At 41.8% G+C, this 72,089-nt stretch overlaps 1 long non-coding RNA gene across 1 annotated transcript; it reads right to left on the reverse strand.

Moving 5' to 3' along the window:
- Positions 1-7,655: 7,655 nt before the first annotated feature.
- Positions 7,656-50,662, reverse strand: LOC138846848 (uncharacterized). Its single transcript, XR_011384353.1, has 3 exons — positions 50,531-50,662; positions 15,117-15,208; positions 7,656-14,669 (listed from the first exon to the last, which is right to left on the reverse strand). It is a non-coding gene; the product is annotated as an uncharacterized lncRNA (long non-coding RNA).
- Positions 50,663-72,089: the final 21,427 nt, after the last annotated feature.

A 72,089-nucleotide genomic window follows, 5' to 3' on the forward strand; every position in this document is an offset into this window, starting at 1 on the left:
GTAGTTTGTCAAAGATTTGTTGATTGCAGATGCTTGGGCTGATTTCTAGGGTTTCTATTCTGATTCATTGCATACATGTCTACTTTTATGATAACACCAGGTTGTTTTTTCTTATAATAGCCCTGTAACTAAATAACTTCTTGGTTATCTTAAAAAGAATGCAATGTTGCTATTATAGAAATAATTATATTGCAAATTGTAGGTCTGAAATTTTGAGGCATTTCCTGCATTGGACAGAGAAAATATTAAATCAAAGACAAAACAAATTAAAAATTTAAAGCCCCGAAAAGCTCAAAAATTGTGTCAAATGTACTTGTATTCTTAGGCAAAGCTGTGGCTCTCATGGTGATAAACAACATTATTTTTTGACAAAGTCTTTACCATGTAGGAATCCTGAGTTGTGAGAATACCTGGAACTATATAACTGTCCTTGTTTACTTTCACAGGTTGATGACAGACATTTTTAAGATCAATGTGAGACTTGGAACTTTAATGTCTTTTATATTAAAAACAAAAACAATAAAATTGATATGTCTTGCTATCTGGTATTATCATACCTCTGGCTCTGTATTTATTGTTTAAGATTGTTTTGGATATTTAGGGATTTTTATTTTCCCATATGAATTTTAGGATTTTTTTTGGTTCTGTGTAGAATTTCCTTGGAATTTTCATTGGAATCACACTGACTATGTAAATAGCTGTGGGTAGTATGGACATTATGATTATATATTATTTTAATTCATGAATATGGTCAATTTGCCTATTTTTGTATTCTCTATTTATTTCAAATTTTTTGTAACTTTCATTGTAGAAATCTTTCACATTCTTGGTTAAATGTATCCCATGGCACTAGAATTTTTATAGGTATTATGAATAGGACTGTTGTTTTAAGACCTTTTCCAGACAGAACATTGCTGGAGTTTAAGAATACTATGGATTTCTCTGCATTGATTTTATAACCTGCAACATTGTCAAATTCTCTTATCAATTCTAATAGTTTCAGTGGATTTTTTTTTTGGTTCCCATGTATAAAGGATCATTTTGTCTTCAAACAGGGTTAATTTGACTTCTACCATTCCAATTATATTTGTTTGGTTTCTTTTTCTTACCTAATGACTGTGGCTCAAACTTCCAGAAATATATTAAGTAATAGTGGTGACAGAGGGTGTCATTGTCTGATTTCAGATCTTAGTGTAAATACTTGCAGCTTTTCCCCATTCAATGTAATTTTAGCTGTGGATTTGTCATACGCTGCATTGATTGTGTTAAGGTATATTCCTTCTATACCCAATTTTATTATAAAAGAATATTGTATCAAATGCTTTCTCTGCATCGATTGAAGAAATTATGATTTTAGCCTTCATTTTATTGATATAATATATCAAATTTATTTATTTATTTATTTATTTTGAACCATTCTTGGCTCTCTAGGGTAAATCCCACTTAGTCTGGGTGGATTGTATTTTTTATGCATTGCTGAACTCAATTAAGTAGTAATTTGTTTAGAATTTTTGCATCCGTGTTCAACAGAAATATTGGTCTGTAATTCTCCTTTTCATTGTACTTTTCCTTGGTTTTTGAATTAAGGCAATTCTAAAATTTAGCATCCTAAAATGATTTTGAAATGGTTTCCTCTTTTCCAACTGTTTTTGGAACATTTGAGAAGTATGGATATGAGTTCTTCCTTAAACATTTGGTATAATTAAGTAGTGGTATTAAGCATCCAGGTCAGGGCTTTTCTTTGTTGAGAGGAACTTTAACCCTGCTTCAGTATCAGTCTTGGTTATTGATCTATTCATGTTTTCTATGTCTTTGTGTCCCTGTATTGGTAAATTGTATGTGTCCAGAAATATATCAGTTTTTCTAGATTTTCCAATTTGTTGTCATATAGCTGTTTGTAATAATTCATAATTATTCTTTATATTTCTGTGGTATCAATTGTGACATCTTCCTTTTCATTTCAGATTTTTATTAACTTGCATCTTCTCTTTTTTGGTTAGTTGAGTAAACTATTTTTCAATTTTATTACTTTTTTTAAAAAAACTTCATTTCACTGATCTTTTGTATAGTTTTTATTTGTATTTTGTTTATTTCTTCTGTAATTTTTATTATCTTTCCTCCTAGTAATTTTGGGGTTTTATTAAATTGTTGTTATTTTTGTATGTCATGAGGTGCATTGTTAGATCATTTATATGATATCTTTAATTTTTGTTATAGCCACTTATTGATATAAACTTAACACTGCTTTTACTTTGTATATAAGTTTGATATGCTGTTCTTTCTTTGTCATTTATTTAAAGGATTTTTTATTTGTCTTTTGATTCCTTCTGTGATTCACTCTTCATTCAGGAATATGTTGTTTATTCTCTATGTGTAGAATATTTTCTAGAATTTCTTTGGTTGTTCATCTCTACCTTGATTCCACAATGGTCACAAAAATTATATGATTTGGTCCCACTTTTTAAAAACTTGTTGAAACTTGTTTTATGACCACAGTTCATTGTAGGGAGTACTCAGTTCATTGATGAAATGAATTTCTATGCTGCAGCTGTGGGATGGAATGTTCCATTTGGTTTATATTGTAGATGAGCTCTGTTTTTTACTTTGTTTATTTTTATCTTGTTTATCTGTCCTTTGATGAAAGTGGTGTGTTGAAGTGCACCAGAATTGTTGTATTGAAGCTTATGTCTCGTTCTAGAGCAATTAACATTCCTTTCATAAAATTGAGTGTCCTAGCATTGGTTGCAAATATACATACCATAGTCAAATCTTCTAATTATATTGATCCCATAATCATTATATGACTTTCTTTGTCTCCTTCAACAGTTTTTTTTGGTTTGTTTTTTCTTTTTTTTAAGTGGGCGGCCAGGGGTGGGGTGTTGGGGGGTGCAAGCCCCACGCTCACGCTGCCCGTGTAGCAGGAGGGGAGGGAGGAGACACGAGAGCCGCTCGTGCTGATAGTGGGGACAAAGGGTGGGGTCGTGAGGAGGAGAGGCACCGCCGCCACCCCTGCAGCCACCCCTGCAGCCACGGCCTCCTGCCTCCTCCGCCTGCCTGCCTGCTGCTGGCAGCCCCAGGCCCCGAGACGCAGCGTCCCACACCCCACAGGCAGCCCTCAGGCCTCCTTCCCTGGGCAGCCATGGCCTCCACCTCCGAGACTTTGTTTTTTTGAGCTCAGCCGGCCCTGAATCTATTTTGTCTGATATAAGTGCAGGTACTGCTGCTCACTTTTGATTTCTATTTGCATGTAATATATTTTTTCAACCTTCGAATTTCAGTCTGTGTGAATGTTCATTGGTAAGTGTGTTTTGTGTAGCTGGGTCTTTTTTTTTTTTTAATTTAGTCAGCCAATCTGTATCTTTTAATTGTGTAGTTGAGCCCTTTTACATTCAAATTATTGTTGATATGTAATGATTTTGTTCAGCCATTTTCCCATAATTATCACTATTGTTCGTTCAGAATCACCACTGTTCTTTTTTTTTTTTTTTTTGGACAGGCAGAGTTAGTGAGAGAGAGAGAGAGAGAGAGAGAGCAAAAGGTATTCCTTTTCCGTTGGTTCACCCCCCCAAGTGGCCGCTATGGCCGGCGCATTGTGGCCCTCGCACTGGGCCGATCTGAAGCCACAAGCCAGGTGCTTCCTCCTGGTCTCCCATGTGGGTGCAGGGCCCAAGGACCTGGGCCATGCTCCACTGCACTCCCGGGCCACAGAAGAGAGCTGGACTGGAAGAGGAGCAGCCGGGACAGAATCCGGTGCCCAACTGGGACTAGAACCCAGGGTGCCGGCGCCACAGGCAGAAGATTAGCCTAGTGAGCCATGGCGCCGGCCATCCACTGTTCTATTTTAAAGATTTATTTATTTATTTGAAATACAGAAATACAGATAAAGAGAAGGAGGGGGAGAGAGAGAGAGATCTTCCATTTGCTGGTTCACTCCCTGAATGGCTGGGCCATGCTGTAACCAGGAATCAGGAGCTTTTTCCAGGTTTTCCACATGATGGCAGGGGCTTGAGGACTTGGGCCATCTTTTGTTGCCTTCCCAGGAATATTAGCAGGGAGCTGGATAGAAGTTGAAAACTCAAGGCATGAACTTGTGCCCATATGGTATGGCAGCACTGCAGAAAGTGGCTTCACCTCCTATGCCACAGTGCTGGACCCACCACTGTTCTTTTGCTGGGAGTTTTCTGTCTTCATCCTCTTTCATGATGCTGATTTCTGTTCTCTGTTTCTGTATGTAATACATCCTTAAGTATTATTTGTAAGGCTGGTTCAATGTTGAAATATCAGAATTGGAGCAGCCAGGACTTGAACTGGTGCCCACGTAGGATGCTGGCACTTCAGATAGTAGCTTTACCAGCTACACCACAGTACTGGCCCCTGTTTGTTAATTTCTTATGTGAACCATTCCAACAGTGGTCTGGTGAAACCTCATTGTGGTTTTGATTTGAATTTCTAATGGCTACTGATTCTGAGCATTTTTTCATGTGTCTGTTGGCCATTTGAATTTCCTCTCAAAAAATGCCTGTTCAAGTCCTTTGCCCATTTCTTAACTGTATTTTCTGTTTTGTTGTTGTCGAGTTCCTACGCTCTTTATAGTTTCTAAATATCAGTCCTTTATTAGTATCATGGCTTGAAAATATTTTTCCCATTCTGTTGGTTGCCTCTTCACTTTGGTGACTTTTTTTTCAGTATAGAAGGTTCTCAGCTTGATGCAATCCCATTTGCCAAATTTAGCTTTGATTGCCTGTGTTTTTTGTTTTGTTTTGTTTTTTGTTTGTTTGTTTTTTACCAAGACATCTTTGCTTATGCCAATGTCTTGCAGAGTTCCTCCAATATTGCCTAGTAATTTGATGGTATTGGGTCATAAATTTAGGTCTTTAACATATTTTGAGTGGATTTTTTTAAAGTGTAAGGAACAGGTCTTGTTTCAAACTTCAGAATGCAGAGACCCAGTTTTGCCAGCACTGTTTATTAAAGAGACTGTCCTTGCTCCAGGGATTGATTTTAGCTGCTTTGTCAAAGATAAGTTGGTTGTAGATGCATGAATTGATTTCTGGAGTTTCTAATCTGTCCCATTGGTCTACACATCTATTTTTGGGCAGGTCTTTATTTCACCTTGAATGATGGATGAGATCTTCCCTAGGTATTCTGGGTTGGGTGTGAATCCAATTGCAAGAAATTGTTTTCATTTTTAAAAGGTTTGTTCATGATTGGTTCACTAGTTTTGTCCCTCCCTCATTCATCATAGAATACTTCAGCCTCAGATACTCCCTACTTTGAGTTGCCTCCTGACTCCAAGGAAAACTGATGTAGATCAGCTTGTGTTCTCCATGTTGGGGATTCACATGATGCTAGTTACTTAATTCTGACCACTACTTCTCCCTCCATGATGTATTTTGATTTTGGCACAGGCAACTATGGAACAGATTTCATGCTGAGATAAAATCTGCTGGCAGATTCAGATTCCCATCAGAAAACTCTCTAAATTATTTGGCATTGGCCATAATGCTAGTGTCCTATTATCTGTACATAGCAGAAAAGGCTACAAAATACACAAAGAAATATGGGGGAAAGTTATTGGTCCCATATGATACAATAGTGAAATAGCATCTGAAACCCTGTTCAATATTAATCACTATGGGCAGTTGTATCCTGCAATCTTAGTGTTTGTGTAGCGTTTGTTCACTAAAGTTGTACTTAATACACTATTACTAATTAAATATGCTGCATTGATAAATGATGTTTCTGTGTAATAAAAAAAGAGCAAAATAATTTAACCCTTTGATACTGAGATGCCTAATAGGAAAAAGGTACACAAAAATCTGCATCAATTGAGAGTATGTTATAAAGTCTTGCATACTGAACCATCAAGAATCATGGAGAACAATGAATGTTTGGTGCAGCAGTTAACATGCTGCCTCTTGGGATTTCTGTATCCCATATTGGAATGTCTGGGTTCTCATATTGGCTCTGATTCTGATTCCAGCCTCCTGCTAACATGAGCCCTGGAAGACAGCAGGTGTTGATTCCACTACTTTGATTCCTGCCACTCATGTGGGAGATCCGGGTAGAGGTCAAGGCTCCTGGCTTCAGCTTGGCCCAGCCTTTGCCATTATGGCCATTTGAGGAGTGACCAGTGAACGGAAGGCCTCTGTCTATTTCCACCTTTCAAACACATTCTTTAAAATCTGGAATTGAACAGAAGTGAGAGTTAAGAGAGTGATGATAAGCCAGTTCGTCAAGTCTTCCAAACATGAGAGGGTAGTAAATGATGTAATGTGATGCCATCAACTTCAAGAATTTCAAATATCTTTATTGTTTCATCAGTGAATTTTAATAGTGTTCATCATTGAAAAGAAAATTTTAAGATATTTATTTATTGAAAAGGCAGAGAGGCAGAGAGGAAAATACAGAAACTTAAAAAAATCACAGTGCATAAAATATCCAGCACCTAGTAGAATCACATAGATAATAAATGTCTGTTGAAAATAGATCTTTGTAAATAATAGAATAGGAGTGGGAGAAGAAAGAAGATGGGTGGGAGTATGGGCGGGAAGGAGGCAGGGTGGGAAGAATCACTATATTCCTAAATTAGTATATATGAAATGCTGAAGTGTGTATTCCTTAAATAAAATTTTAATAAATAAATAGATGAATAAACAAATAAATAATAGTTTGTGGAATGCCCGTCTATTGACAAAAAGCAAACACAACTGAAGAGGCCAAAAATTTAATCTAGATCATTTCAAACAATATTAAAATATCTGTTTAATGGATCATCACACAGTCATCAAAATTAAGCCTTTGAAAACTATCGCCTTGTGACACAGAGTGATGTTTGGTGCAGTGGTTGGGATGCCTGCATCCTGTATCATCCCATACCAGAGTGCTTTGGTTCAATACTCATCTCAAGCTTCCTGTTAATGCAGATCCTGGGAACCAATAGGTAATAACTCAAATAATTAGATCCCTACCACCCACATGAGACCCGAATTGAGATTTGGCTCCTGGATTTTGTTCAGCCTGGTCATTGTAAGCATTTGGGGAAGTGAACCCATGAGTGAGAGTGCCCCTTCAAATAACTAAACTTAAAAAAATAGATAAGAACTAGATAAATATTGTAGGTACCTTATGATTATTCCCATGTAAAAATATCTGGATAAGTAAAGTGGCAAAATTACAATAATTATGGTTTTATCAAGCTAGTAGAACCTGGGATGATTTAAAAAATTACTCTTTTTGAAAGGTGTTTATTTGGATAAAAGGGAAATACTAAAAATTCCATCATCCAGGAAATCCACCACCATCACGAAGTAGGTTCTGCTTTATTTCTGGTGTTTCCACCTCTTAGTCTATTCTTTGGGCAACTTTTGTCAGTCACATATTGTTGAAATACCATAATCTATTTGCCTACAGTAATATTTGCCATGACAGCTTGGTTGCAACATTTTCATTGGGAAAAGAAATGATGGAGCCATGTAATTACCCAAACTCTCTCTTACGTGTTGAGGCTAAAATTTTTAAAATAATAGAAAAAGAAGAAACCCCTGTGTGCATCAGTATTGTTGCATTCATTTTGTCAAAATACTTATATTTTTGTCAAAACAATGTTTAAAATGTTATAATACATTTATAAATTTTTTATTCATCTGTGATTATTCAAAAATTTACTGTACATGGGTGAAATAGTCATCTTTCCATTTTATTATTATTTATAGCCCTTCCCGATATCACCACTGAACTAGGGCCTTTTTACTTGTTTATCTATTTAGTGGAAAATTTACCCTGTTGACTGTAGTGTTACTTAAAAGTGTTATCTCAAATACTGAAAAAAAGAACAAAGAAGGAAATAAGGAAGGAAGGGGAAAGTCAAGGGGAGGGAAGGGAGAGTGAAGGGAGGGGGATTGCTAGGGAGGAAGGGAAGTGTCATATTTTAGAATTGTATCTATAAACTACATTTAACCTTCCCTCTTTGTCTTAATATTACATTGCACAAAAGAATAAAATATTTCAGAAGAAAATAGTATGTTTTATGCAATATCATATAGTCATCTATAATTGTTTTTGAGAGCTATCAATAAATTATATGGAGTGATATTTGGCCTAGTTATTAGCATGCATCCATCTCATATCACAGTGCTTGGATTGCTTACCTCCAGCTTCCTGCTAATGCAGACCCTGAGATGTAGCAGATGATGGAGCAAGTAACTGGGTCTATGCCACTCATGTGGGAGATCTGGATAAGTTCCTGGCTTCTGGCTTTCACCCAGACTACCCCTTGTCATTTCAAGCATTTGGGAAGTGAACCAGTGTGTGAAAGTGATCTCTTTCCTTGGTATTTCTGCTCTGTACTCTCTCTCAAATAAATCAATAATTTGCTAAAATACAGGATAAAATATTGTAGGTACATTATGCTAATACATGTGTAAAAATATTTGAGTAGGAAAAAGGCTCAAAGTCAAATTTTATCAAATGATTTTATCAAATTAGCAGAATGATAATTTAATTTTTTTACTTTAGTCTAAAAAATCATTTTTTAAAAAGGAGAAATGATCAAAAGTATCAATAAGAAAAATCTGAATTCCATAAACCTAGAAAGGCACTGCCAATGAGGGAGTAAGTTCTGCTTTGTTTGTGGCCCTTCCCCATTTAACGTATTCTTTTCATGACTTTTAAAAATCACATGGTATTGCCACAAGATAATATGCTTGCATAATATTTGACATTATAATCTGTTTGCAATCTTTCACTGAAAAATAATGATAGATCCACGTCATTACTCAGAGAGGTGACCAGAGTTGAAAGTAAGATGTCTGGAAAGTGGGTAGGGGTGGGTGCACACCCCAGGGAGACTGCAGGGCACAGGAGCATAAGGGCTCCTCAGGGGCTCTAAGATGTGAAATCTCCACGTGTGGCACTTAAAACATGGCAAGATCTGTACCAGGAGGGTCAGAGATGGGTGGCAGAGTTCCTGACCTCTACGCTCTAATCCTGAGCAAATGAAGTTTGTCTGAGGGATTGGATTTGCTTAGGTGTCTGTACCCTAAGCTGGAGGTGTGATGAGATTTAGCAGGGTGCATTCCCTTTTGTAATTCTTCCAATCTGAGCTTTGATTTGGGCAGTGGAGGATGAGGCTGAAGCCCAGGATGGATGTGCTGGGGTGCAGAAGAGGGAATTTGAGGGGCCCAGTGATATTCAGGGGGCGTTCCTAATCCAGGGAGCCTTCCCAGAGCTGACCACAGAAAGCAATGGCGTGGGGAGACTGAGACTTGCGGTGATATTTAGACGGGCATGGGTAGGTCCTGGACGGCTGTAGACCTGAAGGAGAGAGAAAGCTGGGAAGGTCAGGAGCAGGCTGATGAGACTGCCCCGAAATGGAAGGGATAAGTCCTGGTGAGTGGGGAGGGCAGGTGCTCCGAGTGTCCCTGGGGTACAAAAGAGACACGTGATAGGGTGTTCAGGAAAGGGGGAATGGGCCACTGGAGAATAGCAGGGTCACGATTTGCTCCCGTTTCCGCCTTTCATGGAAGAAAGCCAGGGTCATTGCCTTTGGAGTCTAGGGGCCTGGGACACAGAAGGAGAGGGAATGTGTGAACCAAGAGTGGCTTGGAGAGGCGCAGGAGAGGTAGGTGCGACCGGGGTGGAGGGCGGTCCAGCGGGTACAAGCTCCCCTGGCTGGGCACCAAGCCTGCTGCGGGAGCCACCACCGCCACAGGGCTGGCAAGGGAGCCGCCTAGAGGGGCTTGGCCCTGCGGCTGGCTAAGGGCGGCAATCCTCAGAGCCTGTCGGATCCGGCCTAGCTCTGCGCTCTGGGGGCGCGCCCCCTACCTGCCGCGGGCAAAGACCTCCAGCACGCGGGCGCGTGGGGCTCGGGTCGCCAAGGACATCCCAGGCTCTGCAATGTCTGGGAGCCCACCGCGGCGGAGATGAGAACCGGCAGTGCCAAAGGGCAGTGGGGGAGGCGATCTCAGAGGAGGAGAGTGGGGACCGCCCGCCAGGAACCGGGATCCCGTGCTCCTTCAGGCCCCTGGTCCACTCCATGGGGGTGGGGTGATCAGTTCTGGACCCTGCCCTCATCCCCGCGGACTCCTCCTTCCCTACCGCGATCCCAGCCCCCCCTCCCCATTCCTGCGACCACACCTGTGTGCTGCCCATCAGTCGCGTTCATCCCCCAGACCCCTCTCTGGGTGTCTGTCTCCAGTCTCCCGCAGGCCCAACCCTTCCCCGCCCCAACCCTCCCGATGCCTTCACCGCCTTAGCTTTTCCCAGCGCCCCTCTCCCTCTTTGGCTCCTGTTACTTCAAACCCGTATCCCTGCTGCTGTTTCTGCTCCGGCCACCTCCTTGCCAGCGTCCTCCCACAGGTGTCCTCAAGTCCATCCGTCCGTTCCGCGCAGACCATGCCCGCGGAGCTGTGGCTGCCTACTTCTCCTGGGCCGGTTGAGCATTCTGCGGACCCAGAGTCAGCCTGCGGATGTGAGCACGGCCACTGGGCCCAGGTCTCAGCTCTTTCTGGACATCCTCGCTTGCATGATGACCCCTGGCGGCCAGATCCGGCACTGCAGCCGCTGCCACCTTCAGGCCAGAGCCAGGTGGTCCCTTTGGAATAGGATGCGACTCTGTGCTCCCTCCCAGAGCTGTATCCACCCACTTCTTGGAAACAGGAATCTTCTCCCGAGTCCTGCATCTTAGGCAGCCATATACTGACTCAGACTCTCCCATTCCTCATCAATCTATTGCATTGTAACCTGGGCCACGGCTGCTGTGTGCCCCTGATCCCCTGGAATAAGTACCCCTAAACCATTCACTCCCCATTTCCCAGCCCTGCTCACTCACAACCAAGCCGAGCCCCAGGACAGAGGCTCCAGTGCCTGAGACACTGCTGTTCACAGCCTATCAGTCCTATGGCACCAAGACAGCAGTAAACTGGCCAGCCTGATCCCCACCCACCACCAACATCAGCACCACTACCACCATTCCCATTCACCTTCCTGCCTTATGCTTCTTCTACTTTCCTCCTAAGCCTGATTCAGGGGGTCTGACACATTGCCTCTCAAGCTGCTTGGGCAGAGAGGCCTGAAGCTTGACAGGAATCTGGAGAACAGGAAGGAGGGAAGGCATGGGTTAGCCTGGGAGAGAGGCTGCTGAGAACCCCTTGTGAGGAAGAGGCTCTCTCACGGGTCTCTCAGTGGTTGACTTGCAGGGGGTGCAGATCCCGTGGCAGCAGAGAAGCTCTGCACATAAGGAAGGGAGCTGGCAGGCAGGTTTCTCACTTATCTTGCAATGTTGGGGGCTGACAAGGGTACTTCAAAAACCTTGTGGGAAATAGAGCTATATGAGAAATTTACTTTGTGCAAATATTTTTGAAATTCATGCACAAAATGTTCACAATACACATTTCCCAATAACATTTTGAAGTCCTCCTGATACATGTTTGGAAGCCTTTAATGAGATGGGTCAGATGTATGCTCTGGAAGGGACAGGAGGTTAGTCCTGATGGCCTTTTTAAAAAAAAAATGATTTGACAGAGTTATAGACAGTGAGAGAGAGAGAGAAAAAGGTGTTCCTTCCATTGGTTCACTCCCCAAATGGACACCATGACTGGCGCTGTGCCGATCTGAAGCTGAAGACAGGTACTTTTTCCTGGTCTCCCATGCGGGTGCAGGGCCCAAGCACTTGGGCCATCCTCCACTGCCCTCCCGAGCCACAGCAGAGAGCTGGACTGAAAGAGGAGCAACTGGGACTAGAACCCAGCACCCATATGGGATGCCTGTGCCACAGGTGGAGGATTAATCAAGTGAGCCATGGTGCCGGCCCCCTCCTGATGGCCTTTCATGGTCAGTTTTTAAACACTCAGGTGGTCTCAGAAATGGCAGAAATGATGCTGATTGGCATTTACATTTTCAAACATAATCTTTTTCTTTTTAATCCTAGTCTCCAGAGATATATCACCAATTTACAGAAGAGAAAAATGGAGGCTCAGAAGTGTTAGAATAAAGAACCAGGGCTTTGATACTACTATCTGGTGATTTGGTTCCATGTGTGTCCTATACACAGCCCCAGTCTGCTTTCCTGGGACCAGTCTGCTTTCCCTTAGAGACAGTCGAATGCTCCGCTGTTTCTAAAAGCAAGTTCTGCCTCTTTCATCACACCCCATACCCAGAATCCTGAACCTGTGCTTCTCCCTGTCAGGTGTGACCTGGGATTGTACTGGCTGTACTGCAAGCACTTCATGAAGATGCCATGTGCCAGCATCCCTGTCCCCTGTCCTGGTGTTGCATCTGCTACAGTGGCTGGGCAAGCAAGTGCTATGACAAAGGTAGGAGGGGAGCTGGGGGCTGGGAACCTCCTGTGTCTCCAGGGAAGATCTAAGATTATTGAGTACCTATTGTGTTCTGCTCAAACCCTCAGATACATGATATTTAATCATTTTTAAATGTTGTATCTATCTTATTTAAGTCAATATTTAACATAACCTTAGAGGCAGGAAAGGTAGTTTCTAAAACTGTACTTATTTCACAGATGAGTACACTGTGGCCCAGAAAAGACAGTTTGAGTGAGACAGAGGGACATAGGTGGGCCAGGATTCTCCTAACTCCAAATTCAATGTTGTGCCCTCATCCCCCAAACACCATGACACTCTACAGTAGGCTTCTGGTGTGAGCCACACTCACCAAGTCATGGGTCTGGAGGGCCTGCAAGTGGGGCCCAAGCAGGTCTGGGAGCCAGATGTGAGAGTCCATTACACATGTCTCATCTCCTCTCCAGATGAGCACATCTGTACCATGCAGGCATCTGCCAGAATGGAAGGCAGTGCATGCATGATGAGTGGAGACTACCACTGCATGTGCCCACCAAGTTTGCACAGGCATGAGCACAAAGCTGTGCTGGTGAGCAGGCAGGTGAGTGCTAGGCCCCTGGGCAATGTGGAAGTTAGACCATCAATCTGGTGTTGAGGAGAGGAAATAGGCAGCACTGTTGAGAGAGTGGAGACCAAGTGGGAGACTCAACTGGGGGAACTAAGATAGAACTGCAGCATTCCCACCAGTGTCCTTGCTCTCTCAGCTAGCTTGGTACATTCTGATCCATGACATCAACAACAATCTATGGGGTTTGGGTGTAACAGGTGCATATGGGACAGCTTGGGTAGGGGAGGATGGGTGTGGAGTGGCTCAGGAACCTAAGGCTCTGCTCATCCTCCCAGAAAGCTGGCTGTGACAATAAGGGATTGTCCACGTGACAGCCTTATGCCCCCTGTCTGAATGAGGAGCTGCTCCTGGCTGGACTTATCTTTGTTTCCTTCTCAAGCTTTGACACCTGTGAGGTTAATGCAAGTGCACTCATCCTGACCCTTGCCTTTGGTCCAGACCCTGCACTATCTGCTTGATGTTGGATAGTCTCTTTAACCTTCCAAGATTTGGAAGTTGGGTACTATTTTTATTCTCTTTTAAAGTGAGTTATTGGGGCTGGTGTCGTGGAATAATAGGTTAAGCCACTTCCTGCAATGTTGGCATTCCTTAGTGGGGAGTCTCAGCCATGTATATGCACCCTGTTTCTCCAGTTTCCAGTTTCCTCCTGATTCTTTCCTAGTGAACTTAAAGAAGATCATATCCCTATTGGTAATAATATTTTAGATGATTTTTTTAAACAAAAGACTGTTCTAAACCTGATGGCTTTCTCTTCTCTGAAGATCAGACTGCTCTTAGAGGTCTCGGACCTCTCGATCTCCAGGAGCATCCAGTCAAGACCAAAAATCTTAAAGCTCTTGATGTTTCATTTATGCACTCCTTTCCCCCAGCTCTCCATTTTCTCACACCAGTTCTGCACAGGCATGAGGTGGCAATGGCTCGGATCAGGACACAAATGGAGGGTGGTGGAGCTGACAGTAGAAAAATCTACATTCCTGCTGTCACACCTGAGCAGATACATCCCGCGATTAGCCCATCTCCTACCCCACACTATTTTCCTGGACAAGCACCCAACCCCCAACAGCAGCAGCACATCAGCCCTCTCCAAGCAGAATAAAACTACCAGGATGCACCTGTGCAGCAGTTGGATGGCCACATCTGTATCCACAGCAGCCAGAATGTCATGGAAGAAACCCGGCTTATTTTCCAAGGGAGAAGCAGGGACACTCAAGGCATCAGGACCCCAGTTCTCTAGCCAGAAACTATAGGTTCTCCTTGGCACTGATATAAAGCAAGTCAGAGAAGACACCTGAAAAAACCATGGGGCTGCCCCTGCAGTAGAGGAGGTGAGACCTGAGAGTGGGCGTCCCTCAAGTAAGGACAGTTCATGGCTTTGATGGATCCCAGTGCCTCAGCCCACATGATGGCATTTAATGGGCCTTGATTCTTCCTGGAGCTACAAAAGGGGGGCAGGATGGCCAACACCTCAAGACCATGTGGGGGGAAGAAAATGGATGGAGGTGACTGTGTTCCTGTGTCCACACAGCCTAGTGCCCAAGGCTTGGTTCTCCTCCCTCTCTCTTCCTGTGCCATGCCTTTAACTTACCTGGTAAACAGCATGAACAAGGGCACTCCAGACCCACTCTGCCTCACTGAGAATTACACCCTCCCGCCAACTCTGTATAGTCTCCAGCAGGCAGGATCTGATGGCACAGACACTCCGATGAGTCTGCAGCAACTCAGTACCTTGTGCCTCATTTCTTATCCTGGCAAATGAAGAGAGTGACTGAGTTTGAGGACTGCACTTAAACATGGATGAGTCCATCAGAGGTGACATACCATAACTCCAATTCCACCTAGCATTTACCCAACAGGAGCCTAGCACATTAGAGGCACTAGCTCATTCAAACCCCATGACAACCTCATGAACTTGGTATCATATCCTTTTCCCAGCTTTCATAGGTCTCTAGTGGAGGAATGTACCCTGAGCACTCCTAGGGCCTTTAGAGTGGTCTACTAAGCTAGAGAGCCCCCAAACCCAGAGGATGAACTAAGTGTGCTGCACCAGACAGTGAGTGTCCTGAGAGGTAAGCTTTGTTATTCACCTCATTCTTTGCCTGAAATAACGCTCTGGACACAGCAGACATTTGGGAAATGATTGATGATCATAGGATGCCAAAGGGCCCCCCCCTCTAGGGAAGCTGCACATTTACCTTGTGGGGTAAAGATGATGACAGTCTTGGAGGGAACATGGAGTTGAGTGGAGAAATCATGGGAGATTATCCTCCTTGATGAGTTCAATACTCTGGAATGGGGAAAGGGGGAATCTAATGAGCTTAGCAGAGTTTGTTAGGCTTCTGAATGACATTTTTGACTCTCCCAGTGGGAGATGTGGGAGGCCCTCCTGAATCAAATGGGTACCAAGACTTGTGCAGAACTAAGCCTGGGGAAATCCTCTCCTGGCCCTAGATGATTTAAGGCTCTCTAAGCTTCTGGAGGAACTCCCAGTCACCAAAACCCCTCTGGACCTTATGAGGAGGCAGGACTTAAACCACTGGATACCCTAGAAGGACCAAAGTGTGACACTCAGTTCTAGATAAATGATGCTAGAATAGAAGCAGCCACTTTACAGAGATGCAAGTTTCTGTTTGAAGTATCAGGGACTCATGGGCAAGCAGGCAGTCAAGTTTCAAAACCAGGCACCCACCCTGAGATTGTCATGGAGGATGTAGGCCTCCTGTACTTCCCTGTACAGCTGGGCATCAAATGTCTTCCTGGAGAGGATGTTGTCCTGGATGGCATCAAACTGGATCCAGGATTTCTGAGTGGCCAGGCCAAAGCCCTTGGACAGCTGATGCATGCATGTGCACACACACACACACACACACACACAAGCATACACATACATAGACATAAAAATACACACATATCCACACACATACACATACACGTATACATTAACACACATACACACAAATACATATATACATGAACACACAAACACACATATATACATATACACATACACAAAACACACAAATATGCACACAAATGCACATACACACATAGACATTTACACATATACTTACATACACATACACACACAATCACATACACATACACATACACATACACACACAACCTCAGACAGCCAGGCTAGCATCATGGGGACCTCAGTAGCCTCCTGTATTGTTGCCTTTTATACAGGGTCCCCTTAATGTATCATATGATTCTGAGTTGGCAGCTGCTGTCAGTGAGGGATGCAAATTTTGGCAAACTCATTCTGGATCAGGGAGAGAATAAATTGCCCTTTGGCTATAGCTCAGAAGCTGTCATATCTGTCTAGCTCAGGTGGCATTCTTTTCAACCTGGGAGTTAAGAAGTCCCTCATCCAGGTTATGCTTCTCTCTGGCTCCCTCTTCTGAGGTCTAATAGATACAGAATCGTTCCATTTCTTTCTTCCACTCATGGTCACAGCACTGATATCCTTCTGGTCTACAGATTATAATGACCCACTTTCTTGATGCTCTTCCCCTTCCCAGATGGAAAATTCCCCCAAGAGGCTGTTTCTTCTACTTTTGGGAATGCTGACTCCTAAAAGGTGTCTGACACATAGCGTCTGGATGCTGGGTTAAATCAGCTGCAGCTACACTTTCAATGTCTCTAAGCAAAAGACTGGGCTTTTGGTACAACTGCCTAATTCTGTGATTTCCTATGTTCTCCCTCAATTTCTTAACAGTAACACACATTCCTGGAATTATCTCCCTGCTGAAAAAGAATCAAAACATCTTCCTTCTCTACAGACAACCCAGGCTTCCAGAAGCTGCTCATCTGTGATGCCCCCACCATGCTTGCCAAAGACTTATCTACTGGACACTAGACTCATATGAGCCCTACCCTGGGAAAATGGGTTAGGTCCCAGAAGCAACTTCTTTCTGCTTTTTAAAAAATATTAATTAATGTATATATTTATTTATTTACTTAAAAGAGTTATGGCAGTGGTGGGGGTAGGTGAAAGAGAGCTTCTATCACTAATTCAGTCCCCAAATGGTCATAACTGCCAGGGCTGGGCCAGGCGGAAGCCAGGACCCAGGAATTTCATCCGGGTCTCCCATGTGGGTAGCAGGGGCCCATCCACTTGAGCTGTCTTCCACTGCTTTTCCCAGGTCATTAGCAGGGAACTGGATCAGAAGTGAAGCAGCTGTGACACAAACTGATGCACATATGGGATGCTCGTGTCACAGGTGGCAGTTTTACTTGCTGTGCCATGACTCTGGCCCTGGTAGTTTCTTCAGCTTCTGTTCAGCAGAAAGTGGGTCTCTGGAAAATGTACAATGAAAGTGCATAGAGGCAAGCAGAAGGCAGAGAGCTTCTGCAGGTTGAGACCTGGTTCCAGGCTATTTCTAAGACCCAGCTGTTCTATCCCCTTTGGATTCTACAATTCATTTGAAGTCCCTGGTATAGATTCTTCATTGTTTAAGGTAGCTCCAGTGGGTTTATATACTTATATAATTTTATATAGCTTACATCCCAAAAGTCCCAAGAAACATAATTATAAAATTCATTTGAAACATTCTAGCCTTGTCTTTCCTGAACTAGTGGAAGAAAAACCAGAACAAGGCAAAACCATGAGCCAACTGTGACAGAGACAATTCAGCAAGTGATAGGGAACACTGGATTGAGCTGTGGGGGAAGGGGTTGGTCAAAAGCCAGGGAACATTTACAGCTAAGGAGTCACCTGGCTAGGAGTTTCCATTCTGTGTATGTTTCTACTATGTTTGCTGCAGTGAGAGTCTCGGGCTGTGACTGCTTCTCAGCAGGACTGAGAGAGGACTTTATATGCCATTCACAAAGTTTAGAAAGGGCTTGGCCTCTCCCCCAGGCCCTCAGCCTGGGGGATGCTGGATAAACCCCATGGCCTCCTCTGTACTCCATAGCCTCTGAGGTCCATGAAAAGACAAACCCAATGGTCTGGACTGGCTAGGAGAGAGCTGCCTGAAGATAAGGGAGAGGTGCAACTTTTCTGGAGAAATGGAGTGTTGGGGAACAAGGTGCAGATGAAGTGGCATCACCACCTCTCAGACTGCAGCCTACTGAGCAGATCATGCCCCCACATCCTGGTTTATGGGAAACTACACACAGGTCTGTGGAAGGAAGAGCAAGCCATGATGCACATGCCAGTCATTTTTTTGACAGGCATCAGCAGCAATGCCAAGACAAGACCACCTATGAAAGCCATGCCCACCTAGTGGTGCATGAGGCAGAGGGCAATGGCCAGCTGCAGGGTTAGGTTCCAGGCCTCATGGAAGCTCCAGGAAATGTTAAGCAGTAGCCCAGTGTCAGTGCCTAATAGGTTCAGGTCCTCTCCAGCTGGAGCGTGCGTGGGTCCCAGATGAAAAACTCTCATACAGGATGTGCAACACAAACCCTGTGGCCAGCAGTGTCACCTTCTGTGGATCATACCCCTGATGATACTGCAGCACAACATCCAATATGACCCCACAACTAGCCCTGGGTCATACAGCAAATCACAGCTCAGCAGCTCCTGCCCTTCTTCCAGATGGCCACCAAAATGGAGAGCAACAGGAACCCTGAGAATCCCTATTGTCCCTACCAACTCTGGTAGGACAAGTGCCACAAAACAGCTCCATGCAGAGCCCTCCATAATGGGGGCCTTTCCTGTCAGTATAGCATGGCCCCAGTAGGATGGCTGCAGCCCATGGGGAAGGTAGCAAGTATCTGGGGGCTGCTGGAGCTTACAGAAGCCCTGCAGGTCATCAACAGTGCCAGGCAGCATCATGGCCAGTAACCAGGAGACACTACAGTACAAGGATGCATGAATTAAGGTAAAGGGCTCCTTGGGGTCCCCAAGCAATCTGGAGGCCCCCCTGGATAGGTCTGGCCATCATTCAGTGACAGTGCTGCTTATGTTTTCTGGGAATTTCTCAGAGTGAGCTAAGTCTTTGCTCTTTTTTATTTATTTTATTTATATATTTTATTTTTTTTTTGACAGGCAGAGTGGACAGTGAGAGAGAAAGACAGAGAGAAAGGTCTTCCTTTTTGCCATTGGTTCACCCTCCAATGGCCACCGTGGCCGCATGCTGTGGCCGGCGCACCACGCTGATCCGTAGCCAGGAGCCAGATGCTTCTCCTGGTCTCCCATGGGGTGCAGGGCCCAAGCACTTGGGCCGTCCTCCACTGCACTCCCTGGCCACAGCAGAGAGCTGGCCTGGAAGAGGGGCAACCGGGACAGAATCTGGTGCCCCGACTGGGACTAGAACCTGGTGCACCAGTGCCGCAAGGTGGAGGATTAGCCTATTGAGCCGCGGTGCCAGCTCTAAATCTTTGCTCTTAAGATGCAACCTGAACCCCTGGATGGACATCTGGATTTCTAGGGCCTCTTGGTATTTTCCAGCTGGCCCCTCAGCTCTGTTGCTGCATGCCCCTCCCTACACAGACCCGTGTGCAGAGTTCCCCATTCTCACCATTTTATGGTCCATAGTTTTTTTTTTTTTTTTTTGTCTAAAAGGCAGATAAAAGAGAGAGAGAGAAAGAGAGATGGAAAGAGAGAGAGGGAGAGAGATATCTCTTCCATGTGATGGTTCACGCCCCAGATGGCTGTGATGGTCAGAGCTGTACCAGGCTGAAGCCAGGAGCCAAGAACATATCTGAGTCTCCCACATTTGTGCATTTGCCCAAGAACTTAGGCCATCCTCTGCTCCTTTATCAGGTATGTTAGCAGGGAGCTGGGTTCAAAGCAGAGCTGCTGGGACTTGAACTTGCAGTCTTACTATGAAATCTCTGAAGGTAATATGACATTTCTTGTGCATATTTTAGAATATTTATGTTGTACTTATGAAGTTTGACTGTAATGTTTCATATTTAATGTTTCACTTGCTGATCATGTCTATTAGGTGTTCTATGTAATTCTTGCACTTTGATGTCCCTATCTTTCTCCAAATTAGGGAAGTTTTCTGCTAGTATTTTTCTGGAAATGCCTTTTAATCCATTCCACACCTTCAGGAATACCTAAGACACATATGTTTGTTTGTTTGATAGTGTCCCATAATCCTCAAACACTAGTTTTAGTTTTCTAATTTTTTTACTTTTTTGGTTTTAATGAGATATTTCCCAGTATTTTTCTCCTACCTTGGATATTCCTTCTGCTTTGCCAAGTCTGTTGTTGAGTATTTTCTACTTGAAATATTGAATTATTCATTCATAGTATTTCAGTTTGATATATCTTCTATCTCTTGGCAAAATTTTTCATTCATGTCATGTATAGATTTCTTTTTCTCATGTATTTGTCAGTTTTGAGTAAGCTTATGATAATTCTTTTGAATTCCTATTTCATGCATTTCATTAACCTCTTCATGTTTAATTCTAATGTTGAAGTTTTGTGTTCCTTTAGGGGAGACATATTATCTTCCTTGTGCATGTTCCTTATATTTCTGCATTTACTTTTTGGCATTTTTGGAGACATTTGTTGGTGTTCTCTAATGGCTTTTATCTTCCAATTCTTCCTCTGTGGCTTAGTGGAGTGTCTGCTCTTTCAGGTGATATCCATAAGTGTGCACTTCATGGGGCCAGGGAGCTCTGGGCAATGCATGAGAGTGGGTCAAGAGTCCAGGGTGACACCAACTTGTATCTGATAGATTTCCTGTATTGTCAGGAGTTGGGAGAGTATGATCCTGTCAGCTGGAGAAATCACAGCCTCACCTCCTACCTTCCAAGATCATCTATGCCTTGGGTTAGCCAACAGTGGCTACAATCCCCCCCAATGCAGGTACATGTACTACACAAATGATCTGTGCAGTCTTCAGTGTGTACATGGAAACCTCAGGAATGGGTCAACCGTAGGTACTCTGGAAATTCTGAGCCTCTGAAGCCAGACACAGTGATTGTTCAGAGACCCAACCATACCCCACACCTTACTGTGCAGTCACAGAATCCCATTAGTCATATTACACAAGGTCCCCATAGTCACAGATGACAAGAGAGCTGTTCTCAGCTCTGTATGCCTGTCCTGTCTGTGGAAAGAACAGAGGCATTCCCAGAGTCAGCTGCCTATTGGTACTCCACCTTGGCAGTTTGAAACCAGGATCCTGTTTTAGAGTGTGTGTGTGTGGGGGGGGTAACCTCATAGTCTTAAGTGGGTGCCCAGACACATGCATACTCTACAGGGGAGACTTAAGTCATAGGGGACAGCAGATTTTTTTTTTATTTTTTATTTTTATTTGTTGACAGGCAGAGTTAGACAGTGAAAGAGAGAGAGAGACAGAGAGAAAGGTTTTCCTTTTTCCATTGGTTCACTCCCCAAGTGGCCGCTACAGCAGGTGTGTTGCGTCTGGCGCACTGCGCCAATCCAAAGCCAGGAGCCAGATGCTTCCTCCTGGTCTCCCATGTGGGTGCAGGGCCCAAGGACCTGGACCATCCTCCACTGCCCTCCCAGGCCATAGCAGAAAGCTGGACTGGAAGAGGAGCAACCGGGACAGAATCCGGCACCCCAACCAGGACTAGAACCCAGGGTGTTGGCACTGCAGGCAGAGGATTAGCCTAGTGAGCTGCAGCACCAGCCTGGGGACAGAAGATTTATCCCTCTGATAAAATCCCCTAGTTGCATGATACATGATACTGCTGCATAGATACAGCAGTCTCTACTCTCACTGTTAAGATGGCACTTTCTTCCTGCTAGTCACCAGGGTACATTTACAGGAAGATGGTAAGAAACCAGTGTGCTCTCCCTTCACAGAGTTAAGTGGGAACCCTGCCCCTTGCCAGAACTCCAAGCTGGATGCAAAGTCAGTGTGGTCCATAAGATTCTCCCTCAGGCACTATCACCAATGACACAGGCTGCCACAGTCGCCTCTCACCTTGCTCCCAGATGGCACCTCCTCCAGCCCCCAGCTATGGCAGTTGTGGTGCTGTCCTCACTCACTTCTGCATGTTTTCCTGTCCATACTGCTCCATGGCATCTCTCTTCTTCATGTGGAATTTCTCCTGAGAACTTCTCTGCAACTCTTCCCCTAGGAATGCACTTCCTGTGCTTTTCTTCTGTTATCTTCCCATGGGCAAAATCAGCACTTTTTCCTTATTCAGCCATCTTGGATTCTCATTAAAAGATTGTTTTTAATTTAAAAGTTTTTGGAACTTACAATATGCTGTTTGTTAATATTTCAGAGAGCTCATGTGCAGAGATAATATTAAAGGCATTATTTAAGAAGCTCATTATGGACAGAGATCCTACATGAGGAGTAAGTACACAGTGACTTCTGTTGTTGACTTAACAATTTGACAATCTTGGAGGATCGCAGGCAAGATGGCAGAATAGGAAGGGAGCACACTGATAGTCGGGGGAGAGACAGTTTAATAAAAGTGGAGATACTGCAGGTTCAAGGAAGAGTAGGGGAAGAAACAGCAGAGGAAAATCCTCTGGAATGCGTGATTCACAGTGGACCTGCGTGGAGAGCATGGGAGCCCACAGTTCGGGACACCAGCGGCAGACTCAACACACCAGCGCTGGAACACGAGGTGAGCCGAACCACAATAGCCCAAGACACCAGCAGGCAAGCGGAAAGAGGAGACTAGAGGGACCAACCCCGGGGGAAAAGTTCACCAGGCTAACTAGAAGAGAGAGAGAAAAAAAAGTGACCGATACGGATACGAGTTTCTCTCTCTCCGCTCACCTCTCAAAGGCGAGCAAGACAAAGAGCAGGCACCATCTTGGACATACATCATAAGCAGAGCGACCTCAGGTCTGCACCAGCACTGAGCCTAGCAGAAAAACCTGACTCTGGAGGGGTGAATTAACAGGAGATTAGGACCTAGTGAATTTGTGGTGCTACTGAACTGAGACTGTGAAAAAAGAGATGGTGGGGGAGAGAACTCACAGAATTCACATGAGTACTCTCCAGAGACGCTACAATTCTGTAACTTTGGCAACCCACTGGGAGACTGAAGGAGAATTTGAGCCCACTCTGAGGGCAGAACAGATTCCCTGTGTGGTCCTTGGGAAAGAGCTTCTGATCTCTGGCTCCTGTGGGTATATCATTTGTCTGCTAACTACCTCCAACTTCGTTCAGCTGTGTGGAATTACTTCCCTTTTGAATCAAGAAAAGAAAGAAAGAGAGAGAGAGAGATCTACCATGCCTAACCTGGGAGTGTCACCTTTGGCACACCAAACAGAGCTCTCAGGCTACACCCATCTCAATCCTCTATGTATCCATCAAAAACAGACAGTCCACTTAATCTAGAGTCATAGTATAACAAGAAAAAGCACCACAGTGAAGAAACCAAATATCTCCAATATGCCAAATAACAAACGCAAAAACTGAGGTAATAAGAACAAGGAAGTCACTATGATGCCCCCAAATGAAAAAGACACCCCAATTCAAGATTATGAAGATGATGAGATAGAAGAAATGCAAGAAGCAGGTCTCAAAAAATTGATAAGAACATTAAGAAGTTCTCAAAAACAAATTCTTGAACTACAGAAATCCTTAATGGACAAGATAGAAAATCTCTCTCGTGAAAATGAAATATTAACTAGGAATCAAAATGAAACAAAACAACTAGTACAACAGGAACTGGGATAGTGACTGAAGTGAAGAATTCAATAGATCAAATGAAAAACACAATAGAGAGCCTTACAAACAGAATGGGTGAAGCAGAAGAGAGAATATTGGACTTAGAAGACAGAGAACAGGAAAGGATACAGTCAGACCAAAGAAAAGAAGAGGAAATTAGAAATCTAAAACATATTGTCGGGAATCTTCAGGATACTATTAAAAAACCCAACATTCGGGTTCTAGGAGTTCCTAAAGGCATGGAGAGAGAGAAAGGATTAGAAGGCCTTTTTAGTGAGATATTAGCAGAAAATTTCCCAGGTTTGGAGAAGGACAGAGAAATCCTAGTACAGGAAGCTCACAGAACCCCTAATAAACACGACCAAAAGAGATCCTCACCACGACACGTTGTAATTAAACTCTCCACAGTGAAACAAAGAAAAGATCCTAAAATGTGCAAGAGAGAAACGTCAGATTACTCTCAGAGGATCTCCAATCAGACTCACAGCAGACTTCTCATCAGAAACTCTACAAGCTAGGAGGAATGGCGAGATATAGCCCAGGTACTAAGAGAGAAAAACTGCCAGCCCAGAATATTATATCCTGCAAAGCTCTCATTTGTGAATGAAGGTGAAATAAAGACTTTTCATAGCAAACAGAAATTGAAAGAATTTGTTGCCACTCGTCCAGCCCTGCAAAAGATGCTTAAAGATGTGTTACACACAGAAACACAGAAACATGGTCATCAATATGAAAGAAGGTAAAGGAAGGAAAGCTCACAGCAAAAGATCACAGGGAATTCAAAGCATATATTAGAACTTATCTTTGGCAAATGGCAGGGCAAAGTTACCACTTTTCATTAGTCACATTGAACGTTAATGGCCTGAACTGTCCAGTTAAAAGACACCGATTGGCTGATTGGGTTAAGGAACAATACCCATCTATTTGCTGCTTACAAGAAACACATCTTTTCAACAAAGATCCATACAGACTGAAAGTGAAAGGCTGGAAAAAGATATACCATGCCAACAGAAATGAAAAAAGAGCAGGCATAGCCATCTTAATATCGGACAACATAAACTTTACCATAAAAATTGTTAAGAGAGACAAAGAGGGACACTATATAATGATTAAGGGATCAATTCAACAGGAAGATATAACAATTATCAGTGTATATGCACCTAACTACAGGGCACCAGTTTATCTAAAAGATTTCTTAAGGGACTTAAAGGGAGACTTAGACCCCAATACAATAGTACTGGGGGACTTCAATACCCCACTCTCAGAAATAGACAGATCAATAGGACAGAAGATCAACAAGGATACAGTAGATTTAAAGGACACTATAGCTCAAATGGATCTAACAGATATCTACAGAACTTTTCATCCTACACATAAAGCATTTACATTCTTCTCAGCAGTACATGGAACCTTCTCTAGGATTGACCACATACTAGGCCATAAGGCAAGTCTCAGCAAATTCAAAAGAATTAGAATCATACCATGCAGCTTCTCAGACCATAGGGGAATGAAGTTGGAAATTAGCAACTCAGGAATCCCTAGAGCATACGCAAACACACGGAGATTGAACAACAGGCTCCTGAATGAACAATGGGTCATAGAAGAAATTAAAAGAGAATTCAAAAATTTTCTGGAAGTCAATGAGGATACCAGCACAACATACCAAAACTTATGGGACGCAGCAAAAGCAGTGTTAAGAGGAAAGTTTATATCAATAGGTGCCTACATCAAGAAATTGGAAAGGCACCAAATAGATGAGCTTTCAATTCACCTCAAGGATCTAGAAAACCTACAGCAAACCAGACCCAAATCTAGTAGGAGAAGAGAAATAATTAAAATCAGAGAAGAAAGCAACAGGATTGAATCCAAAAAATATTACAAAAATTAGCCAAATGAGGAGTTGGTTTTTTGAAAAAATAAACAAAATTGACACCACATTGGCCCAACTAACTAAAAAAAAGAAAAGACCCAAATCAATAAAATCAGAGATGAAAAAGGAAACGTAAAAACAGACACCACAGGAATAAAAAGAATCATCAGAAATTACTACAAGGACTTGTATGCCAGCAAACAGGGAAATCTATCAGAAATGGATAGATTCCTGGACACACGCAACCTTCCTAAATTGAACCAGGAAGACATAGAAAACCTAAATAGAAAAAGAAATTAAAGGGATACAAATGGGGAAGGAAGAACTCAAACTATCCCTCTTTGCAGATGATATGATTCTTTATTTAGGGAATCCCAAGAACTCTACTAAGAGACTGCTGGAACTCATAGAAGAGTTTGGCAAAGTAGCAGGGTATAAAATCAATGCACAAAAATCAACAGCCTTTGTATACACAGACAATGCCATGGCTGAGGAAGAACTTCTAAGATCAATCCCATTCACAATAGCTACAAATACAATCAAATACCTTGGAATAAACTTAACCAAGGACGTTAAAGATCTCTACGATGAAAATTACAAAACCTTAAAGAAAGAAATAGAAGAGGATACCAAAAAATGGAAAAATCTTCCATGCTCATGGATTGGAGGAATCAATATCATCAAAATGTCCATTCTCCCAAAAGCAATTTATAAATTCAATGCAATACCAATCAAGATACCGAAGACCTTCTTCTCAGATCTGGAAAAAATGGTGCTGAAATTTATATGGAGGCACAAGAGACCACGAATAGCTAAAGCAATCTTGTACAACAAAAACAAAGCCGGAGGCATCACAATACCAGATTTCAGGACATACTAAAGGGCAGTTGTTATCAAAACAGCATGGTACTGGTACAGAAACAGATGGATAGACCAATGGAACAGAATTGAAACACCAGAAATCAACCCAAACATCTACAGCCAACTTATATTTGATCAAGGATCTAAAACTAATTACTGGAGCAAGGACAGTCTATTCAATAAATGGTGCTGGGAAAACTGGATTTCCACGTGCAGAAGCATGAAGCAAGACCCCAACCTTACACCTTACACAAAAACCCACTCAACATGGATTAAAGACCTAAATCTACGATCTGACACCATTAAGTTACTAGAGAACATTGGAGAAACCCTTCAAGATATTGGCACAGGCAAAGAATTTCTGGAAAAGACCCGGGAGGCACAGGCAGTCAAAGCCAAAATCAACTATTGGGATTGCATCAAATTGAGAAGTTTCTGTACTGTAAAAGAAACAGTCAGGAGAGTGAAGAGACAACCGACAGAATGGGAAAAAATATTTGCAAAGTATGCAACAGATAAAGGGTTAATAACCAGAATCTACAAACAGATCAAGAAACTCCACAAAAACAAAACAAACAACCCACTTAAGAGATGGGCCAAGGGCCTCAATAGACATTTTTCAAAAGAGGAAATCCAAATGGCCAACAGACACATGAAAAAATGTTCAAGATCACTAGCAATCAGGGAAATACAAATCAAAACCACAATGAGGTTTCACCTCACCCCGGTTAGAATGGCTCACATACAGAAATCTACCAACAACAGATGCTGGCGAGGATGTGGGGAAAAAGGGACACTAACCCACTGTTGGTGGGAATGCAAACTGGTAAATCCACTATGGAAGTCAGTCTGGAGATTCCTCAGAAACCTGAATATGAACCTACAATTAGACCCAGCCATCCCACTCCTTGGAATTTACCCAAAGGAATTTAAATTGGCAAACAAAAAAGCGGTCTGCAGCCTAATGTTTATTGCAGCTCAATTCACAATAGCCAAGACCTGGAACCAACCTAAATGCCCATCAACGGTAGACTGGATAAAGAAATTATGGGATATGTACTCTTTAGAATACTATACCGCAGTAAGAAACAACGAAATCCAGTCATTTGCAACAAAATGGAGGAATCTGGAACACATCATGCTGAGTGAAGTAAGCCAGTCCCAAAGGGACAAATACCATATGTTCTCCCTGATCGGTGACAACTGACTGAACACCAAAAAGGAAACCTGTTGAAGTGAAATGGACACTATGGGAAACGGTGACTTGATCAGCATAGCCCTGACTGTTAATGAACAACTTAATACATTATCCCTCTTAGTAGTTTTTTTTTGTCTGTTCTACTTAATATGACTGGTTTAATTCTGTAATTATCACACAGTTATTCTTAAGTGTTGAAATTTAACTGAAATGTGATCCCTGTTAAACATAAGAGTAGGAATAAGAGAGGGAAGAGATGTACAATTTGGGACATGCTCAAGCTGACTTGCCCCAAATGATAGAGTTAGAAACATACCAGGGGACTCCAATTTAATCCCATCAAGGTGGCATGTACCAATGCCATCTCACCAGTCCATGTGATCAATTTCAGTTCACAATTGATCATAATGAAAGGACTAAGAATCAAAGGAAGCACATAAACAAGTCTAGTACCTGCTAATACTGATAGAATAAATAAAGGGGAGAGTGATCCAACATGGGAAGCGAGATACTCAGCAGACTCATAGAATGGTGGATGTCCTAAGCAGCACTCTGGCTTCAGAATCAGCCCTAAAGGCATTCGGGTCTGGCTGAAAAGCCCATGAGAGTATTTCAGGCATGGAAAGCCAAGACACTCTGGCAAAAAAAAAAAAAAAAAAAAAAAAAAAAAAAAAAAAAAAAAAAAAAAACCACAACACAAGAACCCTAAATGAAAGATATCTGTTTGTGAGATCCCAGTTAAAGAACAGGTCTTCAAAGAAGGAGGTACCTTTCTCTGAAGGGAGGAGAGAACCTCCTCTTTGACTATGACCTTGTCTAAGCAAGATAAGAGTCGGTGAACTCAAAAGGCTTCCATAGCCTTGGAAACTCATGACTGGTGCATAGGGAGATTACTGATGCCATAAACAGGAGTGTCAATTTGTAAAGTCAACAACAGGAGTCACTGTGCACTTACTCCTCATGTAGGACCTCTTTCCTTAATGTGCTGTACATTGAGACTTCATGCTATAATGAGTACTCAAACAGTATATTTCGCTTTGTGTTTCTATGGGGGTGCAAAATGTTGAAATCTTTACTTAATGTATACTAAACTGATCTTCTGTAAAAAAAAAAAAAAGAAGAAATTATCAACTCCCAACTTGACTCTCACTGGGATTAAACATGACAATATGTCTGATCTGATTTCATCATCATTAAAAAATCATCTATTATTTTTCACTTTATGTTTGTGTGGAAGCAAACTGTTGAAATCTTTACTTAATGTATGCTAAACTGATCTTCTGTCTATAAAGAGAATCGAAAATGAATCCTCATGTGAATGGAAGGGGAGAGGGAGTGGGAAAGGGGAGGGATGCAGGTGGGAGAGACGATATGGGGGGGAAGCCATTGTAATCCATAAGCCGTACTTTGGAAATTTATATTCATTAAATAAAAGTTAAAAAAAAAAGCTAAAAAAAAAGAATGTGAATTTGCAAAAGAAATCAGTGATGTGTACCAAAAGTCTTAGCAATACAGATTATATTTATTATATACTCTTGTCCCAAATAAGCACTTCCTAAAAAAATCTTTCTTTGGAAAAAATAGGTTTCAGAAGGGTCTATGGAAACTTTTTCTTAGGGAAACTTGAGGATAGAAAAGTAAATATCTAACAGTATAGTATTCATTAAATAGTATATGATAAATCCATATGAAGAAACATACTGTTTAGTAATAAAATATATTTACATTATTAAGCAAAAAAAAAAACCCTTGCAGAGCAGGATGTATGATATATATTTATATATCCACTATTTTTCTAAAACATGCTTATTTATTTTTTAAATAATGATTTATTTATTTGAAAAAGTTACACAGAGAGAGCAGAGGCAGAGAGAAAGGGGGAGAGAGAGAGAGAAAGAGAGGTCTTCCACCCACTGGTTCACTCCCCCAATTGGCCCCAATGGCCAGAGCTGCGCCGATCCCAAGCCAGGAGCCAGGAGCTTCCTCTGGGTCTCCCACATGGGTGCAGCACTTGGGCCATCTTCCACTGCTTTCCCATGCCATAGCAGAGAGCTGGGTCGGAAGTAGAGCAGCCACGTCTTGAACTGCTGGCCATATGGGATGCCAGCATTTCAGGCCAGAGCGTTAACCTGCTGCACCACAGCACCAGCCCCAAAAACATGTTTATACAGATATATTTCCTCAATCTTTGTGTTATGTGAGCGAAGACATCTGTTTGACTCACATAAGCGTACCTTAAAAAGATTGTGGAAATGGAATTAAAAGTTAAATTTATTTTGGTTCAAAACATGTTGAAATTTATATATACATGAGTTATTTTAAAAGTTCATAGAAAACATGTATTATGAGAAATACATATTTCAAATGTTATGCACCAACATAAACTTATCTTCTCCTTCTATTTCTCATGAAATTTTGAAATCCATCAGAAAAACATGGTGTTCCTGGGAAATATCTGGCCATTATTTAATATATTGTAGAGATGCTAAATCTGCCTGAAGTTACTAAAAAAGAGTGTGGTCGTGATTAGACACTTTTTCATTTAATCTCTCTGCATTGTGACCGATCGTCACATTTAAAGAAACTATTTCAGGTGTTGTGCAATCTGTGATACCGAAATCAGAGCAGAGAGCGTCTTCCTGACGCGTTGGCTCAATGGCCAGAGCCCTAGGGCCAGTTGAAGGGGCTGCCCGCCAGCAGCGAGTCCCGGGTGAGCGTCTGGGCGGGCATCTTGCCCACCAGGCGCAGCAAGTGGAGCTGCGCAATGAGGGGCGCCTGGAGCGCGCGGAGGGCCGGGCGCGCTGGGGCTGGGACTGGTACGTGCGCAATACTCCATGAGAGCCACCTGCGCCTGCTCCTGTAGCCTTCCCGCGCCCAGAGGCCGAGAGGGTCATGACCTTGAGGCAGTCGGACTCCACCCAGTTCCCCCGCAGGCGGCCCAGCTTGTCCACCTGCTCCTGGTCCAGGAAGGCCACAGGCGCACGGCCGGCGGTGGCGCCCTGTGCAGGCAGCGGCAGCGCTAAGAGCAGCTGCGCCGCCAGCGCTCTCACCTGGTCCATGCCCAGCGCCATGCCGCCGCCGCCTGCACCTGCCGCGCCCACAGCTGCGCCATCAGCTCCCACACCGGCTGCCCGGGAATGAGTCTCCGCCTCCCGCACCTGCCGCGCCCGCAGCTGCACCTGGAACAAGCCTCTGTCTGCCACCGCGCCAGCACCCAGCCAGGAGGGCTGCCAGAGGAGGCGGCCAGCGCTGCGGGGTAGCGATTGCGGGATGCGGCCGCGCTGCAGCGCTGCGGGGCGGCAGGAGGGAGAGAGAGAGAGAAGGGCAGGGAGAAGATGGCCAGAGCGAGGATCTCTCAGAGTCCCCCCACCCCAGCTCCGGGAGAGCCCAGGTTGGGAGGGGGTCTGGGGTCTTCCCTAGGTAGGACTGGGAGCTGGGGCCTCGCCCGCAGCAAGCAGGTGAGGTGGGAGGAGGGAAACCGAGGCAGGGAGGGCTGGCGGCCAGGCAGGGCAAATTAAGGAGCCTTAATGAGCCCGCCCACCTGGCCTGATCTAATCCATGAGCTCCAAACCTAGGCCAGCCTCACGCAGGGCGCATTACCAGCCCTGGAGGGGACTAGGGGCTGGAGGTGGGGCTAAGTCCTGCGGGGGCGGGAGTTAGCTGTCCAGTAGGAGTGGCCAAATGGGCCCCAAAAGTGCTGCCCTGGTTATAAGCCCCGCCTGCACCACTGCTCCCCCCATCCTACCCCCAAGGCCTTTGCACCTGCTCACCCCGCCCTTCTTCAAACCCCCACCCCCAACTCTTCCTCCTCCAGCCCAGGCTGGGGCATGGGGTTCAAATCCCACCCACAACTCCCTCTTTAACACCAACCCTCGAATTAACAAATCTGCTTTAGAGCAGTATTGGCCATGGAGGAAGGGCTACCCTGGTGGCAACTGAAGCCATGGGCTATTTACTGAGGGGCAACTGTGTGCAGGGACCCTGGGGCACAACAGTGCACAAGACAAAGAGAGTCCCTGGAGAAGTCATTGGGTTCCAAAGCAAAGTAAGGGGTTGTGAGCCATGAGGGTGGGAAGCCGTGCATGGGGTGGGGGTGCAGCACGTGGCTGTAGTCGGGCCCACCTGAGGGCTGGGCCAGCGGGATTTCAGAGCAGCCAAGTGAGAAGAGGGGCACAGGTGAACCCCCCAAGCTGAAGGGAGTGGCTTTTCCAAGGGGCTCTGAGCCAACTTTATCAGCTTCCCTCACAGACACAGTGAGGGGAGAGGACTTCGAAAGTGCAAGAGACTGGAGTCAGACCCTGGGAGGAACCGGCAGACAGAAAGCAGGTATGGGGTGCGCATTTATCCTGAGGCTGAAACCCCCTCTCCACCACTACCCCGAGACCACCGCCGCCCCCCCCCCGTGTGGAGCCTGGAGAAACTGCAGGGCATCAGGGCATCAGCGTTTAGGGCCGCGCTGCTTGGACTGTGTCTGCCCTGGGCCAGGCCGGGGCTTCTGGGGAGGGAACAAGAGTGGGGTCCCCACGGGCTCAGGCTGCCCAGCTCCTGCCTTAAGCAAACAGAGGGAGGGGTGGGGGCAACGGAAACCAAATAAATGTGTGTATGTGCGTGTGTGTCCATGTATGTGTGTGTCCATGTATGTGTGTGTCTGTGTATGTGTGTGTGTATTTCTTCAGGACGCAGTGGCCTGTCCTGGGCAGGGGGACCAGGCCCTGGCCACAGCTGTAATTGGATTCCTGCGCCAGTACAGGGTACAATGGCCCTGGTCTTGTGGTTAGCAGGTGCCAACCCCGGGCCCCACCGGCGAACTGCAGGGAGGATGGGGGCCGCTCACCCTCCTTCCGCAGGCAGCGGGGCTGGGGTGCCATTCACCCACCTACTGCACACCCCCCCCAGGCTGCAGCGTGGCTGGGGGCCACTCACCCTCCTTCTGCACAACCCCCCTGGAAGCACTTCTTGAGCCGGCAAGACTGGCACTGGTCACGCTGATGTTGGTCCATCTGACAGTCCCAATTGGAACTGCAGGTGTAGCAGTGTTAGGAGCCGATTGTCTAATGAATATACAGGTGTGTTGTTTTAAAGCCTGATAATTTTAGACATAACTTTCTCCATGTTTTATATTTCTATATTTAAGTTTTCGTGTATCCATTTGAAAGGCAGAGAGTAATTCTGTGTGTGTGTGTGTGGCAGGAACCCAATTCCTTGAACCTTCCTGTGCTGCCTCCCAGCATCTGCATTAGCAGGAAGTTGAAGACAGACATGGAATCAACACTCATTCGCCCCCATTCCATTGTAGCAAGGTTGTCTCAAGGGGATTCTTAACCACTTGGCCAAATTCTCCCTTCTGCTTACTACTTTTTAAACACCACTCTCTTACATTACATAGGCCCAGGATCACAAAAATTACCAATTCCAATGTTGGCAAAGCCAATGAAAATGGAGCTCTTACAAAGTAAATGAAAGCCTAATGAATTATTTAATTAGAAGTATTAGCATGAATAAAATAATACCTTGAGTTTCATGTTTCATCAGGTTAGATAAGTGATGGATTTTCAATATCAATATACACTGAACATAAAAAAGATGTACAAATATTTTCAACCATCAGCATTACACATTTGCAAAAGCAGTGGATGCTTGAATAGTTCTACAAAAATGTGTTCCAAAATCATGTGATTAGTGTTTAAATAAAGGAAATGAATGTTTATCTCAATGAACCATTTCCAAAAGGGCAGAAATACAAAATAAAGACCCTATTCATTAAATAAAACTTAATAAAAAGTAATTGGTATGTGATAAATGATTCTGGTATTATAGATGAGCATTGTGCTGTCATAATCAATTGTGATATCATAGTCCTACCATTGTGCCATCATAACCCATCATCATACTGTCATAAAACACACTATGATATCATAATAAATTTTCAAATGATGAACCACCATTCTGAAAACATAAGAATTCCCTTTTGCCAATATAATCAATTCTGATGTAAAAGCCTGCTGTTGCTGTAATAAAGTACCATGATGCAATAAGCCAGAGCATTATGACATCAGAATTAATTTTGATGCTGTTAATCACAATTGTTATCATAAGAAATTTTCATGTTATAATCAATTGCTATGTGGTAAACCTTGATTCTGATATAAAATACCTGTGGGGAGCAACTGGGACTAGACTAAGTTACTGGAATTAAGACTTATTCTATGCATCTGCTCTCCCACAATATGGCGCTGAGAAGGGAGTAAACAACTTTTACACAGCTGCCTCCAGTTTGACCAGTAACCTGCAGGAGCTGATCCTGCTCCTAATTGGAGGAGAGCAGTGTACTCGGCATGTGGGTAGCAGAGTTGGGATTGGTGGAAGAGGACTATAAAGGAGAGAGACAACATGCACCAGGAACATCTAAGGGGAACATCCGGATAACATCTGAGCAGCCCCCGAGAGAGCCGGCCGGCGGTGTGCTGCTCCCCCGCGGAAGTGGGGAAAGTGGCAGGGGGCACCGCCCTTCCACGGAGGTGGAAGGACCGCAGCCAACCTGGGAAGAACCAGCAGCAAACCCGGGAAGGGCCGAGCAGACAAAAGAACAACGCACGGTCTAGTGTCGTTCCTCCATGAAGAGGGGGAGCGACAATACCATTGTGATGTCAATTGCTATGTCATTAACCTACCATTGTGCCATCATAAAAATTGTGATGTTATAAACCAATCATCTTGCTACATCTACCAATTTTGATGTCATAAACCACTGTTGTATTTTCATTTAACACATTGGAAAATTATAATGTTTGTTATGTTAAACCTCATTTCTGTTATCATGACCCTGTCATTGATGTCATAATCAATTGTGTTATAATGAAAACAATATGCCATCATAAGAAATTGCGATGTCATAGATCAACATTATATTTTCATAATAACATTGTAGTATAATCAAATGGTCTGAGTAAAACACCATTCTGATATCATAAACCTACATTTGTGATATCATCAAAAGTGATATAATCTTTTCTGCCTTCATACCAATTTTGATGTCATGTACCACCTTTATTGTCATAAAACATCAGGATATAATCTATTGGTTTGTGATAAGCTATCATTCTGATACCATAATTTTACATTTGTGATTGTGATGTCAACAAATCTGTTGTCATATCTCATATATTGTGATGTCATAATTAATGAATTCATAAATCTACTACTGTGATATGATTCTGATATGGTTATGATATCATAATAAATTTTGATATTATAAACTTACCATTTTGGTGTCCTAAATGATTGTGATTTGATAATCCACATTGTGAAATCATAGTTAATTTTGATGTTATAATTGATTGGTTTCTGATGAACATTCATTCTGATATCATAAACCTACCATTGTGAAGTCCTAATAATTTGTGATGTCATAATCCAAATTTTATGACATCATAATGAGTTTTGAAATCATAAATTGCCATTGTATTATCAAAAAACATTATTTTGTCATAACCAGTTGATACATGATCAATTATAGTTCTGATAGTATAAACATACCAATGTGCTATTGTAACAAATTGTGATATCATAAACCTACCATTGTTCTTTCATAAACTTTGGTGTCATCATGATATTGTCATAAGACACATTGTGAAATTGCTATCAATTTTTATGTTATAATCTACCATTCTGATATCAACCTAACATTCTATCATAATCAATTCTGATATTAAAATGTTTCTGATGCCATAATTAGTTGTGATGTCATAAACATTATACCATATAATCAATTTGGATGTAATAAACCCCTTTATATTGCCATAATAATATAGTATCATACATTCTGGTATCAGAAACATACCTTTAATATGTCATTGTCATAACATCGTTTTGTCATAATCAATTTTGATGTAATAAAGCTACCATTTTTCTTTCATAAAATTTTTTGTTAAATCATCACACATTGTGTCATAATAAAATTTGATGTCACAAATAACCTTGCTTTGCCAAAAAATGTAATGTTGAAATAAAATGTTAAGTGATAAAACACCATTCTGAGGGCCGGCGCTATGACACAGTATGTTAATCATCTTCCTGTGGTGCCAGCATCCCATATGGGTGCCCATCGGAATCCTGGCTGCTCCTCTTCCAATCCAGCTCTCTGCTATGCCTTGGGAAGGCAGTGGAAGATGGCTCAAGTCCTTGGGCCCCTGCACCCACATGGGAGACAGGAAGGAGCTCCTGGCTCCTGGCTTCAGATCGGCTGGAGTTGCAGTCATTTGGGGAGTGAACCAGTGGATGGAAGACGTTTCTCTCCATCTCTCCCTCTCACTATCTGTAACTCTACCTCTCAAATAATTAAAATCTTTAAAAAAAACCACCATTCTTCTATCGTAAAACTGTCTTTGTGAATCAGTTGTGATTTTATAAACAGTGTTCCATAATAACTAATTTTGATGGCATATACTTTCTTTGCATTATCATAGAAAAAATTGTGGAGGCAGGCATTGTAGCATAATGGATTAAATTGCCATGTGCCAAAACAACATCTCATATGGGCACTGGTTCAAATCCTGGCTGCCCCAGTTCCAATCTGTCTCCCTGCTAATGAGCTTGGGAAGGCAGCAGAGGACAGTCCAAGTCCTCAGTCCTTGTTCCCATGTGAGAGACCTGGATAAAGCTCCTGGCTCCTGTCTTTGAACTGATACAGCTTTGGCCATTTTAGCCACTTGGGGGAATGAATATCCTTCTCTACTTCTGCCTTTCAAAAAATTAAATAAATATTTTTAAAAATTGTGATATCAGTCTATTCGTTTGGATAAGCCACCCTTCTAATATCATAAACCTACCTTTTTGTTGCCATATTCAAATTGTGATGACATAAAACTACCTCATGCCATCATAATCAATTTTGATGTCATAAATGACCATTATATTGTCATAAAACACTGTAATGTGATTCTTCCAACCTTACCCTCCCTCACACCCATATTCCCACACTTCTTCCTCCTCTCTCTCCTATTCTTATTCTTATTTTTTACAAAGATCTATTTTCAATTAACTTTGTTTTTTAAAAATTTTATTTATTTGAGAGATAGAGTTACAAACAGTTTGTGGGAGAAACAGAGAGAAAGGTCTTCTGTCCACTGGTTCACTCCCCAAATGGCTGCAATGATCAGAGCTGGACCAATCCGAAGCCCCAGGCCATAGCCATAGCAGAGACACTGGATTGGAAAAAGGAGCAGCTGGGACTAGAACTGGTGCCCATAGGGGATGCTGGTGCTGCAGGTGGAGGATTAGCATACTGCACCACAGCACCAGCCCCTCAACTTTATACTCATAAGATTAACCCTACAATATATGAGTTCTACAAATAGTATGAAAAAATTATCCCTTAACAATTGTGACAAGAGCTGTTTAAAACCATTGCATCTAAAAGTGGAAACTTCACTTCTATAGATTACCTTTTAGGTACTCTATTAGTTTCCACAGATCAGGGAGAAAATATGGTATTTGTCCTCTTGTGGCTGGCTTATTTCATTAAGTATAATGGTTTCCAGTTTCATCCATTTTGTTGCATTTTATTTTAAATCACTGTGTAGTATTCCATAGTGTATATAAAAAATAATTTATTTATCTAGTCTTTAGTTGATGGACACCTGTATTGATTCCATATCTTAGCTATTATGACTGAGCTACAATGACCAAACACTGCCATCACAATCAATGTGGTTGTCATAAACCATGATAGTCTGTGTAGCCATAATCAATTATGTGAAAAAACAACATCATAATATCATAACCCATTGTGCCATCTTTGTCAATTGCGCTGCCATAAAATTAATATCATGCCCTATTGTGCCATCACAATATGTTGTAATGTCATAAACCAAGGAACCATCGTGAAATCATCAATATTGATGTCATTAAACACCATTGGATTATAATAAAAATTTTGATGTGAAAATCATTTTGTGATAAACTGCCATTCTGATGACATAAGACTACCTCTGTGATGTCATAATGTATTGTCATAAAACCATTTTGGCATCATAATCAATTTTGATACCATAACCATCATTGCAATACCAAAGTCAGTTGTGGTGCCATAATACCATTGTGATGTCCTATTCAATTGTGATGTCATAGTACATTGTTGTCATAAACTAATGTTGAGATGCCACAAATTATCATTGTCATAAACCAACCATTGTAATATCATAATCAAATTTGAAGTAAAGAATGTTGACATAATCAATTTTGATGTATTAACCATCATTGTGATATTTTAGCCAATTGTGATGATAGAAAACCATTGTGATACCATAATCAATGTGAAGTCATAAATTTTTGATGTCATAAACTAATATTTAGATGCAATATGCAAAACTTTGTCATATAATAAACTATTGTGAACACACAAAAGAACTGACATCATAAACTTATCATTGACATAAACTGAGCACTGTGATGACTAAACCTTAAACGACACTACAGCCCAAATGGATCTAACAGATATCTACAGATCTTTTCATCCTACACTTAAAGAATTTACATTCTTCTCAGCAGTACATGGAACCTTCTCTAGGATTGATCACATACTAGGCCATAAGGCAAGTCTCAGCAAATTCAAAAGAATTAGAATCATACCATGCAGCTTCTCAGACCATAGGGGAATGAAGTTGGAAATTAGCAACTCAGGAATCCCTAGGGCATATGCAAATACATGAAGATTTAGCAACATGCTCCTGAATGAACAATGGGTCATAGAAAAAATCAAAAGAGAAATAAAAAACTTTTTGGAAGTCAATGAGGATAACAGCACAACATACCAACTTATGGGATACAGCAAAAGCAGTGTTAAGAGGAAAGTTTATAGCAATAGGTGCCTACATCAAGAAATTGGACAGGCACCAAATAAACAAGCTTTCAATGGATCTCAAGGATCTAGAAAAACTGCAGAAAACCAGACCCAAATCTAGTAGGAGAAGAGAAATAATTAAAATCAGAGAAGAAAGCAACAGGATTGAATCCAAAAAATATTACAAAAATAAGCCAAATGAGGAGTTGGTTTTTTGAAAAAATAAACAAAATTGACACCCCATTGGCCCAACTAACTAAAAAAAGAAAAGACCCAAATCAATAAAATCAGAGATGAAAAAGGAAATGTAAAAACAGACACCACAGGAATAAAAAGAATCATCAGAAATTACTACAAGGACTTGTATGCCAGCAAACAGGGAAACCTATCAGAAATGGATAGATTCCTGGACACATGCAACCTACCTAAATTGAACCAGGAAGACATAGAAAACCTAAACAGACACATAACTGAGACAGAAATTGAAACAATAATAAAGGCCCTCGCAACAAAGAAAAGCCCAGGACCAGATGGATTCACTGCTGAATTCTACCAGACTTTTAAAGAAGAACTAACTCCAATTCTTCTCAAACTATTCAGAACAATTGAAAAAAGAGGGAATCCTCTCAAATTCCTTCTATGAAGCCAGCATCACCTTAATTCCTAAGCCAAAAAAAGATGCAGCATTGAAAGAGAATTACAGACCAATATCCCTGATGAACATAGATGCAAAAGTCCTCAAAAAAAATTCTGGCCAAGAGAATGCAACAACACATCAGAAAGATCATCCAACCAGGCCAAGTGGGATTTATCCCTGGTATGCAGGGATGGTTCAATGTTCACATTAACAGACTGAAGAAGAAAAACCATATGATTATCTCAATAGATGCCGAGAAAGCATTTGATAAAATACAACACCCATTCATGATGAAAACTCTAAGCAAACTGGGTTTGGAAGGAACATTCCTCAATACAATCAAAGCAATCTATGAAAAACCCACAGCCAACATCCTATTGAATGGGGAAAAGCTGAAAGCATTTCCACTGAGATCTGGTACCAGACAGGGATGCCCACTCTCACCACTGCTATTCAATATAGTTCTAGAAGTTTTAGCCAGAGCTATTAGGCAAGAAAAAGAAATTAAAGGAATACAAATTGGGAAGGAAGAACTCAAACTATCCCTCTTTGCAGATGCTATGATTCTTTATTTAGGGGACCAAAAGAACTCTACTAAGAGACTACTGGAACTCATAGAAGAGTTTGGCAAAGTAGCAGGGTATAAAATCAATGCACAAAAATCAACAGTCTTTGTATACAAAGGCAATGCCATGGCTGAGAAAGAACAGCAAAGATCAATCCCATTCACAATAGCTACAAAAACAATCAAATACCTTGGAATAAACTTAACCAAGGACGTTAAAGATCTCTATGATGAAAATTATAAAACCTTAAAGAAAGAAATAGAAGAGGATACCAAGAAATGGAAAAACCTTCCATGCTCATGGATTGGAGGAATTAATATAATCAAAATGTCCATTCTCCTAAAAGCAATTTATAGATTCAATATGATACCTATCAAAATACCAAAGACATTCTTCTCAGATCTAGAAAAAATGATGCTGAAATTCATATGGAGTCACAGGAGACCTAGAATAGATAAAGGAATCTTGTACAACAAAAACAAAGCCAGAGGCATCACAATACCAGATTTCAGGACATACTAAAGGGCAGTTGTAATCAAAACAGCATGGTACTGGTACAGAAACAGATGGATAGATCAATGGAACAAAATTGAAACACCAGAAATCAACCCAAACATCTACAGCCAACTTATTTTTGATCAAGGATCCAAAACCAATCCCTGGAGCAAGGACAGTCTATTCAATAAATGGTGCTGGAAAAATTGGATTTCCACATGCAGAACCATGAAGCAAGACCCCTACCTTTCACCTTACACAAAAATTCACTCAACATGGATTAAAGACTTAAATCTATGACCTGACACCATCAAATTATTAGAGAGCATTGGAGAAACTCTGCAAGATATAAGTACTGGCAAAGCCATCTTGGAAAAGACCCCAGAAGCACAGGCAGTCAAAGCCAAAATTACCATTTGGGATTGCATCAAATTGAGAAGTTTCTGTACTGCAAAAGAAACAGGAAACTGAAAAGGCAACCGACAGAATGCGGAAAAATATTCACAAACTATGCAATAGATAAAGGGTTGATAACCAGAATCTACAAAGAGATCAAAAAACTCCACAACATCAAAACAAACAACCCACTTAAGAGATGGGCCAAGGACCTTAATAGACATTTTTCAAAAGAGGAAATCCAAATGGCCAACAGACACATGAAAAAATGTTCAAGATCTCTAACAATCAGGGAAATGCAAATCAAAACCACAATGAGGTTTCACCTCACCCCGGTTAGAATGGCTCACATTCAGAAATCTACCAACAATAGATGCTAGAGGGGATGTGGGGAAAAAGGGACACTAACACACTGTTGGTGGGAATGCAAACTGGTCAAGCCACTATAGAAGTCAGTCTGGAGATTCCTCAGAAACCTGAATATGAACCTACAATTAGACCCAGCCATCCCACTCCTTGGAATTTACCCAAAGGTAATTAAATTGGCAAACAAACAAGCTGTCTGCACATTAATGTTTATTGCAGCTCAATTCACAATAGCTAAGACCTGGAACCAATGCAAATGCCCATCAACAATATACTGGATTAAGAAATTATGGGACATGTACCCTATAGAATACTATACAGCAATCAAAAACAATGAAACCCGGTCATTTGCAACAAGATGGAGGAATCTGGAAAACAATATGCTGAGTGAATTAAGCCAGTCCCAAAGGGACAAATATCATATGTTCTCTCTGATCGGCGACAACTAAGTGAGCACCAAAGGGGAAACATGTTGAAGTGAAATGGACACTATGAGAAACAATGACTTGATCAGCTCTTGTACTGACTGTTGATGTACAATGTAATACTATATCCATTTTAGTATTTTCTCTTTGATTTGTTCTAGTACTATTGGTTGAACTCCATAATTAACACACAATTGTTCTTAGGTGTTTAAATTTTAACTGAAAAGTGATCCCTGTTAAATGTAAGAGTGGAAATAAGAGAGGGAAGAGATGTGCAATTCGGGACATGCTCAATCGGACTTGCCCCAAAGGGTGGAGTTAGAATCATGTCAGGGAATTCCAATATAATCCCATCAAGGTGGCATGTACCAATGCCATCTCACTAGTCCAAGTGATCAATTTCAGTTCACTGTTGATCACACTAATAGGTCTAAGAGTCAAAGGGATCATACAAACAAGTCTAGTGTTTGCTAATACTAGCTGATAGAATCAAAAAGGGAGAGAACGATCCATCATGGGAAGCAGGATACACAGTAGACTCATAGAATGGCAGATGTCCTAAATAGCACTCTGGCCTCAGAATCAGCACTTAAGACATGTGGATCTGGCTGAAGAGCCCATGAGAGTATTTTAGGCATGGAAAGTCAAGACAACCTGGAAAAAAAAAAAGAAGACCTAAATGGAAGATCTCTGCGAGTGAGATCTCAGTGGAAAGAACAGGGCCATCAAAGAAGGAGGTACCTTTCTCTGAAGGGAGGAGAGAGCTTCCACTTTGACTATGACCCTGTCAGAATAAGATTGAAGTCTGCGAACTCAAAAGGCTTCCATAGCCTTGGCAACTCATGACTAGAGCCTAGGCAGATTATTGACGCCAGAAACAAGAATGTCAAATTGTTAAGTCAACAACAGGAGTCACTGTGTACTTACTTTTCATGTGGGATCTGTCCTTAATGTGTTGTCCAATGTGAATTAATGCTATAACTAGTACTGAAACAGTATTTTACACTTTGTGTTTCTGTGTGGGTGCAAACTGATGAAATATTTCCTTAATATATACTGAATTGATCTTCTGTATATAAAGATAATTGAAAATGAATCTTGATGTGAATGGAATGGGAGAAGAAGTGGGAGATGGGAGGGGTGTGAGTGGGAGGGAAATTATTGGGGGAAGGCATTGTAGTCCATTAACTGTACTTTGAAAATTTATATTTACTAAATAAAAAATAAAAAAGAGGGTAAAAAAGACTCCAGAAAACAGTTATGCTCCACTTCAAAAAATGAATAAGAGTTATTAAAAGAAGAAAGGGGTGTAAGTGTGTTCTTCTAAAGGAAACAGAATGGGCAAAAGCTCTGAGGTAGAAGAGTGCATGGCAAATCCATGGTATCATCCTATCAGATATTGCCAGCCAGACTCTAGAGGTTGTTAGGATTCAAATTCTACCTCCACTGGCTGATGCTGTGGCTCAATTGGCTAATCCTCTGCCTGCGGTGCTGGCACCCCAGGTTCTAGTCCCAGTTGTGGTGCCAGATACTAGCCCCGGTTGCTCCTCTTCCAATCCAGCTCTCTGCTGTGGCCTGGGAGGGCATTGGAGGATGGCCCAAGTGCTTCAGTCCCTGCAACTGCATGGGAGACTGGGAGGAAGCACCCAGCTCCTGGCTTTGGATCAGCACAGGACCAGCCATAGTGGCCATTAGGGGAGTAAACCAACAGAAGGCAGACCTTTCTCTCTGTCTCTCTCTCTCACTGTCTAACACTGCCTGTCAAAAAAAAATCAAATTGTACCTCTACCAACTACAATTTGTGTTACCTTAGGCAAAATATAAAACCATGATAAGTGCCCTTCTAATGTAAAATGAAGATGATTATTTTACTTCATAGGCAGGTTGGATCAAGCAAATTAACATATAGACATCACATATCTAGTAGTAGTGTTAGGATTATTGTCAGATATTACTTATATATATTATATAATATGATTTGATATTTTATACTACTTGTCTAGATAGAATTAAAACATTGATTATTCTTTCTTCTGTTAAAGGTAAAAATACTGTGCATACATTTGTTTTAATTTTTAGATTGAAATTAAAATTTGTGTATATCACATACATAAAATAATCATACATTCTAACAATACTGTTCAATGACTTTTGGTAAATGGATACTGTCGCTCCCCCTCTTCACGGAGGAACAACACAGGACCCTGCGCTGTTCTTTTGTCTGCTTGGCCCTCCCCGGGTTTGCTGCTAGTTCTTCCCGGGTTGGCTACCGTCCCTTCCACCTCTGTGGAAGGGCGGTTCCCCCTGCCACTTTCCCCACTTCCGCGGGGGAGCAGCACACCACCGGCCGGCTCTCTCGGGGGCTGCTCAGGTGTTCCTCTTAGATGTTCCTGGTGCATGTTGTCTCTCTCCTCCTTTATAGTCCTCTTCCACCAATCCCAACTCTGCTACCCACATGCCGAGTACGCTGCTCTCCTCCAATCAGGAGCAGGTCCTGCTGTTTATTGGTTGAACTGGAGGCAGCTGTGTAGAAGCTATTTCCTCCTCTCCCAGCGCCATATTGTGGGAGAGCAGATGCATAGAATAACTCAATTCGCGTAACAGTCTAGTCTGAGTTGCTCCCCACAGTATACCGGTGGGAAACCATCACCACAATCCAGCTTTAGGGAAGTCCCATCACTCCAAAAGTTCTTACAAGCATTTTTGAAGTCTTTCTCCAATTATACCAATTTTACCCAGCAGACCCATGTAAGTCATAAACTGCTATCTCTCCTTATATATTTGCCTCTTCTGTATAAATGGAATTATAGACTATGCAAAAAAAAAGACTTTGGTAGAATGAGGTGTGTGGTTGAAGAAAGCTTGGAAGGGCAGTGGTTTTATGCTGTGCAGTGCTCCAATGAAGAGCAAATTCAGTAGAATTTCAATTTATTCTTTCCTCCATTTTGGAATCTCCCAAACCCACAGTCAATAAAACCATGAGATTGCAACCATTCTATTATTTTCACAGCAACATGTTGTAAGCAATGACCAGAATCACAAAACCATCTTTGAGAATTGTGGTGTTTACTTTGAAATATGAAAGGAAAATATTCCATAATGCAGTTCCAAGGATACAAAATAACAGTTAATGTCAATTAACTGACATGAAAGATCTAGAACATATTTTAAGTACAAAGGCCATCATACATTTTAAATAGAAATCTATTATGCTCCTTGATTCATTCAATAATCCTATAAACTCCTAAAGTACAGGACTGAATTCATAGACTACACTTGTTACACTACAGGTATGGATAGACACACATATTTTCAATAAATTCTTTCTGAGTTTATGAGTGAACTTTACAAAGAAGCTAAGAAAACACAGTTTTCTGATTATATCAAGCATTGAGAAATCTGATTGGGATGATTTGCGTGATGCACCTGGCCTTACATGTCAGTATTACTCTTTCTTGAGAGGTATAGAAATTTTCCATAGCAACTCTCTAATGAAAATTGCAAGTGAGGTGGAATCCAGTGTTAATTCTAAGAAACAGTAAAACAGCTTTGTAGGATCAACATTAGAATGGAGTCCTATTGCCACAACACGTGTCACATTATATTGTGATTGCCAAGAAAAACATAGAGAGTATACTCATTCTAAAACTAGTAAGAAAACATGTAAATGAGCTATTTAGCCAGCAAACTTTCCAATAATTCATTTTGCAAAAGTTTCTCCATTCCTTCTGGTTCCCCTCTGCCTCTGGGTTTCTGTTGCCCCATATTCAGTCCATCCCTATCTTGCTTTACATGTGAAAATAGAATGAGGATCTTTCTAATGTAATTGGACCTAGATATTTACATATTAAAATATATTATTCATTAAACACTTACTGTTTACCTATTTTAAAATCACCATTTGAGATGTGTAGGATAGATGAATAAAACTGATACAAATCAGTGGCTTTGTAAACCTTACATTGTATGAGAACCACAGTTTGTCAGACACTGAATTGTATGAGAACCACAGTTTGTCAGACACTGAACCATTTTGTTTTTATTTATTTAAAAGGCAAAGTAAAAGATAAAGAAGGAGGTAAAGAGAGAAGGGGGAGAGTGTGATGAGGGAGAATAGAGGGAGAAAGCATCCAACCACTGGATCAATCATCAAGTGCCCATCTTTAAGACTGAATCAGTCCAAAGTCAAGAGCCAGGAACTCCATCCAAACCTCCCAGAGGTGTGGCAGGACACAAGCCCTTGCACCATCCTCTACTGCTTTCCCAAGTACATCAATAGCTAGCTTAATGGTGGTTGCTAGCATTCAAAGCATCACCCCAATATGAGATGTGAGCATTCCAAGCTGTAGCTTAACATGCTGAGATTCAATGCCTACCACACACTGAATTATTTTACACAAGTTACACATCCCTCACAACAAGGAGGCAGATGCCTTTATTATCCACACTTTATAAGAAGTTGTAATAAATGTTTAAATGCAAGGCTACATGTCCAGTTTTACACACACAGGAATGATTCCAATCCATGCATCTAACTCCAAAGCATACAGACTTAATCATGACAAAACCCCACACTTTATGAAATGCTGGTAGCACACAAATATGTAGAAAGAGAGGCATACTATACAATTATTCCCTAGCATGCTAATTTGTAATTGTCCCAATTATGTTTACTTCCCACAAGAAAGTATGCTTTCTGAGCCAAGCAGGCCTTAGAATACAGAAGTTAAGGGAACACCTTACTGTTTGTTGTCCAGCTACTTGGCCTCTTTTGGCCTCAGTTTCCTTATGGATAAAAAACCCACAATGTCCAACTCACAGAATAACAGAGAGAATGAAAAACAAATGTGTGCAGAATGCTTGGCTCACAAGAAGCACAATAAATTGCTGCTGCTATCCGTATTCCTAGACACAGCACTGACTCCCACAGCATGAAGCCAAAGCTGGGTATACAGTAAATCACTGAAAAAATATAGGTTTTTGGGTATTTCTCATATCTTCCAGGTTCCTTGGATATTTCTACCCATTCAACAAACATTTGAGCAGCTTCTATTCCATGTTAGGCTGTTCAAAGGGTTAAACCAAACAGAAAAGTTGTCTACTACTCACTACATAATGCTATGGTTGTCACCCCTAACTTGCCTTCCTTCCTAATACAAAATTATAAGGCAGGCACTCTCTCTAGACAAATTTACCAACATATTAAACATCTAACCCTAATGTCACTAGAATTATTTTACCATATTCTTGCAAATCAATGCAGTCTGAAAATGATTTATTTGTTTAACCTGTAAAAATAGGCTGGTTGGAATTATTATTGTGAGGCAGGATGTTAAGCTTCCACCTGCAATAAGTTACAAATACAAATTTCAAAACACATGCTTCCATTATGTGGTGATTAACTGAGGCAAATTCTATGGCCTTGCTTGAGTGTTGATGGTGCAGAGGTAATTGAGGAAATGCACAGGCTCTTCATCAGCATACCCCATCTGTACAAAGCATTAGGCATGGTGGAGAAGAGATATTCCAGACTGTCCATGCCAACCAAGGATGAGAAATGGTAAATGAGAAGTGGGGAGAAACAATACCAGCGTTCATGGTAAAAGGAAGAGTCCCGCCTTAATATGTTGACCATGCAGGTATACTAAGGACTTGTCCTCCTTTTCATCAATGACCCAGCAGGCTGGTTCACCACACTGATGAAGTAATACCTGATTCAGTGCCCACAGGTCACAATTATCTAGGCTATGAGCCCAGTAAACAGATGAGTGTCTCCCACAGAAGTGCCGGTGGGGTGTATGAACTACTGTGCCAAGGGACCTACTATGGAGACTATCTGGGGGGATGAGCCACATCAGTGCTGAGGAGTGTCTGAAGCAACACATGAAGTTTATCTGAAATGAGACAACTTGGGATCCCCCTTCAACACAGCATCTAATAGTGACCACTTTGATGTGGATGGCCAGATGTGGTATCAGCTTGTGGAAAGTGGATGAAGAGGTGTCAGGCAGAACAGCACCTGATGGCACACCTTTAGCTTCATAGTTCTGAGTGACAAGCACAGCAGGAAGCTGCTGCTGTGAACACTCCATTGCGTGGATGTACTTGGGTATTTTCTAGAGTGTTGAGGGTCTGCACAGCTTAAATTCAGGGGCTATGACCATCAGGGCCAGGAGAGTTGGTTTGGACTGTTGTAGGGCTCCTCTTAAAATAACAGAGGGGTGAGCATTGGGGAACAGCATGTAAGATGGCTCTTTCGAGACCCACATCCTATATTAGAGTAGGTTTGAGTCCCACTCCACTTCCAATCCAGCTTCCTACTAAAGTGCACCCTAGAAGGCAGCATATAATAGCTCAGATACTTGGGTCTGTGCCACCCACACCGAGTTCTGGGATTTTCACTTCATAAAACCTGATGTTTTCACATCACAACCTGGCTGAATTCCAGCTATTGTGAATATCTGGAGAGAACAGTGGATGAGAGATCACTGTGCCTTTAATGTGAATAAAATTAATTTTCAAAATTTAAATAAACCTCCTGCATCCATGTGGCCAGACTGGGACTATTCCAGTTGGGCCCCTTCCCTGTGGGGATGGCAATGGCATAGACTAATTGAAAAAATGCCTGAATACCTCAGTGGCCTCCTTTTCTCAGTTGTGCATCATTGTTTGACATACGAAGTTCATGATGGAGTGTTATTTTCCAGATCACCAACACACATTGCAGCAAAGGAACACCTTATGTTCATCCACTCTGCATGGAGGACCCCATCAGCTCTGCTTCCCAGATGATACGAGTCTCTCATGTGGGTTACAGGGACCCACATACTTCAGCCATCACTCCCTCCAAAAGTGCATATTAGCATAAAGCTGGAATTGAGAGTTGTGACTGTAACCTAGGCATGCCAATATAGGATGTGGACATACTAAGCAGGGTTGTAACACATGCCAAATGTCAATCCCTCAGTGAATTTTTGAAGTGCCTCTGTATATCCAAGGCTTTCAGAGAAAGGAGACAGAGCCTTCTGGGCCCTGCCCCTTTACTACATAGTTTCTGCTTCTCCCCAACATTGCACACTGCTTCATGTGTCTCTCTCTGTGCATGCTCACTTCTGAGGTCTCTTCAGGCAGACAGGGAAGAGCAGCAGAGCACAGAAGAGTGGGTCTGGGAGACAAGGCAGATTAGGGAAAAACTGGACTGTGACAGTTTCTGCCTGGATCCTGCCACTTAGTGTTTAGTGACCACATCTGAAGCAGAGGAAAATTGTTCATCTACATGCCAAAAACTGAAATATAATATCTTTATATTACCCCAGGCATGAAAGTCAAATCAAAATGAATTGAAGGCTTACATAAAAGGTCTGAGAATATGAAACCCCTTACAAATGGAAGCAAATTCATTGATATTAGTCTCAACAATGATTGTTTAGATATGACACTAAACGCATAGGTGACAAAAGCAAAGACTGAAAAAAATCTAAGAAATATTCTGCATGTGATAGGAAAAACAGAACAGATGAAGTAAGAAATGAAGAAAACATTAGACAACCTGGGTTTGAACACAAACAACTCAAAAACAAATATTGTAATAAAAATTGCACAAAGGATTGATCAGTTTTCCATTGAATATATACAAGTAGCCAACAGGTAACTTAAAAGGGATTCAGAAACAGCTAATGAAGACTACAATGCTAATTAAGACCACAGTGATTATCATTTCATATATGTTAAAATAATTATCCAAAAGTAAAAAGATAACATTGGCCCAGGGTGGAAAAAAGGAATATAAAAATTGTTGCTGAGAAAGTAAATTGGTACATCCAATATAGAAAACATTATGTAGGTCTTCAATCAAAATTAAACATAGAACATATGACAAAGCAATCTCACAACTGCGTGTATATCCAAAGGAAACCAAATCAATATCTCAAATAGATACCTTTATCTCCACATTACTGGCAGCATTATCTACAAGAACAAGATATGGAGACAACCCCACTGTCAACATATGAATAAAGAAAATGTGATAAACACACATACACAGGAATCACAGACAACCTTAATAAGGAAATTCTTCCATTTTGTCAGGATGTAGATCCAAAAATATGAATGTGGACATTAGGCTATTTGAAATAAGGCACAGAAAGATAAATGGCACACAATATCACTCATATGTGTAATCTAAGAAAGTCGCACTTAATCACAGAATAGAATGGTGGTTGTCATGGGCTGAGAGTGAAGGACATGGGAAAATGTTAGCTGAACACACATTTGCAGCTATGAGATAAATTAACAAAATTAACACCTCAAGACCTTAATATTCAACACTGTAAACAGTTGGTTATGATATCACATACTCACAACTTGTTAATATCTTCCATATTCTTTAATAACAAAGGGATGTAATGTGATGGATATGTTAGATTGTCTTAATCATTTCACAATGTATATGTACAAGAGGATTCCAGAAAGTTTATGAAAAAATGTAATCAAAAGATAATGTGAATTGTCCATAACTTTTTAACGTCCCTCACATAGCAAAACATCAGTTTTTGATGATACACAAATTGTGTCAGTCATACTCTGACAATCTTGAAAAAATTAAAACAAGCAAAACTAAACAGACTCCTATATTAAAATATAAATCCAAAATAACTTAGTAAACTAGACATATCTACAGGATTTGGAAGACTTTCATGCAAGAGAAATCATTTTTAAAACACACATAAATTTGAGTGGTCAAAATTTCTATTTTGAAAGTGCAAATAGAGATGGCACCCTGTACAGAGAAAGTGCAAGTGCTAAGACGTTGCCCAAGTACCAAATTACAGGGTCTTTCTGCTTCTCTAAAACCTGGGTGAAAACCCCAAGCCAAATAAAACTTCTGTCTCTACCTTACTCAGTCTATGTTACTGTGATATTGGAAACATATGAAGGAGTGAGACATCCTAGAAACAGCTGTGTAAAGAGGTCAATGCCCTGGAAAATACCCTGCAGGCCACATATTAAGAAAACTCGGGGGAACCAGGTCCCTGTGGGGAGGGAAGGAGGAACCTACAGCGCCTGTCCCTCATGAACCACATACACACAGCCCACATTCTCCCTAGAGACTACCCAGTCCCCACTGCACAATCGGGGGAGACGTGGAGCTACTGTCACACAGCTGGCCTGCTATGGCTCCGGGCTGAGAAGTCTCACTCAAGCAGGGAAGGGGCAGGACCTCGGGGGTGCTGGGTGCCAGTAAAACCCCCAACCCACGGGTCTGAGGGGACCGAGGGGAAGCCCTGTGCCAGCGCCAATATGGAGCCCACAGATGCCGGAGGCCTGTGTCCTCCTGGCCTTCGGATCCGTTTTCCCCTCTCGGTACAACCAGGTCCACACACTCACCATGTCGCGGTTGTCAGCTTCCTAGGTGCCCAGTGTCCCCGGTGAGTGAAGGTGGAGAGCTGCAGAGGTCGACCTCGCTTGGGAGCCTCCTGGCGGCGGAGCTGTCTCCCAGGAGTTCACTCTGCAGGCAAAACTCTGAGAAGATTGTGACGTCCAGGCCCCGCGTGCTGATGCACTGTGGACGTCACCTTGCCTGATTGGACAGTTTGCCAGCCTTGAGTGCACGGAACGTCACAAAGCACGGAGCCAATCAGCGTCCCCAATAGCAAGGACACCTAACTTCAAGTTGTCCTGGATGGGAACAGCGAGAGACAGACCTGGGTTCAGGTCTGAAATGGCCGCCCCTGGGCTCCGCCTCCCCGCGGCTGGAGGGCTCTCACCTCTGAGCTCCTGCTACCCACTGGCCTTGCCCTGGGTCCCTGTCCTTCTCCCTGCGGATGCTGCCTGGAGCTGGCGGTAACCTGTTGCAGTGAGTTACAGTTCTGTTTATCCGCTTCCGGCGCTTTCGTTTTCCTTGTATTTCTGCTCATTCTATTGGGTCGTTTGTATTATTGATTTGAATAACACTTAGATGTAACATAATTTACTCTTTTTTTTCTTTTCTTCTGTTTTCTACTCTGCCTATTGATCTTTTACATTTTCTAGTTATTTCTTGCTGGCACTGGTAATCTAATGGATTTTTAAAACATTGATCTTTCCCACAACATTAAATTCATTTATCAGTTTATTTGTTTTTAGATTTTATGGATTCTCCCTAAATAAATATCTCCAATATATTGGCAATTTATTGTTAAGAAATTGATCTTTACATCTTATTTTATTTCTTTTTGCTCTCCCCCTCGCCCCCAACTACTCCTCCAATAAGAAGTTGGCACTAGTGGACTTCCTGGTCTAGGTTTACTTCCAGGGTAAAAGCTGTCAAAGATTCTGTATTAATCATGGTTTTCGTTGTAGGATCCTTTTAAAAATTTTGATCTGAATAAGAAAGCCATTGCTCTTTTTTACTATACTACAAGCAGTTTTTAAAAATTACATGCTGATTTTTAAATGTTTTTTTTTACCTTCATTAGCTATTTTCTGTGTTAGTATTTTTTTTTATCTTTTATTTAATGAATATAAATTTCCAAAGTACGACTCATGGGTTACAATGGCTTCCCCCCCCATACCGTCCCTCCCACCCACAACCCTCCCCTTTCCCACTCCCTCTCCCCTTTCATTCACATCAAGATTCATTTTCGATTATCTTAATATACAGAAGATCAGCTTAGTATACCTTAAGTAAGTATTTCAACAGTTTGCTCCCACACAGAAACATAAAGTGAAAAATAATAGATGATTTTTTTAAATGATGATGAAATCAGATCAGACCTATTGTCATGTTTAATCCCAGTGAGAGTCAAGTTGGGAATTGGTAATTTCTTTTTTTTTTTTTTTACAGAAGATCAGTTTAGTGTACATAAAGTAAAGATTTCAATCATTTGCACCCCCATAGAAACACAAAGTGAAATATACTGTTTGTGTACTCGTTATAGCATTAAGCCTCAGTGTACAGCACGTTAAGGACCGAGATCCTACATGAGGAGTAAGTGCACAGTGACTCCTGTTGTTGACTTTACCAATTGACACTCCTGTCTATGGCATCAGTAATCTCCCTATGCTCCAGTCATGAGTTTCCAAGGCTATGGAAGCCCCTTGAGTTCTCCGACTCTTATCTTGTTTAGATACGGTCATAGTCAAAGTGGAGGTTCTCTCCTCCCTTCAGAGAAAGGCACCTCCCTCTTTGAAGACCTGTTCTTTCCACTGGGATCTCACTCACAGAGATCTTTTTGCCAGAGTATCTTGGCTTTCCATGCCTGAAATACTCTCATGGGCTTTTCAGCCAGATCCGAGTGCCTTTAGGGCTGATTCTGAGGCCAGAGTGCTATTTAGGACATCCACCATTCTATGAGTCTGCTGAGTGTCTCACTTCCCATGTTGAATCACTCTCCCCTTTATTTATTCTATCAGTTGGTGTTAGCAGATACTAGACTTGTTTATGTGCTCCCTTTGACTCTTAGTCCTTTCATTATGATCAATTGTGAACTGAAATTGATCACTTGGAATAGTGAGATGGCATTGGCACATGCCACCTTGATGGGATTGAATTGGAATCCACTGGAATGTTTCCAACTCTACCAATTGAGGCAAGTCAGCCTGAGCACGCCCCAAATTATACATCTCTTCCCTCTCTTATTCCTACTCTTATGTTTAACAGGGAGCACATTTCAGTTAATTTTCAACACTTAAGAATAACTGTGTGATAATTACAGAATTAAACCAGTCATATTAAGTAGAACAGACAAAAAAAAAAACTACTAAGAGGGATAATGTATTAAGTTGTCCATTAGCAGTCAGGGCTATGCTGATCAAGTCACCATTTCTCATAGTGTCCATTTCACTTCAACAGGTTTCCTTTTTGGTGTTCAGTCAGTTGTCACCGATCAGGGAGAACATATGGTACTTGTCCCTTTGGGACTGGCTTACTTCACTCAGCATGATGTGTTCCAGATTCCTCCATTTTGTTGCAAATGACTGGATTTCGTTGTTTCTTACTGCGGTATAGTACTCTAAAGAATACATATCCCATAATTTCTTTATCCAGTCTACCATTGATGGGCATTTAGATTGGTTCCAGGTCTTGGCTATTGTGAATTGTGCTGCAATAAACATTAGGGTGCAGACCGCTTTTTTGTTTATCAATTTAAACTCCTTTGGGTAAATTCCAAGGAGTGGGATGGCTGGGTCAAACGGTAGGGTTATATTCAGGTTTCTGAGGAATCTCCAGACTGATTTCCATAGTGGCTTGACCAGTTTGCATTCCCACCAACAGTGGGTTAGTGTCCCTTTTTCCCCACATCCTCGCCAGCATCTGTTGTTGGTAGATTTCTGTATGTGAGCCATTCTAACCGGGGTGAGGTGAAACCTCATTGTGCTTTTGATTTGCATTTCCCTGATTGCTAGTGACCTTGAACATTTTTTCATGTGCCTGTTGGCCATTTGGATTTCCTCTTTTGAAAAATGTCTATTGAAGTTCTTGGCACATCTCTTAAGTGGGTTGTTGGTTTTGTTTTTGTGGAGTTTCTTGATCTCTTTGTAGATTCTGGTTATTAACCCTTTATCTGTTGCATAGTTTGCAAATATTTTTTCCCATTCTGTCGGTTGTCTCTTCACTCTCCTGACTGTTTCTTTTGCAGTACAGAAACTTCTCAATTTGATGCAATCCCAATAGTTGATTTTGGCTTTGACTGTCTGTGCCTCCCGGATCTTTTCCAGAAATTCTTTGCCTGTGCCAATATCTTGAAGGGTTTCTCCAATGTTCTCTAGTAACTTAATGGTGTCAGGACGTAGATTTAGGTCTTTAATCCACGTTGAGTGGATTTTTGTGTAAGGTGTAAGGTAGGGGTCTTGCTTCATGCTTCTGCACGTGGAAATCCAGTTTTCCCAGCACCATTTATTGAATAGACTGTCCTTGCTCCAGGAATTAGTTTTAGATCCTTGATCAAATATAAGTTGGCTGTAGATGTTTGGATTGATTTCTGGTGTTTCAATTCTGTTCCATTGGTCTATCCATCTGTTTCTGTACCAGTACCACGCTGTTTTGATTACAACTGCCCTGTAGTATGTCCTGAAATCTGGTATTGTGATGCCTCCGGCTTTGTTTTTGTTGTACAATATTGCTTTAGCTATTCGTGGTCTCTTGTGCCTCCATATGAATTTCAGCATCATTTTTTCTAGATCTGCGAAGAATGTCTTTGGTATCTTGATTGGTATTGCATTGAATTTATAAATTGCTTTTGGGAGAATGGACATTTTGATGATGTTGATTCTTCCAATCCATGAGCATGGAAGATTTTTCCATTTTTTGGTATCTTCTTCTATTTCTTTCTTTAAGGTTTTGTAATTTTCATCGTAGAGATCTTTAACGTCCTTGGTTAAGTTTATTCCAAGGTATTTGATTGTTTTTGTAGCTATTGTGAATGGGATTGATCTTAGCAGTTCTTTCTCAGTCATGGCATTGCTTGTGTATACAAAGGCTGTTGATTTTTGTGCATTGATTTTATATCCTGCCACTTGCCAAACTCCTCTATGAGTTCCAATAGTCTCTTAGTAGAGTTTTTTGGATCCTCTAAGTACAGAATCATATCGTCTGCAAAGAGGGATAGTTTGACTTCTTCCTTCTTGATTTGTATTCCTTTGATTTCTTTTTCTTGTCTGATGGCTCTGGCTAAAACTTCCAGAACTATGTTAAATAGCAGTGGTGATAGTGGGCATCCCTGCCTGGTGCCAGATTTCAGTGGAAATGCTCCCAACTTTTCCCCATTCAATAGGATGCTGGCTGTGGGTTTTTTATAAATTGCTTTGATTATTGAGGAATGTTCCTTCTATACCCAATTTGCTTAGAGTTTTCATCATGAAAGGGTGTTGAATTTTATCAAATGCTTTCTCTGCATCAATTGAGATAATCATATGGTTTTTCTTCTGCAGTCTGTTAATGTGGTGAATCACATTGATTGATTTGCGAATGTTGAACCATCCCTGCATACCAGGGATGAATCCCACTTGGTCTGGGTGGATGATCTTTCTGATGTGTTGTTGTATTCTATTGGCCAGAATTTTATTGAGGATTTTTGCGTCTATGTTCATCAGGGATATTGGTCTGTAATTTTCTTTCAGTGCTGCATCTTTCTCTGGCTTAGGGATTAAGGTGATGCTGGCTTCATAGAAAGAATTTGGGAGGATTCCCTCTTTTTCGATTGTTCTGAGTAGTTTGAGAAGAAATGGGATTAGTTCTTCTTTAAATGTCTGGTACAATTCAGCAGTGAATCCATCTGGTCCTGGGCTTTTCTTTGTTGGGAGGGCCTTTATTACTGTTTCAGTTATGGGTCTATTTAGGTTTTCGATGTCTTCATGGTTCAATTTTGGTAGATTGCATGTGTCCAGGAATCTATCCATTTCTGACAGGTTTTCCTATTTGCTGGCATACAGGTCCTTGTAGTAATTTCTGATGATTCTTTTTATTTCTGTGGTGTCTGTTGTTACGTTTCCTTTTTCATCTCTGATTTTATTGATTTGGGTCTTTTCTCTTCTTTTTTTAGTTAGTTGGGCCAATGGGGTGTCAATTTTGTTTATGTTTTCAAAAAACCAGCTTCTCGCGTGGCTGATTTTTTGTAATGTTTTTTTGGATTCAATCCTGTTAATTTCTTCTCTGGTTTTAATTATTTCTCTTCTCCTACTAGATTTGGGTTTGGTTTGCTGCAGTTTTTCTAGGTCCTTGAGGTGCGCTGAAAGCTCATTTATTTGGTACCTTTCCAATTTCTTGATATAGGCCCCTATTGCTATAAATTTGCCTCTCAATACTGCTTTTGCTGTATCCCATAAGTTTTGATATGTTGTGTTGTTGTCTTCATTTACTTCCAGAAAGTTTTTGATTTCTCTTTTGATTTCTTGAATGACCCAGTGTTCATTCAGGAGCATGTTGTTCAGTCTCCATGTGTTTGCATACTTTCTGGGGTTTCCTGAGTTGCTAATTTCCAGCTTCATCCCGCTGTGGTCTGAGAAGCTGCATGGTATGATTCTAATTCTTTTAAATTTGCTGAGACTTGCTTTATGGCCTAGTATGTGATCAATCCTAGAGAAGGTTCCATGCGCTGCTGAGAAGAATGTGAACTCTGTAGATGTAGGGTTGAAAGTTCTGTAGATATCTGTTAGATCCATTTGGGCAATAGTGTCAATTAAATCTGCTGTTTCCTTGTTGATCTTCTGTCCGGATGATCTGTCTATTTCTGAGTGGAGTATTGAAGTCCCCCAGTACTATTGTATTGGAATCTAAATCTCCCTTTAAGTCCCTTAACATCTCTTTTAAATAGACCGGTGCCCTGTAATTAGGTGCATATACATTTATAATAGTTACATCTTCCTGTTGAATTGAACCCTTAATCATTATATAGTGTCCCTCTTTGTCTCTCTTAACAGTTTTTGTATTAAAGTTTATTTTGTCTGATATTAATATGGCTACACCTGCTTTTTTTTGGTTTCTGTTGGCATGGAATTTCTTTTTCCAACCTTTCACTTTCAGTCTGCATGCCTCTTTGTTAGAGAGATGTGTTTCTTGTAGGCAACAAATAGTTGGGTTGTGTTCTGTGAGCCAGTCAGCCAAACGGTGTCTTTTAACTGAAGAATTCAGACCATTAATGTTCAATGTGACTATTGATACATAGTGACTTTGCCCTGCCATTTTCCGGGAAATATATTCTAGTATATGCTTTGAGCTTCCCATGCTCTTTTACTGGTAGGTGTTCTTCCTTTCCCTTCTTTCATATTGATGGCCATGTTTCTGTGTTTCTGAGTGTAGCACATCTTTAAGTATCTTTTGCAGGGATGGACGAGTGGCCACAAAGTCTTTCAATTTCTGTTTGTTATGAAAGGTCTTTATTTAACCTTCATTCACAAATGAGAGCTTGGCAGGATATAATATTCTGGGCTGGCAATTTTTCTCTCTTAGCACCTGTGCTATGTCTCGCCATTCCCTCCTAGCTTGTAGGGTTTCTGATGAGAAGTCAGCTGTGAGTCTGATTGGAGATCCTCTGAGAGTAATCTGACGTTTCTCTCTTGCACATTTTAGGATCTTTTCTTTATGTTTCACTGTGGTAAGTTTAATTACCACGTGTTGTGGTGAGGATCTCTTTTGGTCATGTTTATTGGGGGTTCTATGAGCTTCCTGTACTAGGATGTCTCTGTCCTTCTCCAAACCTGGAAAGTTCTCTGCTAGTATCTCACTAAAAAGGCCTTCCAATCCTTTCTCTCTCTCCATGCCTTCAGGAACTCCTAGAACTCGAATGTTGGTTTTTTTTTAATAGTATCCTGTAGATTCCCAACAATATTTTTTAGGTTTCTAATTTCCTCTTCTTTTCTTTGGTTTGACTGTATGTTTTCCTGTGCTCTATCTTCTAAGTCCGATATTCTCTCTTCTGCTTCACCCATTCTGTTTTTAAGGCTTTCTAATGGGTTTGTCATTTGATCTATTGAGCTCTTCATTTCATTTTGATTTCTCTTCACTATAACACTTTCCTGTTCTACTAGTTTCTGCGTTTCATTTTGACTCTTCCTTAAAATTTCATTTTCACGAGAGAGATTTTCAATCTTGTCCATTAAGGATTTCTGTAGTTCAAGGATTTGCTTTTGAAAACTTCTAAATGTTCTTATCATAAATTTTTTGAAATCTGTATCTTGCATTTCTTCTATCTCATCATCTTCATACTCTTGGCTTGGGGTGTTTTGCTTATTTGGAGGCATTATAGTGTCATCGTTGATCTTGCTCCCTCTGTTTCTGTGTTTGTTACTCGGCATAGTTAATTCTTCTTGCATCACTGTGCGTTTTTTTTTTTCTTTCTTTTTTTTTTTTTATACTGTGTCCGTGTTAAGTGGACTGCCTGCTGTTGGAGGAGCCTTGGAGGCTTGAGATGGGTGCGGCCTGAGAGCTCTGCCTGGTTCTTCCTGGTTAAGGGTGTACAAAGGTGACACCCTCAGGTTATGCATGGTAAATCTCTCTCTTTTTATTTATTTATTTATTTTATTTATTCAGGGGGTAAGTAACACCACAGGGCATGGCTGTGCAGAATTGATGGTATTTAGCTTCCAGTCTTTGGCTCCTCTGGATTCCTACTTGGTTGCCTAGGCTACTGAATTGTAGTGACTCAGTTCCTTAGCTCTCCCCCATTGATATGTAAATCCAGAGAGGAGGCCTGCTCTTTGTCTCTTGGGAATTCTTCAAGCCTTGCAGCCTTGTAACCTTTGCAAGGTTAGGGGGAAGAGAAACCCCTAAGCTTTTTTTTTTCCTTCTTTCCGGTAGTGAGTTTGCTGCACTTTCCGGCCCCCCTCTAGATTCTGACCCCCGTTTCCCCACCAATGTCTCGGGTTATTGAGCTCACCTCCCCTTCCAGCGCCGATGTGTGGACTCGGAGCCCTGAGTGTCCCAAGTCTCCCCGCTGTTGTCTGTGTGACATGCACTCCCCTTGGAGCACTGGCGCGCAGACCCTGGGGCTTCTGCGGCTTGGTCCCGCGACTTGGCTTCCGCGCGGTGGGCGACCTTGTTCTCCCAGTAGGTCCTCAGATTCACGATTCCCGTGCAATTTTTTTCCTGGTTCTTTTTTCTGCGGCTACCGTAACTCCCCTTTTATTAAACTAAATTTTCCCGGACTATAGGTGCGCGCCCTCACTATTCCGCCATCTTTGCTCCCTGTCTGATTTTTAAATGTTTTTGAACATTAAATTGTCATGTGATTTTCTCCTTGAATTTGTCACCTACCTGGAAAATTTACATGACTTGTTAAGAAATGTTAACCACCTCTTGTATTTTTTATTATATGTGACTTGTTATTCATTACATTTTCATATGCGATTTCATTTATTATACAAATACTAAGGATTTATACATCTGTATATGAAAGAGAGTTTATACTTAATTTATATTGAAAGTTCTGGTCAACTTTGCATCATTATCAATGTAATGCTGGCTTTCTTAAAGAAATCTGAAAATATGCTTTGCTTATTTATACTTTGATACATCTGAGAAATATAGGTGTTTTTTATTTCTTAAATGTTTGAAATATTTTGTGTTTCTATAACTGAAGTTTTGTTTCTCTAACTGTTTTATTGGCTGGTGGCCTTCAAACTGGGATTCAACTTGCTTGTTTTAATTTGGAGTTTTCCTATTTTATACTTCTTATATTGGATTTTAGGAATTTATATTTGTGTTTGTGTTTGGGAATTTGATTTTCAAAGTATAGTGGATTTTTATCTCTAGTCAAGTTTTTATCCCAAGAGGTTTTTTTTTTTTTTTTTGACATGCAGAGTTAGATGGTGAGAGAGACAGAGAGAAAGGTCTTCCTTCCATTGGTTGACCCCCCAAATGGCCGCTATGGCCAGAGATACACCATTCCAAAGCCAGGAGCCAGGTGCTTCCTCTTGGTCTCCCATATGGGTGCAGGACCCAAGGACTTGGGCCATCCACCCCTGCCTTCCTGGGCTACAGCAGAAAGCTGGACTGGAAGAGTAGCAACCAGGACAGAATCTGGTGCCCCAACCAGGGCTAGAACTCTGGGTACTGGTGCTGCAGGCAGAGGATTAGCCTAGTGGGCTGCAGCGCCGGCCTTACCCCTAAGAGTTTTACAATATTTTTTTCTAATCTTGACAAAGCTCTTTTCTCTGTAAACAATTGTTTTAATACATGAAAATGGACACTAGTGTTACTTTTCCCTGTGTTTCCTCAATTACTTTTACTCATAGTTTATTAATTTTGTTAAAATTAAAAAGTATATCCTGGGGCTGATGCTATGGCATAGTTGGTAAAGCCACCACCTGTAGTGCTGGCATCCCATATGGGCCCCAGTTCAAGTCCCAGGTACTCCCCTTCATATCTAGCTTTTTGCTCTGGCCTGGGAAAGTAGTAGAAGATGGCCCAAGTCCTTGGGCCCCTGCACCCATGTGAGAGACCTACAAGAAACTCCTGAATTCAGATAAGGGCAGCTCTTGCTGTTGCAGCCCTCTGGAGAGTGAACCAGTAAATGGAAGACCTTTTTCTCTCTCTGCCTCTGCCTCTCTGTAACTCTGCCTTTCAAATATATAAATAAATCTTAAAAAATATTTCCAGAAATGAATGAAAAATCTGTCCCAGTTGCTCCTCTTCCAGTCCAGCTCTCTGCTGTGGCCCAGGAAGGCAGTGGAGGGTGGCCCAAGTGCTTGGGCCCTGCACGTGCATGGGAGACCAGGAGGAAGCACCGGGCTCCTGACTTTGAATTGACTCAGCTTGCCGGCCATGGGGGCCATTTGGGGGTTGAACCAATGGAAGAAAGACCTTTCTCTCTGTCTCTCTCTCTCACTATCTAACTCTGCCTGTCAAAAAAATAAATCTATGAGTGTGTGTGTGTATATATATATACACATATATGCATATATTATTATATTATATAGTTATACAATATATAACATAGTTATATAGTTACATAACATATATAATAATTATATAATTTATAATAACATATAATTATATGTTAGAATATATCACATTAGACTATATATTATATATCTTAACTATAATATAATATATAATATAATAACTATGTATAATATATATATAATTATCTGCAAACTCAGTAAGATGTTTAATTTATTTAAAAATTGAATAAATACAAATTAAAGTATGTGTTTTTCATCAGATTCAAAACAATTATTGCAACTGTTGACATTTTGACATATATGAGGCAATGGCCATTGAATAGAATGTGAATTTGCAAAAGAAATTGGTGATGTGTACCAAAAGTCTTAGCAATACAGATTATGTTATTATATACTCTTGTCCCAAATAAGCACTTCTTAAAAAAATCTTTGGAAAAATAGGTTTCAGAAGTGTCTATGGAAACTTTTTCTTAGGGAAACTTGAGCATAGAAAAGTAAATATCTAACAGTACAGTATTCATTAAATAGTATATGATAAATCCATATGAAGAAACATAGTTTAGCTATAAAATATATTTACATTATTAAGCAAAAAAAACCCTTGCAAAGCAGGATGTATTATATATATATCTCCACTATTTTTCAAAAACATGCTTATTTATTTTCTAAATATTGATTTATTTATTTGAAAGAGTTACACAGAGAGAGCAGAGGCAGAAAGAAAGAGAGAGAGAGAGAGAGAGGTCTTCCACCCACTGGTTCACTCCCCAATTGGCCGCAATGGCCAGAGCTGTGCCGATCCCAAGCCAGGAGCCAGGAGCTTCCTCTGGGTCTCCCAAGGGGTGCAGCACTTGGGCCATCTTCCACTGCTTTCCCAGGCCATAGGAGAGAGCTGGGTCGGAAGTGCAGCAGCCAGGTCTTGAATTGGTGGCATTTGGGATGCCAGCGTTTCAGGCCAGGGCATTAACCTGCTGCACCACAGCACCAGCCCCAAAAACATGTTTATACAGATACATTTCCTCAAGCCTGTGTTACGTGAGCGAAGCCATCTGTTTGACTCACATAAGCGTACCTTAAAAAGATTGTGGAAATGGAATTAAAAGTTAAATTTATTTTGGTTCAAAACATGTTGAAATTTATATATACATGGGTTATTTAAAAAGTTCATGGAAAACATGTATTATGAGAAATACATATTTCAAATGTTATGCACCAACATAAACTTTATCTTCTACTTCTATTTCTCATGAAATTTTGAAATCCATCAGAAAAACATGGTGTTCCTGGGAAATATCTGGCCATTATTTAATATATTGTAGAGATGCTAAATCTGCCTGAAGTTACTAAGAAAGAGTGTGGTCGTGATTAGACACCTTTCCATTTAACCTCTCTGCGTTGTAACCGATAGTCACATTTAAAGAAACTATTTCCAGGTGTTGTGCAATCTGTGATACCGAAATCAGAGCAGAGTGTCTTCTTGACGCGGCGGCTCACCGGCCAGAGCCCTAGGGCCAGTTGAAGGGGCTGCCCGCCAGCAGCGAGTCCCGGGTGAGCGTCTGGGCGGGCGTCTTGCACACCAGGCGCAGCAAGTGGAGCTGCGCAATGAGGGGCGCCTGGAGCGCCCGGAGGGCCGGGCGCGCTGGGGCTGGGACGGGTACTGGGCGCGCAATACTCCATGAGCGCCAACTGCGCCTGCTCCTGCAGCCTCTCAGCGCGCGCAGAGGCCGAGAGCGCCATGACATTGAGGCACCGGACTCCACCGAGTCCCCCTGCAGGCGGCCCAGCTCATCCACCTGCTCCTGGTCCAGGAAGGCCGCGCGCGCTTGGCCTGCAGTGGCGCCCTGTGCAGGCAGGGGCAGCGCTAAGAGCAGCCGCGCCGCCAGCGTTCGCACCTGGTCCATGCCCAGCGCTGCGCCGCCGCCACCTGCACCTGCCGCGCCCACAGCTGCACCGCGAACAAGCCAGGAGGGCTGCCGGAGGAGGCGGCCAGCGCTGCTGGGCAGTGATTACAGGATGCGGCTGCGCTGCAGCGCTGCGGGGTGGCAGGAGGGAGAGAGAGAAGGGCAGGGAGAAGACTGCCAGAGCGAGGCTCCCTCAGAGTCCCCCCACCCCAGCTCCAGGAGAACCCGGGTGAGGAGGGGGACTGGGGTCTTCCCCAGGTGGGACTGGGAGCTGGGGCCTCGCCCTCAGCAAGCAGGTGAGGTGGGAGGAGGGAAACCGAGGCAGGGAGGGCTGGCTGCCAGGCAGGGCAAATTAAGGAGCCTTAATGAGCCCGCCCACCTGGCCTGATCGAATCCATGAGCTCCAGCCCTAGGCCAGCCTCACGCAGCCCTGGAGGGGACTAGGGGCTGGAGGTGGGGCTGAGTCCTGCGGGGGTGGGGGTCAGCTGTGCAGTAGGAGTGGTCAAATGGGGCCCAAAAGTGCTGCCCTGGTTATAAGCCCTGCCTGCACCACTCCTCCCCCCCGTCCTACCCCAGGGCCTTTGCACCTGCTCACCCCCCCTTCTTCAAAACCCCACCCTCAACTCTCCCACCTCCAGCCCAGGCTGGGGCGTGGGGTTCAAATCCCACCCACAACTCCCTCTTTAACACCAACCCCCGAATTAACAAATCTGCTTTAGAGCAGTATTGGCCATGGAGGAAGGGCTACCCTGGTGGCAACTGAAGCCTTGGGCTATTTACTGAGGGCCAACTGTATGCAGGGACCCTGGGGCACAACAGTGCACAAGACAAAGAGAGTCCCTGGAGAAGTCATTGGGTTCCAAAGCAAAGTAAGGGGTTGTGAGCTGTGATGGTGGGAGGCCGCGCATTGGGTGGGGGATGCAGCACGTGGCTGTAGGCGCGCCCACCTGAGGGCCGGGCCAGCGGGATTTCAGATCAGCCACGTGAGAAGAGGGGGCACAGGTGAACCCCCCCCAAACTGAAGGGAGTGGCTTTTCCAAGGGGCTCTAAGCCGACTTTATCAGCTTCCCTCACAGACGCAGTAAGAGGGGAGGACTTCGAAAGCGCGAGAGACTGGGGTCAGACCCTGGGAAGAACCGGCAGACAGAAAGCAGGTATGGGGTGCGCATTTATCCTGAGGCTGGAACCCCACCCCCACCCCTACCCCGAGACCACTGCCGCCCCCCCCCCCCCGTGTGGAGCCTGGAGAAACTGCAGGGCATTGGCGTTTAGGGCCACGCTGCTTGGACTGTGTCTGCCCTGGGCCAGGCTGGGGCTTCTAGGGGAGGGAACAAGAGTGGGGTCCCCACGGGCTCAGGCTGCCCAGCTCCTGCCTTAAGCAAACAGAGGCAGGGGTGGGGGCAACGGAAACCAAATAAATGTGTGTATGTGCGTGTGTTGTTTGTGCGTGTGTGTGCATGTATATGTGTGTCCATGTATGTGTGTGTCTGTGTATGTGTGTCTGTGTATTTTTTCAGGACGCAGTGGCCAGGCCTGGGCAGGGGACCAGGCCCTGGCCACAGCTATAATTGGATTCCTGCGCCAGTACAGGGTGCAATGGCCCTGGTCTTGTGGTTAGCAGGTGCCAACCCCGGGCCCCACCGGCCGACTGCAGGGAGGATGGGGGCCGCTCACCCTCCTTCCGCAGGCCTCCCCCACCAGCTGCAGCGGGCTGGGGTGCCATTCACCCACCTACCGCACGCCCCCCCTAGGCTGCAGCAGGGCTGGGGGCCACTCACCCTCTTTCTGCACAACCCCCTGGAAGCACTTCTTGAGCCGGCAGGACTGGCACTGGTCACGCTGATGTTGGTCCATCTGACAGTCCCAATTGGACCTGCAGGTGTAGCAGTGTTAGGAACCGATTGTCTAATGAATATACAGGTGTGTGTTTTTAAAGCCTGATAACTTTAGACATAACTTTCTCCACGTTTTGTATTTCTATATTTTAGTTTTCATGTATCCATTTGAAAGGCAGAGAGTAATTCTACTGTGTGTGTGTGGCAGGAACCCAATTCCTTGAGCCCTCCTGTGCTGCCTCCCGGCGTCTGCATTAGCAGGAAGTTAGAAATGGAAACAACACTCAGAAGCCCTCATTCCATTGTAGCAAGGTTGTCTCAAGGGGATTCTTAACCACTTGGCCAAATGCTCGCTCCTGCTTACTACTTTTTAAACACCACTCTCTTACATTACATAGGCCCAGGATCACAAAAATTACCAATTCCAATGTTGGCAAAGCCAATGAAAGTGGAGCTCTTACAAAAAAAAAAAAATGAAAGCCTAACGAATTATTTAATTAGAAGTATTAGCTTGAATAAAATAATAGTTTGAGTTTCATGTTTCATCAGGTTAGATAAGTGATGGATTTTCAATATCAATATACACTGAACATAAAAAAGATGTACAAATATTTTCAACCATCAGCATTACACATTTGCAAAAGCAGTGGATGCTTGAATAGTTCTACAAAAATGTGTTCCAAAATCATGTGATTAGTGTTTAAATAAAGGAAATGAATGTTTATCTCAATGAACCATTTCCAAAAGGGCAGAAATACAAAATAAAGCCCCTAACATGAACTGGATATGACAATAATTATCTTTGAAAATTCATTTTGTTTTAAGAACTGTTTCTGAAAACTATATTTTTTAAAAAGTAAACAATATTTTAAAGAGGAATTACTAACCATGATATAATAAAATATTTTCTGGAATTCTTGATCACAGTTTGAAGCCAGATTTAATTTAAAAAGTTACTAAAGGTGGGAAATAAGGCATACAAGAAAAACTATTTTTAATTTTTAAATGTATCTATATCTAAGCATATCAAATGTCAAAATGAGATTATTGAGAAAACACATGGTAATAGAGAATTATTAGATTTATTTCAAAAATTCTTATTGAATTTTTATAGGCTCTCAAAACTTGATGTAGCAATCTATTTTTTCTGGGACCACGTTTGTTCCTTTGTCCACTCCTGTTAGCATTATTTGGCAAAAGTTGTACATTGAGGTACACGTGAGAGAATTATTACTCAATTTTCCTGGCCAGTTTTAGGTAAGAAATCAGGAAACAACCACAACCACCACAACAAACACCACTTTCTCAAGAGCATTTGCAGATCAGTTCTGCAGACTTCAAACGTTTTCAGGTTTGGAATGTTTAGACTACTGCTCTCATGCTAAATTCTCTGTGGCTTTCTTTCTATTTCTGAATTGCTTTTTACAAACAGAATGCAGCATTAGGAACTGACAGCAAAATACACTGTTCCCCAGATGGTTCAAATAATAACTATGCCAATTGTTTGTATTTATATTGCAAACATCATATTTTCACCTAAGTATCACTTACCTCAAATGTTAACTGAATTGTTTTATAGAATTGTTTTTTAAGATTTATTTTCTTTGAAAGTCAGAGTTATTCTACAAAAAGAAATAGATATCAATACAAGCATAATTTTTATTCCTTCAAGTGATTGATAGAAAAGTATGTTTTGTACCTTCAATTTGAGCAGGATCTCCCCAAAATTAAATTAGATAGATTGTTTACCAGTGTGATAAAATGTATCTCACAAAGAGAAAATATGATACAAAAATATAATTTACTGTATTTCTTGAATACTCATATATGTCTTGCTAGACTAAGTTAGAATAGAATCAATATATTTTTGTCAATCTAATCATTCTGAAACAAAATCGAATAATGAGTAATTTGGAAATATTTATGAATTAGTTTTCTGTTTATTTCTATGGAGGAAGGAGGAATGATGGTAATGTTTCCAAATTCTTCTGGTTAAATGTGGAACAGTTAAAAAATAACATGATATAGTTGTAAGTAGGTCTTAGGCATCCAATCCATGTGCAACCATGCATGACACAAAATGTATTTAGTTAATATAATCATTGACTTCTCTCTCTCTCTCTCTCTCTCTCTCTCTCTCTCTCTCTCTTTTTTGACCGGCAGAGTGGACAGTGAAAGAGAGAGAGAGAGAGAAAGGTCTTCCTTTTTCCGTTGGTTCACCCCCACAATGGCAAGGAGCCAGGTGCTTCTCCTGGTCCCTTAGATGGGTGCAGGGCCCAAGCACTTGGGCCATCCTCCACTGCCTTCCCGGGCCACAGCAGAGAGCTAGACACTAGGAAGAGGAGCAACCAGGACAGAACTGGTGCCCTGACTGGGACTAGAACCCAATGTGCCGGTGCTGCAGGTGGAGGATTAGCCTGTTGAGCCACGTCGCCAGCCTATAATCATTGACTGTGAAATAGCGGATGGAAGACCTCTCTCTCTCTCTCTCCCTCCCTCTTTCTCTCTCTCTCCCTCTTTTTCTCTCTCTCTGCCTCTCTGTAACTCTCTGCCTTTCAAATAAATAAATAAATCTTTAAACATATTTGATGAGAACTGACATATTATTACTGCTTAATACTCATAAGGATCACTACATGCATCATGTTACAGCATGTGTGCTACATGTGCTTTATTTCTAATACACTTTCCCCTCACGTTGTGAACATTATTTCTATGTTATAAATGAGAGAATTGAGGTAAAGTTTACATGAACATGACACAGATGGAAACTCTAACCCCAGGATTTAATCTAACACCAGGATTTAAACACCTATGTCTTTATCTGGCTCCGGAATTGGGGTTTGTTTTTTTTATTTGAATTCTATCTCAAACTCCTGTTTTTAGAGCATTCAGGATAAGAAGGTAAAGTACAGGATTGTGAAATGTGTGAGCACCATCCATATGGTGACTGTCATTCATGTAATTCCTCCACTTGCTGTGACTGGGTTGGTAAATGGGGCGCTATTTTCCTGCCCTGTACTTTAGGTAATTACACTACTCAACCTAATCACCATGTGAGCTTGACAGTGCAGGTTGCATTAGATCTGTTGCACATGAGCTGGGTACTACTCTTGGCTTCACTTCTAAATTTTTGTGTGAATTTGGGAAAACTACGCTTTTCTCTGTCTCAATATTCATATTTGTGATATTGGAATAATGAGGCTTTCAAGATTCTCCATAGGGATATTTTCTCCATTGACCATTCCAGATTGGGAAAAAAAAAAAAAAACCACATAAGTCGTCATCATAATCACTGTCACCAAGACTGAAATGTTCATGCAAAATAATCTTGACAGGAAACAAAAAATGAGAGGAATAGAGTTATTGAAATCCATGTTTATGCTCTTCTCTAGGAGAGGAGGTACAGTAATTCTGTAATACCAGCATCCATCTGTCATGTGAAATTTCACGTAAGAAAATTCTAAGAAGAAGGTGCGGATTTTAGGAATACCACTTTGTATTTAAAAGAAAGTATGTCCGTTGGTTTTCTTTCTCACCATATGACATTTTACCATTTTATTTTTAAAAATTATTTTGTTTTTATTCATTTGAAAGGCAGAATGAGACAGTGAGAGTGAAAGAGATTATCTTCCATCTGTTGGTTCACTCCCCATAACCACAGGAGCCAGGAGTGGGCCATACCATTGTCAAGAGCCAAGAACTCCACCTCTGTCTCCCACCTGGGTGGTAGGGACCCAAGTAATTCATCTATCAACTGATGCCTCCCAGGGTGAGCATTAGCAGGAAGTTGTATAGGAAGTGGAGGTGTTACTGGAATCCAGACACTTCACTACATGGGCATCCCAAACAATGGCTTAACAGGTGCAGCACAACAAATGACTTCCATTTCAATTTTTAAAATAGACATCATAGTGGAAAATAAGAGCCACATACCTATAAATATTAATATGCATTTACACATAAATATATGCATATACATTTATATACACATATTTATATGGGGAAAACCTTTGATGATTTTATAGTAATTGTAATGCCTTATATACTATTTTCTTTGAGAGTTACACTGCATATTTGATACCAAAATTCCACAAAGTTGGTAATGGAACAAAAAAGGCAACAGATACATAATGGACACATCTTATAGAAAATGGAAGGAGAAGTACAGAACTCCAAAAGTCAACACATTTACATTTCCATTCAAATATACTAAGAAGATTGGAGTGAGTTGAAATAAGAGGAAAATTTGGAGGAGACATGTTTCTTTATCTTCATCTCAAGATGAGCAAACACAATCTGAAAAAATAATTCCAGATTATAAATATTTCTATTAAAATAATGACATCATGGTAGATTTATACATAAAAATTTTTATAGTTCAAGTTAGTATGACTATTAATCCAGCTTCATTGACTGGAATGAAAAAAATTATTTTTCTACTTTTGATGGCAGCTGAAGTATGAAGTGTCTTCAAACTGTTTAGGGAAAGAGTGTGTTTTGAAAAAAATTATTCACTGTGTTCAAAACTTTTTGCACCAAGATAAACTTTTAATTTTGTTTTCCACAAACTTTTTGAAATTCCTTTGTATATTCATCCAAATGCCTAAGACTTCAGCTTTTCAAAATAAGTATTCTAATGATTTTTAGTGAAAATATACAAGCATGGTACATATAGTATGCTGAATTTACAAACCATATAAGCTATATAGAATGAAAAGAATCCATGTTTTCTTGATGACTTGTGATCTCTATTTATTCATCCATTCACAGGTTCTAAGATGTTACTTAATGTCCAGGTACCAGTACTGTGTAGAACCATGATGAGAGGGATTGAGTGAGGAATGCACAGAAAATAAAATGCAGACCTTGCCCTTAAGGCATTCCCAATGAATAAATGGGAGGCTTGGAAACAACAGATGGTTGTTGGCAATGCATGAGGCTTTCATCAGTGATGAGAATTGTAAAAGGTTAGCTCCATACTCATATTCTACAGAATGTTCCTAAAGCATTCACTGTTCTGTGAGTGTCATTAAAAGTCCCCCATCCAAGTGGTGGCCTAAAACTCTATACTGTTGAGCTGTCACATGACTGTGACCACAGAGATTTTCCCTCTGAGAATCACACATCCTTGCCATTGTTAGCATCCTGTGTGCCTTCCACATTTTTTTTTACTCCAGTAACCTAGGCTAGAACCTTGGGTTCTAGAAAGTTGACTTACCAAATATATTACATACAGCAAAGCAAATAAACTATTTGAGCATGGTACATGCATTTTATGAGTGCTGATGTTGATTTTATTTGGGGTTCAAGTCAATGATATCTTCTGATCTGCAGCTTTTCTGAAAAGTGCTGAATAAAGGAGGGTTTTTAAATAATGTCCTTTTTTCAAGACTGGATTTAAGGTAAGACTGTGTAAAATGTGTCATGTTATGGAGTGTGATTAACAAATTAGATAAAATCAAATCCAAATAGGAATAATGTAGAGAGGTTGTTATTCATGAACTCAAAAATACACGAGCCAAACCTTCTAAGTTATTAATATCTGTGCATGCAGGTGGTATTTTTCAACAAAATCTGCCTAATAAAAATAACTAAACCATGAAATAGATTGTTATAGTGGTAAATATTTAAAATCCCCAATTATAGACTTTACTGTTCAGAACATACTACCATGAAGTCTCCTTAGTCAATTAAGTATTTAATATTTACATTGTTTAGATGATCCAATTACTCCTCAAGTAAATAGAAAAATATGTGTCCTCAATCTTGACTCTATTTAATGAAGAAAGCAGCCAAGAGAATTTTGCTTTGAAATTTGTTTCAATGAGTACATTAGAATTTGAGAAACACATTTGCATTTAATGTGTATAATATCTGGTCTCCTAGGTTTACATTAGATTAGAGAAGAAAACAAATTATATATGAATCTATAGTGTCTCATAATTTCCTAAGGTGGCCACAGTGAATTAGGTTAATGGGAAGCTGAATCTATATAATGTCATAATCCATATTTATATTGTACCATAAATGTATGACTTTTGTAGAAACAAGCAACCATAACACCAAACATCTGGATGAAATCTGAAAATTTCAGTGACATATCCAGATATCTCTACACATCTGGAATTTTTAGATTTAATGTTCCAACTGCTTCCATTTTTGTCTGGGCACTTGAAACACTGTAGACACTGTCTAACAAATATTTATTCACATCATAAAGATGTGAAGCATGCAAAGAATCATTGTACAAATACAATTTTCAGATTTAATCATATCCCAGTGACTAAAGCAGCTCTGGCAGTTAATGTAGACAACCCAATGTCAACAGGCCCTGCAGACTTAACCAAGTAGTTCAGTGGCAAAGTGGGGAGTTGAAGTGAAGAATTCGAACCGAGAATGCTTTAAGGTAAGGATGAAAAAGAAAGAAAAGAAAGCTTCTCCACTTCTCCTGCCTGCAAGGATAGACATATGTCTGCCTGCCAGTGGGGTCCCTCAGCTAGTTCCAAGCCACCAGCAAACTCTGCTCTGCAGATCTGCAGCTGTGCATTGAGGTTGGGGGTGCTTGATGGAAGGGGTATAGGGACAGAATACATTGCATGACTAACAATTGAAACCCTATTTATTGGGCTGCCTCTTGCCTTTATCATTGATTTTAGCACAAAGCTGGTGATAGATGAATCATTTTTCTGTCTCTATAGTTTTCAGATCTGAAACTTGTTTTCCCCTTTACAAATCAATCTTGTAAAACAGGCTCTTTGATATAGTCATACAAGTTTTACTATCCCACTTTTTTTGCATTTTTATTTATTTCAAACACACACATACTGAGAGGGCAACAAAGAGGGATCTCCCACACAGTGGATCACTCTCCAAATGCTAGCTACTGCCAAGGCTGGGACAGGTTGAACCAGGAACAAATAATTAGTCAGTGTGGGGAGCAATCCGGACTAGACTAAGTTGCTCGAATTAGGACTTATTCTATGCATCTGCTCTCCCACAATATGGCGCTGGGAGAGAAGTAAACAGCTTCCGCACAGCTGCCTCCAGTTCAACCAATTAACTGTAGGACTTGCTCCTGATTGGAGAGCAGCGTACTCAGCCGAGTTGGGATTGGCGGAGGAGGACTATAAAGGAGGAGAGAGACGGCATGCACCAGGAACATCTATGGGGAACATCTAAGGGAACCCGTGCAGCCCCCAGAGAGCCGGCCGGCGGTGTGCCGCTCCCCTGCGGAAGTGGGGAATGCGGCCAGGGGGAACTGCCCTTCCACGGAGGTGGAAGGGATAGTAGCCAACCCGGGAAGAACCAGCAGCAAACCCGGGGAGGGCCGAGCAGACGAAAGAACAGCGCAGGGTCCTGTGTCGTTCCTCCACGAAGAGGGGGAGCGACATAATGGTGCCGTGACTCGGATAGGAAACCTAGGACGGATAGAAAACTTAGGAGGGAAGAAACGTGACTCGGATAGGAAACCTAGCTCGGATAGGAAACCTGACTCGGATATGAAACTTAGGAGGGAAGAAACGGGAAGAACTGGGAAAATATCGGAGAGAGAGACTAGCAAACAGCCTAGGGAAAAGCCGGACGAAAAAGGAGCCGGAAGAAGCTATTGAAAGCCTAGGCATAGACTCGGATACGGACTACGGGGGGAAGCTGGGAGGAATCTCTAAGGCCGAAAGCGAAAGTGAAAGCTAGAACAAACAGACTCAGACGCGGACTGTGGGGAGAGGCCAGGAGAAATGAGGGAGGAATGTCGTTGGAGGAAAGCTTGGGGAAACATACCGGGTAGAGAAAAATGTTAGGGAAATTGAAGCCGCGGGGGGCAGGCCA

The sequence above is a fragment of the Oryctolagus cuniculus genome, chromosome 19, assembly GCF_964237555.1.
Source record: "Oryctolagus cuniculus chromosome 19, mOryCun1.1, whole genome shotgun sequence".
Lineage (NCBI taxonomy): Eukaryota > Metazoa > Chordata > Mammalia > Lagomorpha > Leporidae > Oryctolagus > Oryctolagus cuniculus.